The sequence below is a fragment of the Medicago sativa genome, chromosome 4, assembly GCF_051527215.1.
Source record: "Medicago sativa cultivar Bolivia chromosome 4, Bolivia_mono, whole genome shotgun sequence".
NCBI lineage: Eukaryota > Viridiplantae > Streptophyta > Magnoliopsida > Fabales > Fabaceae > Medicago > Medicago sativa.
In genome coordinates, this window is record NC_140752.1 from 77,260,204 (window position 1) to 77,311,334 (window position 51,131).

General features: G+C 33.1%; 3 protein-coding genes, 2 long non-coding RNA genes and 1 pseudogene across 6 annotated transcripts; all 6 read left to right on the plus strand.

The window, feature by feature from the left end:
• The first annotated feature begins 4,974 nt into the window (after window positions 1–4,974).
• LOC146932116 (abscisic acid 8'-hydroxylase 4-like) lies at window positions 4,975–8,745 on the plus strand. The gene is made up of 9 exons (XM_085703763.1): window positions 4,975–5,170; window positions 5,420–5,744; window positions 5,974–6,123; window positions 6,436–6,684; window positions 6,801–6,890; window positions 7,175–7,253; window positions 7,823–7,929; window positions 8,092–8,210; window positions 8,494–8,745. Exons 1-9 carry the CDS (start codon window positions 5,037–5,039, stop codon window positions 8,588–8,590), a joined length of 1,350 nt encoding a protein of 449 aa, XP_085559889.1. The 5' UTR covers window positions 4,975–5,036; the 3' UTR covers window positions 8,591–8,745.
• A 6,370-nt stretch (window positions 8,746–15,115) lies between these two features.
• Window positions 15,116–15,704, plus strand: LOC146932117 (uncharacterized). Its single transcript, XR_015006928.1, has 2 exons — window positions 15,116–15,242; window positions 15,416–15,704. It is a non-coding gene; the product is annotated as an uncharacterized LOC146932117 (long non-coding RNA).
• A 578-nt stretch (window positions 15,705–16,282) lies between these two features.
• On the plus strand, window positions 16,283–20,029 carry LOC146932118 (uncharacterized). Of its 2 annotated transcripts, none has more exons than XR_015006929.1 (3): window positions 16,283–16,350; window positions 17,005–17,210; window positions 19,799–20,029. It is a non-coding gene; the product is annotated as an uncharacterized LOC146932118 (long non-coding RNA). The 2 variants fall into 2 exon arrangements; XR_015006930.1 differs by lacking the exon at window positions 19,799–20,029 and adding an exon at window positions 17,631–17,739.
• Window positions 20,030–21,199: 1,170 nt separating this feature from the next.
• LOC146932119 (uncharacterized) lies at window positions 21,200–22,118 on the plus strand (annotated as a pseudogene).
• An 11-nt stretch (window positions 22,119–22,129) lies between these two features.
• On the plus strand, window positions 22,130–23,824 carry LOC146932120 (uncharacterized). The gene has a single exon (XM_085707727.1). It carries the CDS (start codon window positions 22,130–22,132, stop codon window positions 23,822–23,824), a length of 1,695 nt encoding a protein of 564 aa, XP_085563853.1.
• Window positions 23,825–47,801: 23,977 nt separating this feature from the next.
• LOC146932121 (abscisic acid 8'-hydroxylase 4-like) lies at window positions 47,802–50,831 on the plus strand. The gene is made up of 9 exons (XM_085703764.1): window positions 47,802–48,064; window positions 48,174–48,498; window positions 48,831–48,980; window positions 49,125–49,373; window positions 49,484–49,573; window positions 49,720–49,798; window positions 49,915–50,021; window positions 50,142–50,260; window positions 50,373–50,831. The coding sequence occupies exons 1-9, from the start codon at window positions 47,862–47,864 to the stop codon at window positions 50,464–50,466; spliced, it is 1,416 nt and encodes a 471-aa protein (XP_085559890.1). The 5' UTR covers window positions 47,802–47,861; the 3' UTR covers window positions 50,467–50,831.
• The last annotated feature ends 300 nt before the right edge of the window (window positions 50,832–51,131 follow it).

The following is a 51,131-nucleotide window of genomic DNA, read 5'->3' on the forward strand; positions in this document are numbered from 1 at the left end:
CAAAATTATATAAAATCTCGCAAAATAGACCTATAATCGTTGATTTTTTTATTTTTCCGGGTGGGCCGTGGCCCACCCCAGCCTATGAAGGGCTCCGCCTCTGCTAATTTTGGAGACAATTGAGAATCAAGGAGAGTATACTGTTGCAGAAATCCAGAATTAAGTCGGAAGATGATGGTAATGAACATACGAGGTTCTTCCAATCTTGCGTTAAGTCAAAATATTGAAAGAATCAATTGGTGGGAGGAATTGATTGACGGAGTGGGTGATATACTAAGGCAGCAGTGAAGAGGTTTCTTTTCTGAAAATTTTGATGAAAATAACTATAATAGAACAACTCTAGATGTATAAATTTCAAAAAATGTCACATGAGGATAATTGTGAGTTAATTATTATGTTAAAATTGATGAAGTCAAGGAATTAGTGTGAAGCTCCGACAAAAATAGGCACGACAATAGGGCGGGGTGGGGTGGGGATGGGTTTTACCTTTCCTGTCCACGTACCCTACTCACATATAATTACCCGTTATCCTACATATGCCCAACATGGATGAGAAATCGAATCTCATTCCTGTATTTGACGGGTTTGGGTATCCCATCCCCATCCCTGCAATGCATAATTTTTTTAATAAAAAAGAAATATTTTTCAGCCTTGGGTGCAATAATGTAATATATTATCCAACAAATAGATGATGACGATCGATGACTATGGTGATGAAGAAGAGAGAGAGAGTGAGATGTGGAAGGAGAAGAGAGTGAAATCAAATAAGCGAGTGTCATCTGACAGATTGAGACTCTGACTGTATGAGTGAAATTATTTAGAGTTTTAGTTTTTATTTATATAAAATGGGTAATAAATTGATATTCTACATTCGGGACGAGTTTCGGTATGAGTTTAGGGTGGGTACCTATATCCCCATCACTTGTAAACCCTTATTTTGAAATCGAGGTGGGTACGGGTATCGTTGTCATGTATAGGCGGAAAAAAGTGTCTGGGTGGATTCAATTTCTCTTTTATCAAATCTTGTTGGAGCTTGCTTGAACCAGATACTATCGAGTTTGCAAATCAATTTTATGTTAATACGAAGCTATCTAATGATTTAACTCCTCCATTGTTAGCGTTAATGCCAAAAATCAACATCCCATAATTCTTAAAGGACCATCGACCTATCTCACTTATTGGGTGCTTATACATGATGTAGTTAGCCAAGACTCACAAGATATAACCGAGCTATGCGATTTTGGGTTTGGTGCATGTAAGTGACAAGAGTTTAGTTGGACTACTTGGACAAGGTTTGCTAGGTGATGGAAGTGAACTGAAAAAAGTTGGAAACTAACGTTAACCTGAGACGGTGGTAAAAATACTCAGTATTGGTATATGGAGAAAACACTCAACAACAACGGTGGTAAGAATACTCAGTTAGCTCTTGATGAAAGTAGTTTGTTGATTTATAGGTTACAAGGTGGAAGACATATTGGATGTACAAGTTTAGAAGTTGTAGTGGAGAAAACTCAGTTTGAGATGGAGTCTTTGACTCTTGATTTCTGTTGGGATCCTCTTGTGGGTTGAGATTGGGAGAAAGGGCCGTAGAAATTAAGTTTGCTTTTGGAGGGCTTTTTAAAGCTCATTCATAACAGATTGGAGAATTGCTCCCCCCCGCAAACATAGATCAATTTGGACTGAACTAAGATAACAAATTCTTATTGTATTTATTTCTTTTTCTTGTTGTTCTCAAGTTATGATAGTGAATTTGTTATACAAATAGGTTGCTCGATATACTCTTATATGATTATTGTTATTTGTATTGTTTGGTTGTTGCTTACCTTTTTATTTGCTCCACTCTTTCTATTGTTGGTTTTAACAAGAGGTTCAAATTCACAACAACTAGACATTGCACCCGTGCTGCTGCACGGGTCATATTGATGGCAAACAAAATATTCAATTATACTGTTAATTCATAATCTATCTGTGCAAATACAATTTTAAAAATAATACAACTTAAAAAAAGGAACAAATCATGCTGGTACATTACGAAAAATTTCCTTGTAAACAACATTGTATTTAGGATGATTTGAATGATTCAAAAATTCGCCGCAATCTAAAATATGAGAACCATCTCCACCATATACTAACAGATACATGTGTTTCATTTGTTGAAACTGACATTAAATATATTGTCTGTTGGTTAGTGATGACAGATGGATACGTCGTGATAGCTTATTGTTTGGTTACTGCATTGATGGTGTGGATAATGAATGGTGATAGTGAACAGAGAAGTGAGAGAGAGGGAGATGGAAAAATGAAAAAAAAAAAAAATGGTGTATTGAAATTGAAAAAAAAGAGATGACATAGATAAAGTAACGTTTTTGGAAAATGAAAAAGAAATTAAAGTGGGGGACACAAAGGTAATTGTGAGATTTGAATTAGGTTTAGGGTTTTCATATTAGTGAGTACAAATAAATAAATAAATTGTGATTCACTACATATCAGTTATTATGCTTGGAGTGGTGACAATTTTCAAGGATTCATCAGATGAGTGAATTATAAAGGGGGAGTCAGTTATGTAAAACCACCCACTACACATTAGTTATGCTTGGAGCGTTACCTATTTTCAATGATTTATGAGATTATGGAAAACAGAACATGAAGGGCAACAACAAAGACACCTATTTATAAGAAGAGAGTGAGAATTTGAAAGTTATCATGAAAAACCACCCACGATGCTTGGAGGCGTGGCTATTTTCAAGGATTTATCTAAACCCACTACACATCAGTCATGGTTGGAGTGGCTATTTTCAAGGGTTTTCAAGCAACAACATTGTACGTGTTCAGGGTCAAGACTATATTTTCAAGGATTTATGAAAGGCCACTACACATCAGTCATGCTTGGCGTGGCCATTTTCTAGGAACAACATTTGCACGTGTGTTCAGGCTGAAAAAAACTACCTAAGCAGTGTTTAAGGATACAATAACAAAAATACGTTGAGGTGGCAATTTTCCCTATTTTTTAGGACTAAATCACTATTAGAAATTATAACCATTGCCAATCCTAACCTATAGCAGAAAACGTGAAGAATGTATATTTGAAAATTCAAGGATTGAGAAACAATCTTAATTGAATTGAAAAATCATAAAATCCCCAAATTTTGAAACCCTAATCACTATCCAGAAAATCAAAATGAATAAAATAATAAAATAGCATTGATATCAAAATTAGTTTAGTGATCATACCATTAATAAGTTATCATGGACGAAATATGCATCAGAATCATATTTTTGCGGAGAAATCGAAGGAAAAGGGGGGGAAGAAAGGGATGGAAATGGCAGATTTCTGGGCTGAGATCGCACGAATAAGGGGAGAACATGACTTCAGAACCGTATAACGTTAAAGTCGGGAAGGAGAGGAAAAGAGATTAACTGCCTTTTAAAATGTCTGTTTGGTATAGGATATGCATTAGTGGAAGCGATATTATAACACTAAAACAGCTAATGGTCAAGTGGTCAAAGTGCTTGGATGGAGGCAATGGGTTGCGAGTTCAAATCCCTACAGAGACATTTTTCAGAAAGATTTTTTAAACCTCTCAAAAAAGGCAGGATTAGGGTTAATTAAAGTGGGGGACACAAAGGTAATTGTAAGATTTGAATTAGGTTTAGGGTTTTCATATTAGGCATGCATTGTGAACCTTCGTATTATATATTAAGATTATTATAGGTTGGAGGAACCCCATCATAATTCTCATTAATTCCATTTGCTTGATAAATAATTAAATAAAAGACAAAAATCAATTTTTGTATATATGCAAGAAAAAAGACAACCGCATGTCATGCTTCTCCTGAATAAAAATAGTGGCTGGAAGAGAAGAAAGGAATGGCATAGAAAACTCTACCAGCAGTGCCGACCGCCGACCAAGATATAATTCGTCAAAATCAGCTTTCGTCATTCACCACCTGTCATTTTCTTCATGTAAATTGAAATACATGTGGAAATTAATTTCGCATATATGCCTCCTTAAAATGTAATTCAAAGCCAAACGGTACACACCAATATGATTGAAGAGAATTGTAAACTTCATTGGTGAAAGAACCGACCCACCACGTACCAAGGTCTAAGATGAAGTTTAGAATACGGTTATTTTGAAGCTCATAATAACTTTTTTACTAAAATTACTAATTGCTTTAAAGACTTTATCTTTAAGCTAACATTGATTAGATTGAATATCTATACCTATATATAAATGAGATTTTTGGTTGATTTTTTTTTTTATATTTTAAATATACCCTTTATTTAAACTATTTTAATTGCAATTTTACGTTTTATATAATACTATTTCAAAGTCAAATTTGTTACAACTCATTATAATATGAACAATTTCACTACAATCAAAACAATAAAAGTCAAATATTTATTTGATTATGATATGTTATTAAAAAAAAGTTATATCTAAATACAATAAAATAAGAGAGAATGAAGCAGAATAAAGTTATATCTCTTAGCTCGTCTTGATGTTAGTAATATATATACTCGTATATATAAAAGGAACTGCATGATTTTGGGTTGACTTTGACACTTACAATTATACCCTTGAATTAATTTGTCTACAAGACTGTTATATTATTGGTGTCATTGAGAAAGATAAACATAGTTTATTACAATATAAAAGTGCAAAATATAGTTTGTTACGTTGGTACAGTAAAAAGATTGGATAGACGGATACGAAGTGCTCCTCTAAAAGCCAGTAATAATAATAAATATAATTTTTTTATCAATAATAATATATTACTGGAATTTTCTTTATATTTGATTAGTTAAATAAGAACTGTTTACTGTTTCCCTTTATCCATGCTAGTCAAGCTCTTGCATATATATAAACCAAGCTCAACAAAACATATCATTCATTCATTCATTGACTTGAACCGTATAGCACATTCCATATCCATCCATCATATTTCATCATATCATTGCTATGGAAATTATTGCACTTGTATTTTACACCTTCCTCTTTCTCTCAATTACTCTCCTCTTGTATCCATTCATAATGAAACACAACAAACACAAAGCCACGTCCAAGCCTAAGGTTCCCCCAGGTTCAATGGGTTGGCCATATATTGGAGAAACTCTTCAACTTTACTCTCAACACCCTAACACCTTCTTTGCTTCTAAACAAAAAAGGTTCCTTCCTTTGTTCCTTAATTGTGTATGATTCAAGTCATATACTGTTTATCATTTAAAAAGTTTGACTTTGTTATGTTTAACTTAAAGTCATATAAATCATGGTTTATGATTGATTGACTTTATAAAAAAATTAAGCTGTCAGTGCATCAAAATTATTCTCTATTATATATATTATTTTGGGTAAGTTTAATTTATTGGATGTAGTACTACTAACGTAATTATAATTGTATGAACCATGATAATCAGGTATGGAGAGATTTTTAAAACATTCATACTAGGATGTCAATGTGTGATGTTAGCAAGTCCTGAGGCTGCAAGATTTGTGTTGGTGACTCATTCTCATTTGTTTAAGCCTACATACCCCAAAAGCAAAGAGAAACTTATTGGTTCTTCTGCATTGTTCTTTCATCAAGGAGAATACCACACTCGCATTAGGAAACTTGTTCAAACCTCACTTTCTCCTGAATCAATCAAGAAATTGATCCCTGATATAGAAACCCAAGTTATTTCCTCCTTGGATTCTTGGGTTTCTACTGGACAAGTTATTAATGCTTTCCATGAATTGAAAAAGGTTAGTTTTTTTTATCATTTTTATCAAGGTTGATATACTTATGCTATATATAGTTATTTTATTAAGGGTCGCTAACGAGTACCTTAAGAACACTCTTTAAGAATTCTAAAATAAGGTTATTATTTAAGGTCCGAGTGCTCTTAGGGTACTCATTAGCATTTCCCTTTTATTAATTGTGATCGGGTCCTTCTCCATCCACATATTGATTGGTATGGTTGATTACTTGCAGTTCTCTTTCAATATTGGTATCCTCTCTGTCTTTGGTAACTTGGGAGGCAATTATAGAGAGCAGCTTAAGGAGAATTACAGCATTGTAGAGAAAGGCTACAATTCTTTCCCAAATAAGATACCCGGAACTGCATACTCTAAAGCACTTTTGGTAAGCTACATTGCAACATGCATCTTACTACATATAGTTTTAGTGATTCTAAATTGCACTTTGCAACTGTAATTGTGGCCACAATATAAAATTTTTAGAAGTCCCCGTAACTGCATTGTAATGGCAATTGCGGCCACATCAATTACATTTTTTTACATTATAAAATATATCAGCGTAACTGCAACTGAAACCGCAATTCAGAACCTTAGTTATTTTGTCTCTGACTAATAATCTAAGAAAAATGTTAAATTTATGTCTTCTTGAGCTCTGATTTTCGGTTTAATGAACGTTTTATGATTAAATGCTCTAAAGGCGAGGCAAAGAATTCGGGAGATTATAAGTGAAATAATTTGCAAGAAAAAGGAGCAGAGGTTGATTGAGAAGAATCTATTAGGCAACTTGCTAAACTACAAGGATGAAAATGGACAAACTCTAACGGATGAAGAAGTTGCTGATAATGTGATTGGAGTACTATTTGCAGCTCAAGATACCACAGCTAGTGTTCTAACTTGGATTCTCAAGTATCTTCATGATGACCCGAAACTTCTTGAAGCCATAAAAGTAAGAGTTGTTATTGGTCCTCTTAAAAAATTTCAAAATCAAAATCTTTGTAGGCCATAAGTGTTGAAAATCAATACTTAATAATTAATGATTCAACTAATTAAACTGTTTTGCAGACAGAGCAAATGTCAATATACGAAGCCAATGAAGGAGGGAAGATGCCATTGAGTTGGGGTCAAACTAGAAATATGCCTATTACTCACAGGGTATGAGATATATATATATATATATATATATATATATATATATGGGTTATGATAGAAGACACCTTTTATGAAGGTGTTTTTTAGCAAAGTTATAACTAAAAAGTGAAAATCACACCTTAAGGTGTGACTTGTTAAAAGACACCATCAAACGGTGGCTTGTAACAAAACCCTATATATATATATATATATATATATATATATATATATATACACTACTGTTGTCCGTTGTCTTGTGATGAAGGCAACTTCATGAATATATTTCTCATCAAAATCTTGTATTGTAGGTAATATTGGAAAGTCTGAGAATGGCAAGTATAATCTCATTTACTTTTAGGGAAGCTGTGGGTGATGTAGTATACAAGGGTAATAATTTGATATAGAATAATTTCATTATTTTAAAGTGTTTAACAGTGAAACTCATACACATTTTTTATTGTGGGTTGAAATTCTCGCCCCAACATATGAAATATTTTTGCAATCTTTTATCATCTAAGTTATAATTAGGTGACATGTAAAATACTTCCTCTCGTTTTTATTATAAAAAATAAAATAAAAAATATTAAAACAATACGATCATTAATTGTTTTTTTTTTGAAGGAATACGATCATTAATTGTTGTAACTTTTTAAATATTTTTGCATTATATGTATTCATTAATATTAAAAAAACAATCATTAAATGAAGGGTAAAAAACTCTTTTAAACAATAATTACACGTTCAAAGTTTTTTTTTTGATCAACTACATCTTAAAAGTTGTGACATTTTCTTATACCGTAAAGACTAAAACTTTGTTTGAAATTTTCTTATAACAAGGATAAAAGGGAGAATATCTTTTACCTATGAATTTATTGGAAGTTTTCGTTTACAAAAGCTTTTATTATTTCCTACGTGCATGATTATTTTCTAAAATGTTCTTTCATTCACCTATTAAGGATATTTAATACCAAAAGGTTGGAAAGTATTGCCTCTGTTCAGAAACATCCACCACAATCCAGACTTCTACCCTGCTCCTCACAATTTTGACCCATCAAGGTTTGAGGTATGATATGCAAATATTTTTTGTGATTTCTCTACCACTTGGTGAAATAAATAAAAATAAAATAAATCTCTAGTTATTATGCTTTTGAATTTGAAGACATCTTGTAACCAAAAAAAAGAATTTGAAGACATCTCAACTAATTTTGATTCTTGATGGCCGTAGGTTACTCCAAAGCCCAATACTTTTATGCCATTTGGCAACGGAGTACACTCTTGTCCAGGAAATGAGCTAGCCAAATTGAACATGTTGATTTTAATTCACCATCTAGTTACCAAATTTAGGTGAAATTTCAACTACATTTTGTTGAATTTTGATACTATACTCTATATACACCCTCCGGTCACTAATATAAGCAAAAATCCACTTTTTAGATACATTCAATTAATGATGTATGTGACATATAATAAAGACTACATACATCATTAATTGAATGTATCTAAAAAGTGGATTTTTGCTTATATTAATGACCGGAGGGTGTACTTATTACTTACAATAGAACTATACTCCATATCTTGATATTCAAATTGGTAACATGTTTGTGTTCAATTTATATTTGGTTGGTAGGTGGGAGGTAGCAGGATATAATCAAAGCGAAGTTCAATATAGTCCATTCCCAGTTCCGATGCATGGTCTACCAACAAGATTTTGGAGAGATGAATGAACTCAAGGAAGATTAGCTAGATTGATGACAACATTTAATTATATTTTCCTTTATTTCATTCATGTAATTTTTAGATAATGCATGCATGCATGAGACCCTAACCTTGATGATAACCTATATTTTTGTAGTGAAAAATGTTTTTTTACTAGTAGCTAGTTTATTTAATATGTTAGTGCGAAGAGTTAAATCAATAATCCCTCGTCCCCCTTTTATGTTCCTCCTCTCAAAATACATTTTAGTAATTGGAATCAAGTTATCATACAGTCGGTAATAGTTACTTTCATCGTCTTAAATTATGTCTCTTTTGAGTTTTACACATAAAACAATTAGTAATGTTGATTTTAATAGTAAAATGTGTTTTACTTACTAAGACACTTTTATTATTTATAGTTAGTTGTGTAATTAAATGATTGAAATGCAATAAATAAGAGTATGGTATTGGAAACGCATAATAAATGTTGTATTATAAATTGGTTCATAATTTAAGAAATACTCAGTTTAAGTAGTACACCCTCCGGTCACTAATATAAGCAAAAATCCACTTTTTAGATACATTCAATTAATGATGTATATGGTCTTTATTATATGTCACATACATCATTAATTAAATGTATCTAAAAAGTGGATTTTTGCTTATATTAGTGACCGGAGGGTGTATTTAGTTTTAAGGTCCATGGCGAAAAAGATTTAAACCAAATAAACCTCACCCACCTTAATTATAAACACTTTATTCATCCACCTTTTAGTTATTTCTCATTGGCTTCCCTTTTAGTTATTTCTCATTTTCAGCTTTTTATTACCACGTCTGATTTCATTTTTATTCTTATATTTATATTTATTGGTCCGTTAATTAGGACAGTTCCTATCATTCCATTACAAGCCTTCTCAAAATCTGATGTCCATCTATAGACATAGACATATCTTCCTTTTAGGCTTGTGTGTGAATTCCATTTTCATTACATTTTATGGTGCTTGCACCCACCGTGCAATGCTATCTATAGTGTGTCTACACATTCCCTCAATTTAGTAGATTCCTCCATCTTGTAGATTGATAAATCATAACAGGAGACAACCAAACAAAATGTGTCATGTTACTATGTTAGTGTGATCTCACTCATAATTTGCAGCTCTCTTCCCAATTGTGGAGTGTGAAACCAATCCAATTTTTCCAATCCACCACTCTAAACTCTTCTTCCAACTACGAAGACAGTGTTAGTGGCAGGTGACCAATAGTCACTTCTCTTGTATGTTCTAAAAAAAGACATCACATCACCTAGATGTTTGCACAATCGACAGTGCAGAAATCTTATGTATATAGGAAAATCCTATACAAGATAAAAGTCTAAATTTTCCTATAATAAAAAAATGACACCTAATCAAAACCATGGTTAAATTGTCATTGTACATAAGATTTTTATGGAAAAGTGTTTCATGGAAAAGAAAGCTTATGGGAATTCAAAGTCGTAAGAGTATTTCATATTGTCATTGACAAGCCTAGGTGTATATGATTAGGGGTTGCCGCCAACCCCACAACAATTAGGGGTATAGACATGAATTTGCCACCCATATGATGATAAATATAATGATGCCAGGAACTGATTATGCTAGCATAAAAAAGAAGAACTGATTGATCTAATTGTCTTACTATAGATAAAAAAAAGTTTGTCATAGTGATCTCTCTTTTTCTATAATAATCTCTCATGATAAATTTAATTCTCGTTTTAATATATTTATTAATTTAACTTTGTAAGTATGTTTATTAAAAGAGAGATTATTCATTAGTAAGTTATGATTGATCTAATTGTTTATATTCATTAATTTAATTTATTTAATTAACTTTGTAGTATATATGATCTTTAATTTAACTTATTAAATTTAGGGTTAGTTATGTTTTTGGTCCCTACAAAATTGCGACCTTGTAAGTTTAGTCCTTACTTAATTTTAATAGCATTTTTAATCCCTACAAAAAAAAATTTACTTATAATTTTAGTCCCTACTAAAATAAATTTTGTTTAATTATCCTTAAATTCTTAAATTTTTTAACGATTCTTTTTATACAAGTTTAGAATACTATGAAAGGTTCATTTGCTAAAATCTATTATTTTTTAACATGAAATAAATTAAATATGAATTTTTTAAAACGACAAAAGTTTAAGATATAAGTAACAAAAATATGGACGTAGAAATCAAATTTTTGCGATATTTTTTTCAGAGGACCTTTTAATAACGTTCTTAACACGCCTGTAAAAAATTGTTGAAAAACTTAAGAGTTTAAGCATAAATTAAACAAATTTGGATTGAGTAAGGACTAATATTGAGTGCAGAAATTTTTTGTAGGGATTAAAAATGCTATTAAAATTAAGTAAGGACTAAACTTACAAGGTCGCAATTTTGTAGGGACCAAAACATAATTAACCCTTAAATTTATAAAAATATTGATAGCATAAGTAGTATTTGTTGATTCCATAATAAACAAGTTTTTTTAAGGGCTATAAAAAAATACATTGTAATTGTTGATTATACATATCATGTGTTATAATATCTTCATCCTAGACAAAACTTTCTGGTTTCGTCCCTGCATATTGCGTCATGTGAGATGAAAATTTCTTCTATTTTATTGATGCATTTTAGTTACTTTTTAAGTGGAAATTTGTTTGAATGCATATTTTCTTGAGTTTCAGTATCACTGATTTCCAACCAATTATGAAAATGAAACAATGGATGAATGTGCAGATCTATAATCAAGAAGGTTTATGTGAGGAAGAAGAGGGTATAATGGTCATTTCCACATTGATTGGTTTAAGTAAGAGTATTTTCTTCTATTTATGTCAAAATTTATGAGTCAACAATCACTTATCCTAGTTAACACTAGACACCTCAGCTAAACACAGCCACATCAACGAGATTATTGGTTCAAGGACCATAACTCAAGTGATTAATATTTACAGAACAAAATTGGAAGGATTAGCAAACTCAAAAACTAAAACTCAAGGATTAGACATATAAATAAGCCAATTAGATAAATACCAAGCTACTTATTAATCCTTCCTTAAAAAAAAACTACTCCCTCCGGTCCTTATTATAAGAAACAATTGACTTTTTTAGTTCATTGTGTAAGTGATGTATCTAGTCTATATTTTCAATAAGATACATTAATTATTCTATGAATCTATAAAGTCAACTTTTTCTTATAATAAGGACCGAAGGGAGTACTTATTAATCCATATTTGCTCCATTCGTTGATAATATCAATAAATGATTGTTTGTTATGCTTAAACCAATCCAACTTGGTCAGCCAAGCTCTAACAACCATACTATAATCTATTTTTGAAAAGAGAAATGATATTTGAACAACCATTTTTTACAACTTTTGTGACAACTTTCTCTCTCATACTCACATTATCTTTTTACTTTCTCTCTCTATTGCTTTGGTTTTTGTGTCACTACCTTATTTCCTTTGTAAAATTTTGGTTGTCACAAAAGTTGTCACATATATGGATGTTCAAATAACACAACTCTTTTCAAAAGAGTTGTGTTATTTGAACAACCATTTTTATGACAACTTTTGGTACAACCATAAATTTATAAAGAAAATGAGGTATTGACACAAAAACCAAAGTAATAAAGAGAGAAAGTAAAAACATAATGTGAGTATGAAATACAAAGTTATCACAAAAGTTGACAAAAAATGGTTGTACAAATATCATTTCTCTTTTGAAAAGCAATCAAATTAGATTAGATTAGGTTATTGTGTTCCCTAATAAACAAAAGAAAAAAAAAATAAGGATAATGAAAAGTTGGTGGCATTTCACATGGGAAAGGCTAAAACCATCCCACCATAGGAAACTTTTATTTAATCATGAGATCAACTAAAGACCATGATTTTATCATAGACTTTCAACATCAGATTTTTTTTCTTCTCTCCTTCGTGACTCACTCACCCACAACCAGTTTTGTATATCGTATGATCGGACCAACAGTGACTACCATTCCAACAACTTAAATCATACAAAGCTTCACAAAATGCTCTCAATATTTTTCTTCTCTCTTTCTACCTTGTTTACTTCAATTTTCAGTGTTAAATGGGTCACTGTTGTTAGTTTTCCTTTGTGTTCATGAATGAAATTCACTGTTAGAAGTTTACTGCAAAATTGGAGAACAAACCGAGAATCGCAACCCCAATTGTTAAGGCTTTCTTTGAACATCTAGGATTTCAATTAAATAAATGGACCATTAAGAATTAACAAGGATTTGCGTCAGGAAAAAAGCAACAACTAGGATTTGTAAAAAGAAATAAAAAATTGGTAAGAACATTCTAAAATTGATGTTTTGTCAACCGTGTTTGTACTGTTTCAATCCAGCAAACATTCTTTTACCATTTTCATTAATTAGGAATATGAATATATCTTTGAACAATTATGGTAGTAAATTACGGTTAGTCTCATTATGGTTCAAATGTGAATTTTAACTTACATGCAACAAATACAGTGAATATGAATGGATTTGAAAGTGTGGGGATTTAATTAATCGAAGGTTTTGTTTTTCTTTCGTTGATTTTCTTAGGATGGGGGTTATGAGTGCAAAGAAGATGAAGATAGCTGTGGAGAGAGGGAGTGAGAAGATGGATGCAAGTCAGATATGGATTGTAGGGTGTGGGTAGTTAGATTTGATGTTGAGAGTCTATTGTAAAATTATGGTCTTTGATTGATCTAAAGGCAAAATAAACTTTCCCATGGTGGGAAGGTTTTAGCCTTTCCCATGTGAAATGCCACCTTATTTTAGCCCGTTGTCTTTATCCTTTTGTAATAGGTGGCATTTACCATGGGAAAGGTGAATCCTTTCCCACCATGGGAAAGTTTTTTTGAACCATTAGATCAAATGAAGACTATATTCTTATCATATTCTCTCCACACTATATTATTTTTACACTATTACACCACCCTTGTCTCTCCTCCATGTCCCCACTCACCCACCAGCAACATCAACTTCACCATCAAGGCCGCCCTCCCAAACCTCACAACTGTGTCCTTCTTGTTGCATCCTTAACATTTTGTTGAATAAAACTCCTCAAGGTAGATTTAAGTTGACCGTAACATTTTGTTTCATTTTTTATGAGATCTAAAGTTGTTTATTTGATCTTGCTACAACCCAATTAAAAAAATTCCAAGGCCAAAAACAACAATTACAACTTACAATCTCAAACTAAACTGAAGAGGAACAATCAATAGGGAAAAAAAAACAAAAATCAAAGGCTGTCCCATAAGACATATTTAACAACAGAATCATGACTAAATTAAAATTTCTTATTATTAGTCCCCCAAACTTAGCAAAAAAAGAGAGATATCATTACTGGAAGTGGAGACAGGAAATTGGTTTTGTGGGTTTGAGATCGGTGTTATGTAATCTTGTTAATTGGTTTTTGTGGGTTTGAGATTTGAGAAGGAAAGGGAGAAATTAATTAAAAGTTATTATGAAATGATATAATGATGAATTAGAAACGAGGTATCCTTTGTCTCCGACGAGATTCCGGCAAAATTGAGTTAGTTGCACACCCTTAGTTGCACATGGTTGAAGAAAGATAGAAGAAGAGTAGGATGGTGGTGGAAGATGGTGTGAGAAAATATAGTGTTGAGAGACTATTATAATATCATGTTCCTTACTTAATCTAATGGTCCAAAAAAAACTTTCCCATTGTGGGAAAGGATTCACCTTTCCCATGGTAAATGCCACCTTTGTAATTTGGTATATTCCAAAAAAGTTTTTTTTTTTTTAAATCCTAACAAAGCATTTCATTCCCTCTAAATATTATGGTTTAATTTTTGGCGTTTTTTCTTTTTAGTTTAAAGAAAACTCACGTTTGATATAAGAGTTGAGTGCCATTTTAATAGATGATGTAACTTTAACATAAAATTTGGATGAAATTGGAAGGGACTGCCAAATTAAAAAACAAAAAACATAAAAGGCCAAAATAGTTCAAAAAAAAGTGGAGGTAAGAACGCACAATCAAAATATTGAGGCGATTAACCCATTTGGATTGGCCTAGTGGTATTGGCTTAGGATTTGGGAGTGTGCCCCTCATCGAGATCTCAGGTTCGATTTTCTCCAGTGCCAATTTAGGTGGATAATTTAGCTTCTTAAAAAAAAATATCGAGGTGATTAAAAAATTTCTAAGCTCATAATTCTATGCATATAAAGCTCAAAAGCGCTTTACCCTAAACACAACGAACCAAACGTGTACCCAACTACAAGAGAGGCTTAGTCGTTGAGATATCTGACCCAAGAGTTTCAAACCTTCTTCGCCTTAGAAAATCTATCTATATATAAAAGTTAACCCATGCCAATTTTGAAGCCCTAATTTTTCCTAAACCCTAACGACTAAAATTCCTGTTTTACCCTAACCAAAACCTTAATTATCAAACAACTATAGTAACAAAAGAAGAGGAAAAAAAGCCGCAAAAGATAAACATAAAAAAAAACACGCGTTTTCTCTTTCCCAAAACAAACTCGCGTTTCTCATCTACCCTTTCTCTTCCTTCACCGTTTTCTCTCTCTTCGAAGTTCAATCACCACCATTTCACCATGCCTAAAGTTGTTTCTCGATGCCAAACCTGTTGATAACTGGTGGAAGCACAAGGGCGCTAAAAATTTTCATGTAAGATTCGGTGCTAAAAATTGTTCGAATCGGTGCTAAATGTTCACGAAGTTTTTCGGTTGACGATTGATTTAATTCTGACGATTTCATTTTTTTTTTCTTTACGTTTTTTTAGCTTCGGTAAAGTTCGAGTCGGTGATAAATGCTATTGAGTTTTCTAACGTGATTGACAGTGTATTTGAATTAGGTTGGGAAAGCTGGTGGAAAGAAATGGAATGGATATAAAGGTTGAATTAGGTTAGGATGTTGTGATAATTTCACCTCTGTTTCACTGAAGAAAGTTAATATAAATCTTAATCCGTGTTTTGATTTTAAATTCATTTTTATGATTTATGTGTATTTTAAGATCCGGGTCATTTTGAAGATGTGATGCAACATGTATTTGTTTATGGTATATATTAAGAGGATGTAGTTGGTTCTGGAATACAAAAAGGAGGTAACAAAATCCTAAATTTTGTTGCACTTTTTCCATTCAAATTTGTATGTCTATTGTTTTGATTTAATTGTTGTGTCGTTCATGTTGTCTATTCATTCCGTTGTTCAAAGAACTAGCTACAATCACAAGCAAAAAAGGTACGAAAATTGTATTTTTTGGTTGTTTCATTGGTATCACTTCAATATCTTTTTATAAATATTATTTCATCTCACTAACTTCGCAATTTGATAGAATTGATTTAACGTGGTTTCAATTTTACTATTTCCTTCTCACACAATTTATACTAGTATATTTTTTTTCTTCTGTTTCTTTAGGAACTGTAACTTCTCTTATAGTTAGTGTGACTAGGTTTGAGTTCATATGTTGAAGATGATGATGGAGAGTGAGGCTTTGATGAGAAGGTGATGCTTTTACAGGTTTCTTTCCCCTTCAGGTGATGAGGTTCATATGTTGATTCTGTTGGGGATTTGAAGATTGATGCTTTGGTTATGGGTAGCAGAGGTTTGGGTGCCATACGAAGGTACTACTACTTTGGTTTGTTTTCCTTTGTGTTTGTGTGATTTTTTCTTTATTGAAATATGATTTTGTTACAAAATAAAATATCGGAATTTCTTGCAGAACTATCCCTGTACGGTTGCATTACTCTTTTCTAAGCCATAATTTCATATCTAGGTAATCAACAGGTTGTTTGATTTAATTGTAACTGCATTTTATTCTTTTTTTCCCTACATATTTGACGAGGCTAACTAACCTAATCTGAACTTTGTGCCAAATACTCATTTATATGATTACTCAAAAAAAATTGACTTTAAAACTTCATATATGTGTAATCAAGCCATTATTATACATTGGAATTATGTGTAATCAAGCCATTATTATACACACTGCTCAAACACGACTTTATTTTGAGACTTGAATTCCTGTATTTTTTTCTTTTTGATTCATGCGCAGTGTATCTTTGAAAGTTGTATACACAATGCTCAAACACGACTTTATTTTGAGACTTGAATTCCTGTATTTTTTTCTTTTTAGTTCATGCGCAGTGTATATTTGAAAGTTGTAAATTGATCAGTTTTTGACAGCTTAGATTTAGATTGAGACTTCCATCTCTGCGTCAACTTACTTCTCCACATTCGATTATGTATTTTCCGGCGACAATATGTTGTTGTTAAGCAACATTAATCCAATATATCTGGCGCACCAGCGGCAATGTGTCCATCCTCTATTCAAGATCATTCTTTCTATGACTAATTCACATTGTTTTCTAACTTATAGATGAAATTTTATATATTTATTCTGAATTTCATATAAAATTGTTATTAACAGCATAAAGTGGAATCAAATGAAGTTGAATGGTGGGATCAAATGAAGTTGAATGGTGGGGCTGAGCAGCAAAAAAGAGGTAATGGGGTTCAAAGCCAGGAAGCGGTTGTGCTGCCATCTCACCGCAGCCCCAAAAGAATCAAAAGACCACCGTGAACGATTCTGATGACATGGAATGGTGTTGCTCGGTCCATCAATCCCCCGATCATGTAAGCCACATTCCCCTTAAACTATTATATTCTTTTCAATTTTCAACATTTTATATCAGATATCACAACACTTATATTGCTCTATGGATAGAGTAATTATATTTAACATATGAAATTATACACCATGAATATTTTTGCTTCAATATTAATTGTGTCTTGGCCTTTGTTTCAATTTGCTCCATCCAATTTTTATTATTTTTGCAAGCTTTTCTTTATAAGTTTAATCTTTCATCTCTAGCCGGCAATGTCTATCATGAAGATTCAATACCAAAAAATGTTTGTTGCTGAGTTTTTGAGAGCTGTTTTTTGTGTGCCCCCTATCCTGTGTGTTTTTTGTGAATTTGCTTCTGGTTTGTAAGGTAGCAGGTTTGTTACTTACAAGGATGTCCAATTTTGAATTGTGCTGCATTATTCATCTAGGGGCTGAGAAGAGACTGCTATTGGAGTTAACATACATGTGCACAAACTTTAATTGGAATAACTACATCTTATGCAAGAGGAATTTTCACTTGGATTGAGCATTAAAGGTTGTTTACCTCAGGATTTTAAGTAGATATTTGACCGCCTTCTCTCTGAGCAAACAATGGCTACATGTCTCACATTTAAATGGTTTTTGGCTATTGTTTAATAGAGATTCTATAAATTAACTAAAACTTGAAATTAACTTGATAATTTTTGTGTTTATGCCTTTGTTTGAATTGATTGAAATTGAAAAGTAATTATTGTTATTGATTTTCTTTGAATGGATCAGGGATTTCGTGGACTGAGGAAGAGCACAAGATGTTTTTGGTTGGATTGAAGAAAGTGGGAAAAGGTGATTGGAGAGGAATCTCAAGGAACTATGTGAAAACAAGAACGCCTACACATGTTGCAAGTCATGCTCAGAAGTACTTTCTCCGCCGAAGTAATCTCAATCACCGTCGCCGTAGATCCAGTCTCTTTGATATCACCACCGACACGGTAATTTTTCGGTAATCTCTTAATAGAAACAATAAAACACTTTTTTTTACCTAAATTTGTATTCAATTAGTTACTAATCAATAGAGTAGTATTATGGTATTGCAAAAATGATATTTAATTTTCTGTTATTTTTTTTTTGGTTTTCTAATTTTGATTCAATCAAGTTCAATGCTATTAAGACTTTTGCCATTTAGGAATTTGAACTATTGTAAAGGAAACAAAAAAAAAATAGCAGAAGTGCAACTTTTGCTTCTTTTTTTTGTGTGTGGAAATCCTTTGGTAGTTGTAAAGAAATCTAACAAAACTAGAATCGTTTACTCTATCAAATTCATGGATACTTTATATTTTTTGGCAAATATCTTCTAATTATGCAAACTAGGACTACATATGAACCTTGAATGTATACCTTGGTGTTATATGTTAAGTGATTCATTTGTTTAAATGGTTCATTATGTTAGTCCTTTAGGTTTATAATACAAAATTGTGCCTAATGAAAGTCCCTAGCTACATTGAATTTGTAAGTTGAATTCATTTGTTAAGTCATTCATTTTTAAACGGTTCTCTCAATTGAGAACTCCCACTTTACCATAAGTTGAATTTGTAGCTTTTCTCGCTTTACAGTAAGTTGAATTTGTACCTTTTACTACTGTTGGTTCGTATATATTATTAGTGCCGTTATTTTTCATGGTATCAATAATCTTAACATAGATCACAAAAAAATGTGAAACTAAGTAAAGCCTTTAAATCATTTGGTGTACTGCTTTAATTCCATTAATGATGTGTAGCATGGATTATGTATACTTTGAACGGAGAGATTAATCACTATTTAAAGAATGAAGATCCTGCAAACTTGGTTGGATTTTACATCCTTATGCACCAAATAGTACCTTTGATAGCTCATTAGTACATATTATTGGCTTTCTTATTTGAATTTTATTCATGGCATCCTTCGCACACTTTTGATAACAGTCCAAACATTATTTCTTTCTTATTTTGTTTTCAAAGCATTCATATTCTTAAAGTATTTATTTGCTGTTATTCATTTTATAGTTTATTTGACTTCGAATCTAGCTGCATGGTTGGGACTTATGATCTCAAAGCATGTATGAGTTTTCTTTCTATTCTACTGCTAGATTTTTTTTGAAGAACATTGGTGATTATAGCATTGCAGTTTGTCTGAGAACTAAGAATTTATGTTTAGAAAGCTATTTGTGGTTGTGCTCTTTTGATCTATTCTTTAGACACCTTATGCTTAATTTAGAGTATTTCTTATAATATGTATGGTTTTTTTAATTGCAGGATTGCATGAAAAAAATGTGTAACAGTCCGCAAGTTGTGTTAGTATGGACAGAAATAACCAACAGTGATTTAAAAACACTAGAATATATCTTATAAGATTATAAGGTTTATGTTTGTTCTCTGCATGCATTTCAAGAGTTTACCGGCAAGCGTTGATATATATCTTATAATATTTGATGTATCTGGACATCTCTCTGAGTAATAAATGTTGATGTATTTGGTACACATTTTGAAGCGAATACATTAACTTTCTTTGACTTATTTTTGTTAATATTTTGTTAAGTAAGTGTATGATTTACATGATCTGATCAACTTTGTGTTTATGTTAGGTATCTGCAATTCCAGTGGAGGCAGAACAGGTCAAGAATCAAGATAGGCCTTGAGTTGCCAAAGAGATATTTCTGTGAATATTAAATTAGGACTGTACGATATAATCTTGCTTCTGTCTACTACTTTTACACTGTATATGACCCATGCGGCAGCACGGGTGACATCTACTTAACGACTCATGCTATTTCAATATTATGTTATATTAGCAGAGTAGATGTTTCATTATAAAATGAACTATGTCATTGCACTTTTATATTAATTTTTTATTTCAGTCAATTATTACTATTGGTATGACCCGTGCGTCAGCACGGGTCGATGGTCTAGTTGATGGTAAAACTATGTTTGACTACTTTTTAAAATTGAAAAATTAAAATCTTTATTAAAAAAAAGAGAGAAAACAAAATTGTGCATATGTGAAACTATATAGATATCAAATTCAACTTATAGCATCCAATGAGCGTAGTTGAGTTGGTTGAACAACATTGAACTTATGGTAGATGATCAAAGTCCAATCCCCACAAAACATAGTTTCAAGTTGCATCCTAATTACGGTGAAAACATATCTTTTTCGCAATGCAAGTAAACTATGAAGGTCACTCTCTTATTGAATATTTATCGCACTTAGATAAATACCTTACGTCATCCAATAACACCATAGTTTGTAGTATTTTCTATTTATGTTTTGTTATTATTGAATAAAATATGCAAAATAGGAGGTATGTGAAGCAATGATGCAAAATGGACCAAAGTATATCCCAAAGAACCAAGACTTGTTAACCAACCCATGACCTAGAGCACTCACGTGACATTCAAGACTATTTTGAAGAATTTTGCTCTCCACCCAGCACGTTTTGCTCGCACCCTGCAGCCATGCCAATTTTACCCTTGCGCAAGTTAACATGCGCTACGCAAGTTAACTCACGCTGCGTAAGTTAACTCACGCAGTGTTCCTGTTTTTGAACAAAACCCATCAGTCCGAACTCCAACCACCATTTTCTTTCCCTCCACCTTCAAAAGCCCAAAAAGTGCGATTTTTTGGGTCAAAATCATCATCCCAAATCATTGCAAATCGTCAGGAAGCAAGTTTCTACGCTCATCAAGCATCAATTATCAGGTATTGTACCATCTAAACTCATCTCATTTTGCTGGTTTACCTGCTTGGTTCGTCTGTTTTTCGTAGGGAGTAGGGCATGGTACGCAAGTTAACTTGCGCAGGTTAACCTGGTTGCGCGACTTAACTGTCGCAAGTGCATTAGTGCTGCGTGACTTAAGTCACGCCACTGTGCAGCCATGTTTTTTTGAATTTTTTGCGCCACTTTTGTTCTTGGTTAGCTTGTTCCGCAAGTAATTTATTTTTTTCTTCCTTTGTAATTTTTTTTATTCAATAGATATTTAGGGAGATGGTTGACAAAGTCGCGGATGATGGCGTTGAACCGAAACCGGCCAAAAAAGAAGGTTCCGGTGAAGGTTCCGGCGATGTCAAACCAAGCTTTAATTTCAAACCATTTAAAGTCCAAATTCCAATTCAAGCTCGAATTGGTAAAATTCAAGAACCTAATCCGGTACCTACCGGTGTTATTTGTGAAGCTCGTGACACCGCCTCATTTTTTACAACAAATGCAAGATGGAGAGAGCGAGAAGAGTTACTTACTTGGGTTCGCGGACAAGGGGTGAAGGCCGGATTTGGTGTTTGTATAGATAAATCCGTTATAAAAAGGCCGTATTTGACGATGCAATGTGAAAGGAGTGGGGTATACAAGCCACCTAAGACAAGGAAGAAACCGAACCTTGAAGGCATTGGCTCAAGGAAATGTAATTGTCCGTTTAGGTTGAAAGGTTTCTTTGATAAAGATACAAATGATTGGTGGCTTGCAATGCTTTGTGGAATGCACAACCATGACTTGGAGGTGGGAAAGTTACAAGGACACCTAATTGCGGGTAGACTTCGTGCGGAGGAGAAGAAAAAAGTTATTGAAATGACAAAGAGCTTGACGGTGCCTCGGAATATTCTCACCAATTTGAAGGAAAACAACAACGAAAGTGTGACAACAATCAAGCAAGTGTACAATGTGAGAACAAGATGGCGCAAGGGGGAAAGAGGTGACATGACGGAGTTGCAATTCTTGATTTCGAAGTTGGTGGAGCATAAGTACGTCTATTACACAAGATGCAATAGTGAGGAAACCACTCTTGAAGACATCTTTTTTGCTCATCCGGAGTCAATTAAATTGCTCAACACCTTTCCGACCGTTTTGGTCATGGACTCTACATACAAAACCAACAACTACTGAATGCCTTTGTTTGAGATAGTTGGTTGCACCTCTACAAGAATGACGTATTCCGTTGGTTTCGCCTTTCTTCACTTTGAACTAGAGGATAACTTTGCTTGGGCACTTACGATGTTGAAAGGTCTCTTGTACTCAAATGACAACATGCCTAAGGTGATTGTCACCGATAGGGATGGTGCTTTGATGAAGGCCGTTGGCATAGTTTTCCCTGAAACATACACCATGCTTTGTTATTTTCATATTGGGAAGAATGTAAGGTCCAAGTGCATCACGGATTGTAAAGTGGTGCCAATGCCTCCTAAGGGTACAAAACTAGACAAGAAAGAATTGAAGAAGAACAAGATGAAGAATAACGATGTTGTTGAGAAAGTGGTGAATGCTTGGAGAGAGTTGGTTGAATCTCCCACGGAGGAATCATATGCAATTAATTTGTTGAAATTCAAAGAGGTATGCATGCCATTTCCGGAATTCATTAAATATGTCGAAGAAACGGTTTTGAACCTTAAGGAGAAATTTGTGAGGGCATGGACGGATAAAGTCTTGCATCTAGGGTGTAGAACCACCAACATAGTTGAATCCGCTCATGGTGTTTTGAAAAAATATTTGAGGAGTAACGTGGGTGATTTGGCATCATGTTGGGATGAAATCCACAAGATGTTGGCGGTGCAATTTGGTGAAATACAAGGTAGTTTCGGGAGGAACAAAACGGTGTTTGAGCACAAATACAAAAAGATCAAGATGATGAAAGAATTGGAGGGTTATGTTTCTAGAAAAGCATTGAGATTTATCTATGATGAATTGAAACGCTCCAAGACATTCGCATTTGGTGAGGAAGATTGTGGTTGTGTTCAAATGACATCCTACGGGTTACCTTGTGCGTGTATTATTGCCATGAAGAGCAAGCAAAAATTGCCTCTTGTCTTGGATGATATATACCCTCATTGGAAAAGGTTGTGTGTACAAGGAGAGAAGATTGATGATGACTTTTCCGTGATGGAGGAGTGGAATGGCATTCAAGAACTTCTCAAGAAAAGCCCTTACAATATGAAGCTCCACATCAAAGAGATGATGCGTCAAATTGCATTTCCAGAAACCACATTTTTGTCTCCGCCTTTGAAAAAGGTGGTAACCAAGGGAGCACCTAAAAGGAAGAGGACTACACTCAAAGTGTCATCAACGGGTCGAATCCCCTCTAGGTGGGAGACCATTGATTCTCAAAATCCGGATAGTCAACCTTCACAACCAAAGAGGTCACTTCCAAAGAGGAAAGATGCACGCCTTGACACTTATTCCCGCTCACAAGCTTCATCCTCCACTTCAAAACCGTTTTGGAATATCCCATACATTTCAAAAATTCCAAATATCATGAGGCCTTTTGTTGAAGAAATTGTGAATGTTAAAGGGGATGGTCATTGTGGATTCCGGGTGATAGCTAGACACTTGGGGATGGATGAGGAAGATCATGTATTGATTCGTCATGCACTTATTCAAGAGTTGAGAAATCATAAGAGTGACTACATGCCGATATATGACACGGAGGAGCGTTATAACATAATCTTGAATGGTTTATACCCTCCTAAACGTACAATTGGTGTTGCGCCTCCAGATAAGTGGATGACCACTCCGGATATGGGTCACATTATTGCTTCTTGCTACAAAAGACCCGTTGTTCTATTGACTTTGTCCGAAACGACAAGGAAGGTTGTCCGTTACCACCGAGTTGTAAGGAGTGGATGAACAACAAGATTGGTGAGGCGGAGAATTGGCATTTTGCATTTTTGGATAGACAAAACGCTTTCAATGAACTCATGTCTAAGGAGCCTCAGCCGCCAAAGAAACCAACAAATGAGCACAATCCAATTGTTTGTGGTGATACTCCCACCCCGCAAAAAAAGGAACAAGAATTTGAATGGACGGAGGACATGGAAGAGGACGACAATTTAGGAATATCACTAGACCTCTTAGATAGGTTATTATAGGTTAGGAAAGTTATAGGTCGGTCGGTGTTCGTCCTATTTTTTGGTGGTATTACACCCCGACATATTTTTTGGTGGCCGGTTATGTAATTTGTATATTTATGGCCAATATGTAACTAATATTATATATATTAAATGAAATGAATTATTTTTTTGGTGGCCGGTTATGTCACACCAATTATTGCTTGCATTACTTACTTTGTCTCTAATTATTTGTAAGAGAAATGATATTTGAACATCCATTTTCCAACAACTTTTGTGACAACTCTCTCTCTTATATTCTCATTGTACTTTTATTCTCTCTCTTCCTTTTTCTCTCTCTATTGTTATTGTCCAATAGAAAGAGAGGAAAAAGGTTGTCACCAAAAGTTATTGGAAATTAGTTGTCAAAATATCATTCCTCTATTTGTAATTTGGATCGTTTACGTGTCATTAAGTGTGTTTAAATGATTACGGGTCATTATCGGCGAATTTGTGTAATTTGGATCGTTTGGATCGTTATGTGTGATTATGTGATTGTGAAAAAAACGATGTTTTGGTGTAATTTTGATGCACTAAGTCGTATTATCCAATAATATTGTTAAACTGACGTAATTAGGTTCAATTACGAGCATTTTAGGGTTTGGACCCAAACTGCATTCAATGCACATCAGTACAGCATTTAATGCTGTACTGATATATCAGTAGTGCGTGAGTTAACTCGCGCAAGTGTAATACTATGCGTGAGTTAACTCACGCTGTTTTTTTTTTATACATGCCTATGCGTGAGTTAACTCACGCAGAGTTTTACCCTTGCGCATCTTAACTTACGCAACGTTGCTTAACTAACGCATAGTATTACACTTGCGTTTGTTAACATGCGCAGGGGCAAAATTGGCATGGCTGCAGAATGCGAGCAAAACGTGCTGGGTGGAGAGCAAAATTCTATTTTGAATGATCTAAGAGTGGACAATGACTCAACAAACTCTCACGTTTCATGGCTTAAAGTCCCAAAACCGTTACCATTGAAATAAGGAAGCCAAATATCAAGACATTAAAGACATGGGGCTATTACGACTGTTCGTAACCAGGGGCTACGATCGTAACAACTTCTAGATATAAATTTTATGGGTTTCCTTGTGGGAAATTGGATGGACTAGTGTTCAATCCATCGTTAAACTCTTGTAACTCAGATGCTCATGAATTTTTCGAGGCTTTGACCATAAATAGGCTAGCCTAGGCATTGGTTCATGACCATTTTTACATTATCATAGACAAAACAATTGTATTGTTCTTGTTCTTGCAATAAAATTTCTTAGCTTACTTTCTTCTTTTATTTACTTTATTTTGTTTATGCTCTTCACTATGAATAGTGAGTAGTTTTTTTAGGTCTTGGAATCATGAAAAAGTAGTCTTATGGCAAACTTTTCAGGTGGGGTGGCATTTCACATGGGAAAGGTGAATCATTTCCCACCATGGGAAAGTTCACTTTAGCCATTAGATCATTTTGAAGAGCACAATCTTATTATAGACTTACAACACTATATTATTTCTTTTACATCTTCCACCACTCTTCTCTCTTCCCCCACCACCAGCAACATCAAAACGCAAGAGCATTCATCCCAATAATGAAATTAGATTAATTAGTTAAAATAAAATCATGGAACACACAACAACAACATCAAACACGCAAGGTGTTGTTCTTTCTTTTAAATGAATGAATTAATGAATATTGGAATCTGGTCTAGAAACATGGCCAACTAGCAAACCCATTTCTAATTTCTTTATGTCATCAATCCTCTTCATTTCTTTTCTTCTATGAAGCCCCGATACCTGACACGATACCGATACGATACGATACCGATACAGCGATACGGGAAAATTTTCAAAATTCCCGATACGATACGGCATCGATACGTTATTAAAAAATTAAATTTAAAATTAATAGTATAAGTGCACAATGTATAAACATAACTAAAAATGATAATAAACAAACATTCACATTAATGAAAATGATCAAAACAAGTGACAATTACATATTTTTTTGGCACAAATTAGATAGAATATAGTTAAACATCATTAGTACCATCCAAAGAGAACATCATAAGTACTATAAAAAAAGAACATCTTGGTCTAATGTTGACTACTTAACAGTTAACACTAATTTATATCGAAAACAAACGGTAGAAGAAACGTAACATTAGAGAGAAGAGAAACAGAGTAGAATTCAATCAGTGGTAATGGTTAGAAGAAAGAATAGCTATTGCTATGTGGTGACGAGAAACCCTATTTTTTTAGGTTAAGATACAATATGATTTTGATAGCGCTGTCAGACTTGTAGTTTTATTTCTTATTATTTTATTTTTCTTTTTTTTTAAAGGAAATATGTAAGACAGAAGTATAGGTGTCGGAGTATAAGTAAGCTGTGTGAGTACAAATTAGTCGTATCCGACACGTATCGGTCATTTTTTTTCCTTCAAAAAATAAATATTAACTGTCCGATACTTCTCCAATACGCGTATCGGGACGTATCCGACACGTATCGGTCATTGTTTTTCAAAAAAATAAATATTAATTGCCCGATACTTTTCCGATACGCGTATCGGGACGTATCGGGGCGTATCGGTGTCGGATACGTGTCGGATACGATACTTCACCATTTTTGGAGTATCGGGGCTTCAGAGCTTTTCTTGTTGTTGTTTTGCCTATCAAACTGCAGGCTCTCAACCCACAAAACAACCTAGATTAATTTTTCTATATTGATGTAAGTTAAGAATTATGACTACCTTGGTATCAAGCTGCAATTCCTTGCTGAAAAGCTCTTGATCCTCCGAAATAATATAATAATTGAAGAGAAAATTGAAATTACGGAATCAGAAAATTGAAATTGAAAAATACGAAACAGATCTGAGTCAGAAAGTTATCCCAATCTGCAATTCACCTACCACCACCTATTACTTTAACCTCATTGTCTTCAACTTACTATCTTCAACCTCCATGAAACTACAACACATTTCCATCTTCATCATGTTGTTCTTAAAGAATATTGAAGAAAAAATGAAATTAAAGAAGAATTCAAAAAAAATCTCCATGTGTTGCAATTGAAAAACCATGGTGTTTATGTAATCCACAATTAATTAAAAACAATACTCTGTTTATGGAATCTGAGTTTTAGATGAATGAGAGAGAAAGGATGAAAGGTAGGATATGAAGTTGTTTCATTGTTTGATAAACAGTTTTGTCCAAAATGAAGACCAATGGAGAGATGAAGGAATACGGTGGTGGTGGTGAGTGTAGGAGAGAGAATGGTGGTGAGTGTAGGCTTTCCCATGTGAAATGCCACCCTAAAATAATTCAATGAAAAAGTGAGAAACAAAACCATACAATCCTAAGTCTTAAACTTGGGACCAAATTTAACTTTTAATCACTTAACTTAATTTTTGATAATGATTTAGTTTTTTGTATTTGTTTTTTTTTTTGTTGCTTAAATAGTTAAATCGTCCATGTAAGTTCGCGTGTTTTTTTTCCGTCCCTATATCTTTTTCTGTTCTAAAACAAACCCTGTAAGATGAAAACATTTTGATTTTAGTCCCTACCGTCATCATATGTTACAAAGAAAGTATATGTGGCAAACAAAAGCTGACGTGGCAGACGACTCTGGTTTGGCACACAGTGAGATGGACCTAAACCAAAAAACAAAATTCGTAGAGGACCAAAATCAAAAAACGAGAAATCAAAAAATTCAAATTTAAAAACCTCGGTTCTTCCATCTCTTCCTGTCTTTCTTCCCCATTTTTATCTTAGCCGCACACTTTCACCTTTTCTTCTACCCATATCCTCAATTTCTGGTAAAAATTCATAGATACAGTAGAAACTCTTTAATTTAATACTCGGTAAATTAATAAACTCTCTAAAATAATAAATTTGTCCGGTCCCGACTTGGGCCAATGTAAAAAATTGAAAAACTCGATAAAATAATAAGATAATAATTTTTCGCGAGATCCCTTTATAATTTTCGGTCCCAAGAAAATCATAAATTAGAAACTGAAAAAAAATATATTAGGAATACATTGAACACATTTGTTCCTCCTGATTACATTTAATGTACTTCAAAAGTCATTATTGATTTCTAATGCATATGAACACAGTAGTTACTAATTTACGTTGAGTCCCAAGGTTCGCTGCAACGTAATTCTAAGAGGCATAGACTAATTTGCCTTTTTGTTTGGTATGTACAGTATAATTACTTAAAAACTCTTTAAATTAATAATTATTAATTTATCGATAAATTAATAACTCTCTAAATTAATAAATTTCTCCGGTCCTGACATTATTAATTTATAGAGTTTTAACTGTAGATCATAAAACAGTAAAATTTCCATGATTTCCACAAAAACATTGTTCTTTTGCACAATGATTTTGTTCTTTGGTAACTACACTTCAAGATTATATCCCCCTTCAAACTTTAGTTTTCCAATAGTTTTCAAAAGTATAAATTTGAAGTTAATCATTAAAATTTCAAGAGCCTGCCGAGGATAACCATGGCCGCCCTTTGAAAAACATTAAACAAGAAACTTCCAATTTGTTATAACAGAACAAACGTATCTGAGTTCGTGACCTTGCCAGTGAATTTAACAAGAATTTGTCTACCGCTGCTAAGCTGTCTAACTAGGTTTCATAATATATATTCTATTGAGGTTTGTTATTGATTCTTTTTCTTTCATTGATGGAAAAATTCATTCAAATATGTAATGGTCAAGAAAAAAGGGGGAAAAATGAAGAAAATTCATGGTTAGATTAGATCATTTTTCTTGTCAAGACAATTTTAATTGAATTAGAGTTTGTCACATTTCATGAGTTTCTTTCTATTTTATCTTGCACTTCAACGGAGTCATGTTTTTTCCTCAACTTCTGATGATATGTTTATTTTTCATGGAATTCAAGCAAAGCTAAGAGAGGTTCCATCTTTTGAGGGACATATTCTTTTGGAAAAGCTAAGAGATGTATTAGAATATTTGAAAGGTCATTTTATGGCTGTTTGACAGGAAGAAATAAAGAGGATGTGGTGAATGTTATATCCATAGTTTGTTATTTTATACTACTCCGTGCAAAAGAACCATGATTTTGGGGAAATCATGTAAATTTTACTGTTTTATGATCTATTTGTGAGTTTTTAGCATAAATGCAGGATATCGGTATATGAAATGGTGAACGTGTGTGGCTAATATAAAAACAGAGGAATAAAAACATGAAAAAGATGGAAGAGCCAAGATTTTAAAATTTGTATTTTTTGTCTTCTCGTTTTTTTAGTTTTGGTCCCTCTACGAATTTCATTTTTTGGTTTTGGTCTCTCTCACTCTGTGATTCATCACCAATTTTACCAAATCAGCATCGTCAGTCACGCCAGCCACTGCCACATCACCCTCTGTTTGCCACATATACATTTTTAAGACATGATGACGGTAGGGACTAAAATCAAAATGTTTGCATCTTACAGGGTTTGTTTTAGAACAAAAAAAGATGCAGAGACGAAAATCATAAACATCCAAACTTACATGGACGATTTAACTATTTAAGCCTATTTTTTTTGTCAATTTGCATATGTATTATTAAATTTTAAATTTAAGATTCATACGTAAACATAAATTAAAGACCATATATTTAAAGATTGAGAGGTCATAAGAAAATAAAAGCATAATTTTAGAGTTTGAAATTCATACACAAATGAACTAAAATGGCAAAATAATACAAAAATAAAGGATCAAATAATTATCTGAAATTAAGTTAAGAAAAAGAAATATAATTTTACCTAAACTTTATTAACTAACTCCCTATTTTCCTACCAAATAAATATATCTCCTTACTGTATATTCCTCTTAAATATATTTCCTACCAAATAAATATATCTCCTTACTGTAGGAGCAGAACTATGATGTGGAAGAATTGATTGAAGTGGCTAGAAAATGGAAGAGAGTCCCACACACCCACGGCCACAGTGGAAGTGTTGATGTTGGCTAGCGATTGAAGGAGAGTCCTACGCACCTACGACCACACCGTACCAGGTCCTTCTCGTTTTGTCTCCGAACTCTCTGGGACCAGAACCAGGACCACCTTAACCCGAGACGTACGTACCGACACAACCATTTCTTGATTGCGACGTGTTGCTCAATCACTGCCTCATGTTTTTCATTCGCGAATTTTCCACGTTGGCATTTTTCCATTTTCATAACGACTCTCTAATGTATGAGCTGTCTTGCACCGTTGGATTTGTTTTCTGTGGGTCCCTCTTATGGTGGTATAGCACATGAATTCTTGCCGGCAAAATTTTTTGTGATATTCGCCTTATATTTGTTTGTAATGAAAAAACTTATGGGAATGTTAAGCTGTGCTCTCGTTAAGGAAGTCAAATGTAGTAATTTTGCATTGGAATTTATGCATTCAAGGTCTAAAAAGTATAAAAAGCGGCATTTTTAATTTAAAACTTTCTCTTTTAACTTCTTTAACCAGTGTTCCGGGAGCACTGGTTAACATGACCCAAAAACTTAGCTCAAATGCATTTTTTTTATCCGACCCTGTTGCCAAAAAAAAATTCCAAATCTGACCCCCTTTCACATTTAAATACAGATCTGACCCCCTTTCAGGTATTTTTTGAATTTTTTTTTTCTGACCCAGTTACCAAAAAAATTTCCAAATCTGACCCCCTTTGACATTTAAATACAGAAATGACCCCCTTTCTGGATTTTTTGTTTTTTGTTTTGTCGTTTTTCTCATTACCGCAGTTTCAAATTGCGGTAATGAGCAACCTTTCTGACGCGCGCCAGGCTTGCACAGATGAGGCAGGTTGACTGATTTTTTTTAAATTTTTTTTATTCATTACCGCAGTTTGGAATTGCGGTACTGAATTTTTTATTTTTTTTCGTTTTTTCTATTTTTGGCACAATATATGTTTTTTAAAATTAGATGCAAATAATAATAAATAAATATAAATGATAATTGTAAAAAAATATAAATTTAAAAACATTAATTATATTATTCATTGTGTTAAAAATAAAAACTACTTTCTCCGCGGTAACCATTTACGCCAACCTAAATTTAAATTATGACTTCCTGTAGCACATAATTTATCTTTTTTTCTTCGTACGGGTCGTTGGTCTTGCTCTTGCTCTTCCTCTTCCTCGGGCTCTTCCTCTTCCTCTTCCTCTTCCTCATCCACCTCCTCATTTTGAATTTCAGCATCATTAGTTTGCATAGTCACCTCATTTTGCCGCGTGTTCTTCTTTTCACCATGACTACACAACCCTTATTCCAGACGTGTTAAAAAACGAGAATGTTTACGCCATCTACAACAAAGCATTCAAAGTAGTCCAGGACAAGAGTTATTGGCCCCCATACGGGTCCAGAGCTTTGTCATAATCCAGACATGCGAAGACTAAAGAAAGGTAGACCCAATAGTACTCGCATTAGGACTGAAATGGACGAGGAGGTGGAAGAAAGAACACCGACACCGATAGTTTATATAGTTATGTATTATGTGTTCAACCAATCTTTTATAAGTATTTATGACCTTTTTTTTAACCTTCAATAAAATTCCGTCATTTAAAAAAATTAAGCAGTTTTGTGATTTTAATGTCTATTTTTACTATGCAAAACAAGTAGAAATGTATGAAAAAATGATTGTGAATTTGGATGAATGGTATATTGTTTTAATAATGCCAAAAATAGAAAAAACGAAAAAAAATAAATAATTCATTACCGCAATTCCAAAGGATAAGAAATATTAATGATATTAATGATAATTGTAATAAATATTAATTTAAAAACACTAATCATGTCGAACAGTTTGATCGAGAGATGTATACCTTCTCTGTTCGTGAGACCGTCAACTACAGGGAGGGAAGGCCAATGTGAACTTTCAAGGTTGACCTACAAGCGGGGTGGTGTGATTGTGGGAAATATCAAGCCTTACATTTGCCTTGTTCCCATGTCATAGTTGCGTGTTCTTCTTTTCACCATGACTACACAACCCTTATTTCAGATGTTTTCAAAAACAAGAACGTTTATGCCATCTACAACAAAGCATTCAAAGTAGTCCACGACAAGAGTTATTGGCCCCTATACGAAGGTCCCGAGCTTTGCCATAATCCAGACATGCGAAGACTAAAGAAAGGTCGTGAAATGTTTTTAAATTAATCGTTGTGTAAAAAAATTAAGTAGTTTTGTCGTTTTAATGTCTATTTTTACTGTGCAAAAGAAGTAGAAATGCATGCAAAAATGAATGTGAATTGGATGAATAGTATGGTGTTTTTATAGTGTCAAAAAGAGGAAATACGGAAAAAATAATTAAAATTCATTACTGCAATTCCAAATTGCGGTAAAGAATAAAAAAAGTTAAAAAAAAATATTCATACCTGCTGCACCATGTACCAACCTGCCACGTGTCAGAGAAGAGGCTCATTACCGCAATTTGAAACTGCGGTAATGAGGAAAACGACAAACCAAACTAAAAAAATACCAGAAAGGGGGTCAGATCTGTATTTAAATGTGAAAGGGGGTCAGATTTGGAATTTTTTTTGGCAATAGGGTCGGATAAAAAAAAATTCTGCATCTAAAGGTTCTTTAAGTTTTTTATTTTTCCCAAAGTGGTCCTTTAAGTTTCAAAAGTCCCAAACAAGTCCTTTTAGATTTTGAATCGTTTCAAACAAGTCCTATTGTAGATAGCATAGTTGGTAATTGCTTCCTTGAACTCATCTTTGGTACCAAATCTGGCTCCTAACACCCACTTAAAATTAGTCATCTTTTTAGGTATGGAAAATGGTGGATAATGCTCTTTGTTGCTATCATCTGAATCATCACCATCATCCTCTAAAATGACTTGTTTGAAACGATTCAAAAACTAAAAGGACTTGTTTGGGACTTTTGAAACTTAAAGGACTTGTTTGGGACTTTTGAAACTTAAAGGATCACCTTGGGAAAAACGAAAAACTTAAAGGACCTTTAGATGCATTTGACCCAAAAACTTATGACTTGGGATATAGGGTTCATCTTACCGAGACAGACATCAAAGTTTTTAAAAAAATCGTTTTTAGCTAAAGATTCTCACATTGACAATTGAGGTTAAAGGGATGTCAATGGTATCCATGGGTACAAGTAATATGATATCCGTCCCCGCTCTGTTGAATAAATATGGTACCCGTGTCTGTCCCTGTACCTGCGCGGATATATCTTTACGGGTAATCCATGTGTATTTAGATGTCCACGGATATTCGCGGGTACCCATGAATTTTTGAATTAATTTTTTTTTACAAAGAAAAATACTTTTTTAATTACTTACAAACTTGAACTTTTAAAGATCCATACATAACATATTTGATTCAAATTTCATAATTCATACCATAATCCAGCAAAAATCATGATTCTTACATAATCCCAAGCAAATTCATCATACCATGATGCATATGATTCTTACATAATCAATACAAATTCATAAAGTAAAATAAAAAGATAAAAACATCCAACATCCAAAAAGCATAAAAAATTCCAAAGAAAAGATAGAAAAGACTAAAATCCTAATAAACATCCAAAAATTCATATGCATTCCAAGCTATTTTATATATACACGTGGATATTTTAGTAATTTACTTAATTTATTAACAGGTACGGATACCCGCGGGCACGGGTATTGTAACACCCTATTTCCCAACGATAATTATTAAATAAATAGAATATATTTAATAGTGAGGATGTTACAAAACTCGACATTATATCACAAAATAACAATAAATTGTTTTCTTTTAAAATAAATCCACTAGAGAAGAAGAAAATTATTCAGTGATCACATTAATAAATTCATACTTGTCGTTCAATAATCATAAATAGGAACATAACAAGGTTTCCAAGATTCAACTCGAAATGTAATTAAAAATTAAATCGTCATCCCCAACCCTAGTGTTACAATATCAGAGCTCATAGGGACCACATGCTTATTCACCTATTAAATAACAGAACTAAACGGAGGGCATCCCCTCATCTCCACCTTCTAAAACGTCCCATAGCTACTCCTTGTCAACCTGAGTATCTGTACTCAAGGTACAGCCACCATACACAAAACAACACAACAAAATAAGGGGTGAGAAATCCTGCCATAACAAAATAATAGGGAAAAACACACATATCAAAGAAATATCAGAATAATATAATCTCCACCATATGTTCACTCTCAACAGTTATTATGTATAATCTCTTCTTTTCACAATTCACTACACACATCATTTACACACTTACAACCACCAAGCACAAAACATCATCATATATATGCATTTGGACTCTCCTATCGACCTATATGAATGTGGTACCACACCTACTCGTCATTTTGCCAGTGTTATGTTTCTGGACTTTCACTGCATATTTTGCCAGAGGTATGTTACTGGACTTTCACTGCATAATTTGCCAGAAGTATGTTACTGGACTTCACTACATAACAATGCAAGACATCATGCTCTAGACTCTAAATGGACGCGTAGAATTAAAATCAACAAGTATTACAAGTATACACTCAATCACGTAGCCCACATATTAATGCAAGACTCCCACTAAAATGCACGACTCTAATGCAAGCACACAAAACATCATCACCACTCTCATCATCGTCATAGATAAACATCAACAATATCATCATCACAACAACATAGACACCGTCATTCTCATCATTATTCTATTATAACATCATCATTTTCCATCATAGTAATTTTTTTTAACTATATATAATATTAATCGTCATCAATCTCTGTCACAGTTGTAGGACTCCTCATCATTACTCTCTATCATCCGTTTATATCCCCACCCTATCTTTTCATTAATCTACACCTTACGTGTGACTCATTCTACGTCAACATCCCTTTATTTTATTGTATTATTCATCTCACAGACGTGCTCTATTCTCTCATCTATTCTAGGCCATCTATATACTTTATCCTGATATCATACTCTATTCCTCATTCATAGTCTTAAGATATTACTTGTTAATTACCATTACATATAACGTCTCCTCTCTTTACAACTAGGTCGTACCTCACCATCGTCATTAACTCCTTCATACTTATTCTTCTCAATAAAACAACTTTATATCTTATTACTTTGTTCTCGTGTTCGTAGTCATCTATGCATCACCCATTCCCCTAATTCTTAACTCCGTTCTAATTCAAAGTTATTATCTCACCTTAACATTAATTTCGACTTCAGCAACTTCCCTCACTAAGACTATATTATAATCCAAGGTTTCATTCTCTCGATACTAGTTGTTATTATTATCGTCAACCATTATAACTATTAACTCTGATCATCTTTCATATTCATCTTGCTCCTTTCTAATCGATCACCGTCTTATTCATCATTATCATCATTCCTATTATATTTCATTACTTAATATACAACTCCTTATCTTCCCTTACATTTCGGCTTAACGACCCGCTCATCGTTTACAGTCATCTAAATTAGACTTCTATATTCTCTATTAATTTTTACACCTTATACGTTACTATCCAACATTCATCTTAAGTTGTTTAAATACCTTCGCTCTTTTACTCTTTCACTTAACGGTATTCCTAAACTCATTATTGGTTTAAGGAGATTATGTATAACCCCATCAGTTACTCGAACGAGCACCTACTTCATATCCCATTTTATCATCGTCTTAAACCCCTTTTTACTAAATAGTGTGTTTTTAGACTCACCACGTATCCACACTATTTGCTCCATTAAATTATCGTCCTATAAACCTTAGTTAACTGGATATCTTTTCTCACTGTTATTATTACCACCGACCTTACCCAATGTTTTTAGTCCTACTAGAAACATAACCCACTTCATCATTTACTTATCACCCTAAACAAGATGCGTCATCAGCATTACTCGTCATTCACAAACATCATTTATTACATTATTCATCATCACCATTCAACAATTATCATATCAACATAGATCTTCATCCTACGACAGTAACCTCTCATCTTTAAACAACATCTTACACAAGCATATGTACACATCACATTGCTTTGTTATTCATTACTACATTTGAAATCTACCCTCGTCATTCGTTCTCTCCTTCACTACAACTTTCATCCTAATAATATACCCCATTCTCTATCCTAATTTAAGTGTTTACCCATCTACCAATATTCCTCGTAGAGTCATCCATATTATCTTTCACTTCCTGTTTCCAAGTCATCTTGACATTCTTAATTTCTCATAGACTATTATCTTCGGTTCATAAGTAAGCTTGTTATTATCTTGAGGCAATCACTTTTACTTATGCTCGAACTCACTCCCTCATCTATATATGTAATTTAGGGGTACTTACATTTACTTTACACCCTAATGGATTTCTTAAAATCACTACTACTACTTTTATAAATGTTGAAGAGTCCACTAAAAGGATCGTACTAAAATTTCACTAACAACGCATCATGACCCAGGTGCGGTGCTTAAATCATAACTCAAGTTCTAGAGGGACTAATGCATTCCATCCAAATGAAATCTAACACCTTTATCTACATCTTTCATGAAGAGACCTAAATCCAATTCGGTACAGAGAATGGTGGAAAGATTGGTTTTCCTAAACCTAGACAGATCACATGGCCGTGCTGACCCCTGTGTAGTATTTTGATCATAATTCACGTTTTGGATGTCCTCTTGAGGTGAGACCTAAACCATTGGAAAGCTAACATCCATACCTACAACTTTCATGTTTACACCGAAACCCAGTTCAAAACGGAAAATGATTAAGAAATACAGTTTTTATTTGTTAAGTTGGGCTGACAAAATCGAGGGCCGATATTTAAAATCGGGGCCCGATTTTTACAGAGTCAAAACACTCAAAATTTTGAGCCAGAGTCGGTGGCCGATTTCCCAAATCGGGGCCTGATTTTGGCTGACAGAAACTCGACCAAAATCGATCCAAAAATGCATTTTCTTCCTATTAATCACTTCTAACCCTCTTAACTCAATCCCAACACACCCCAATTGTCCCTGACTAACACTCTAGGTTTACTCTACTGTTTGTGCATTAATTCACTATTAACTTATCCAATTTTACACTCGTTCAGAGTCATGTTCTTAACCCTAATTTCAAAACTAAGTTTCCTTAATATCACCCTTTCAACAACAATTTTTTAGATTCATTCATCATAGTTCTCGGTGGGACTCATCCTCATAACAATAATCATAACTCAAGAACTAATTAACCCCAACAACATCTTCATCACCATCATAACAACACTCCTACTATAACCCCTTTTCAGCCCCACAACAAAATATTAAACCCTAAAGATGAAGAGATTTTCCCCCTTACCTCGAATTCGTTGGTTGAAACCTCCGGTTTGGCTTGTTTGCAACTAGGGTTCTGATTTCTTCTCTGCTTCTCTCTTTTCTCCTTTCACGTTCAGTTAAAAAGAAACCGACCAATCTATTTACCTAATGTACTATATATATTCGGGCCAACCTTCTTCTTAAACTTTTCTAGTGCTAGTTACTATTCTTTTGCTCTTCCCCTCCCCCACTTATTTAAATCTTACTTTTTGCACACCTGTCACCTTTTATCTATATTTTTTCTTTGTTTTGAGTTTTCTCCATTCGCCTCATTTAATTCGTTAAGCCACCTCTCACTCAACATTATTACTCTAATCATTTCTCACCACGACTCACAACATAACAACAAGGCAACAACAATAATATCAATCCATTCACTTACTCACTACACTCAATATAATAATAATAAATTTTAAAATAAAGTGGGGCCTTACAGGTATCATCAAATCTGTGTCCGTGTCTATAAAGTAACGGGTAGTTAAATACCCGTTTATTATACCCGCGGATACCCGTTTAGCTACCCACCCCGTGCCCGTGATGAATTTTATCCGCGGATACCCACGGGCACGGATTTTTTTGCCACCTCTAGGTTAAATCCACAATACTACCTCCGGTCACTGTTATAAGCAAAAATTCACTTTTTAGATTCATTCAATGAATGATGTATGTAGTCTATATATAGTCCACATACATTATTTATTGAATGAACCTAAAAAATAAATTTTTGCTTGTAATAATGACCGGAGGGAGTATATAATAACTTCTTATCAACTGAGTCAACATTTATTAACATTGCATAATTTTCGTCTTACATTAAAATAACTTTAAATTTGTGAAATCACATAATTTTTATTTTATTTGATGTACGACTAGAAATTGTAAACACACACTCTTATTTGGTCTACGACTAGAAATTGTAAACACACTCATGAAAATTATCTTTGTAAACCTACTTAAGTCGGTCTAGTGGTATTAGTTTAAGTCTCAGATTCATTTCTCCTCAATATCAATTTGAGTGAGTTAGTTTAACTTCTTCAAAAAATATACATTAGTAATTTAATTCGTTTATTTCCTTTTTTAAAATAACCTAGTTTATTTTCTTAACTTGTATCATATTGACACAAGTTAATATTACTCGAAAAGTTTTTTTTTATAGAATTACTCAAAAAGTAATTGTAATCATACTTATTTTTTGTACAAAGAAACATTCGTTTCTATAAATCTCATACACGTATGTTTTATGTTTCTTTTTATGTTTATCACAAAGCAATCTTATTAAATATTACAATAAATTTTGCAAAAATAACAATATATTAGAGTGAAATATACTTTCCTAGCCTAAAAAAAAGCATCAATATAACTCTCACATCTCTTTTTTTTTTGACGATAAATAACTCTCACATCTCTCTTATGCAGTGAACTAAACAAATTGAGAAGGGTGATCAAATTGGAGCAAAGTTTCATTCATGTTTTCTTTTTTAAAAGTCAAACTAATCTATCAAAATTCATGTTAAACAAGAATGTTGGTATCTGCAAACGCTTTTAACACTCAAATTTGTAAAAGAGCAAATACTAAAAGAAAGATTGTGTAAAATGTATTGTTGTGGAAGCAAGTATTTATACAGCGTTGGGGATGGGCCGTTGGAGAGCAAATATATTTCCCTCCTATGTCTTTAACTTGAAAATTGTTGTTCACACATTTGAGAAGGCTGGGACACACATGTAAAATACGCTTTTGCCCCCTCGGCAGTTAACTGCCGAGGAATTCAAAATCCGGCTGCAGTTAACTGCCGAGGAAAACAATTCTGCATATGAAGGAACAAGCAAAGCAAACAAAGCCATCGTGAATTTGCTTTTTTTTTTTTTTCAATCACTGTTGTCCTTATCTCAATCCTTCTTCCATTTCGTTTTTTGGGTTTTGTTTCAAATTCACATAGAGACATCCACACCTTCTTCCTAACAGATCCATGACACCCAATTGATAACTCCATGAATAGGTGTCCTTTTTACTTCAATTGCAGTATAAAAGAAATTAAACAAAAGTAAGAAAGAAGATGAAGAAATTGAGAATTTTTATGGGTTTGAATTGCAATATAAAAGAAATTAAACAAAAGTAAAAAAGAAGATAAAGAAATTGGGAATTTTTATGGGTTTGAATTGCAATATAAAAGAAATTAAACAAAAGTAAGAAAGAAGATGAAGAAATTGGGAATTTTTATGGGTATGAACAAATCAAGAACAATGGTTTCAAAATTTTGTGAGGTTTGCTGATGGGTTTTTTCTTGAACAGCAGCTTTAGTTTTTGAGTAATCATACAAAAACGTCCCATGCTTTGTTTTTGAGTAATCATACAAAAACACATGCTTTGTTTGCTTTGCTTGTTCCTTCATATGCAGAATTGTTTTCCTCGGTAGTTAACTGCAGAGGTTTTTCTCGGTAGTTAACTGCAGCCGGATTTTGAATTCCTCGGCAGTTAACTGCCGAGGGGGCAAAATCGTATTTTACATGTGTGACACAGCCTTATGCAATGTGTCAACAACAATTTTCCTTTTAACTTATAGCTACAATCCAAGGAGTAAGTTAGTGACAACGAACATAACAGAAAGATAACCAACAAACGAGTTGGCTTGAGGTGCACGCTACAGTGAGGGGAATGAGAGACATTACTGAATATCAAACTATAACATAAATTAACATTATGAAGTATAAAAAGAATAGCAATAGTGTAAGGGTCTTGTTAACCAGTGTCCCCGGGGCATTGGTTAAGGAATGCAAAAGTAGAAAAATTGTCTTGGAAATATAAACTGTTACTTTTGACTAACTAATTATTACATCACTTTTTAATAAAATCTTACCTCTTTTAGCTGCTTAACCAATGCCCCGGGGGCACTGGTTAACATTCTCCATAGTGTAAACATGATAAAAACAAAGATTAAAATTTTTTCTTCGAGTTTATCTACTGGCATGAGTATTTGTGAAACTGTTTAAGTGAGTGTTTATAAATAAACAAATAAAATAACTTGTTATCTGAAATTAGTAGACAGATGAATTAGGGTCAAGCGAATTTCTCATAGTTGATTGAAATTTAGATGAATGCAAATGCACTCGAATGCGAGTTAGTCAAACATTTCACAGGTCTATTGAGATTTACGAAGACCGTGGACATATTAGAATCAGTTAAAACTCAGTATAACTTAACAATTTGACCATTTACACGTGTTTCATGTTAATAGCACCAATAACTGAGAATACTAAGAGCAAAGAACCAATTCCGAGGGAGCGCATGCGTGGATAAGAAGAAATGGACAATGTATGAAAATAGAGAATCAAGTCAAACGCGAGGTGTCACGTATTTCCAACAAAGGGAGGATTCGCGTTTTACTCACGTAAATAGTCGAGCAAGACTAATTTTTGTAAATATAGGACTAGTGTTCGGCTATAAATAATAGATTTGTAAATATATCAACACACAATCAATCAAACAAACTATTTTATGTATTTTCTATCCTTTATCTTTTATTTTATTCATTTCTTAGTTCATTAGCTCAAACACTCAAAAACAGCATATTTAAACACCCTTTAGAGTAGTTAAAAGCATAACGAGGAACATCGTTCAACGTAATTGCATGAAGAAAAAAAATCAATTTTGGAAGTTATATTAGTTGATGCAGATGCATGGCTAGCTTACGTTCAAAAAAAGTTCAACAATAGAGACATTAATGAAACATTATATAATATCTCCATAATTTCTTTTCAACTTATTTTGATAGTTTTTTTTCTTATGATAGTTTATGGTAACAAATAACAGATTATATTAAAATAGTTTAACATTGTTTATTTATTTATTTTTTATAAAAATAACTTATATATAAACACAAACTATGTGATAAACGTTTATGCAGTAATCATTCAATCAAATTGTTTATCCTCTAAGTCTCTTGTAAAAAAAAATCCCCTAAACCTCTTTTCCAACCTCTTATTTTCTTGTTTGATTTGAATTAAACCGAAGTAGAGTCAATTTTTATGATTGGCTATTGCGGAGAAAAACTAGTAAGACTTTTCAAGAATAGTGACATGATTGTTGATGTTGGCAACGATATCATTTTCTATGGAGCAATGGATTAATGGAACATTTCATCTAAATTACATAGAATTTATTTTTGAAAGGGGTGGGGAAGTGGGGGCAAATCAACTAACAACCCTACTAGGCTACTAGCATCAACTGTAACAATCAGTTTATATATAAGCTAGCTTCCATCATTTAGCTGTCCTTTTCTATAAATAGTTTATAGTAACACCATTGTGGGGATAATTTCTCATATAATCCATCTTAACACGTGATTCGAAACAGGGTACAGAAAAATTAGTGGTGGAGAAAATTGTGAACCACACTGAATCCTAAAACATAAGGAGTAGAAGCTAAAGCCGGTGAGAAATGATAGATTTTTTCACTTTTTTTTTTTTTTAAATTTCATTTTTCACTTGATTAAGATATCCAATCCATGAATACAAATCTATATGCTCAAAAGAAAAAAAAGATAAGCTCAATGGATACAATACAAGCGCAATATTAATCGAAGACAAATGCATTTGCCTTCTTGATACACGTGCTTAGCAACATTTTTATTTATAGAACTGTATCCATTAGAGTAAATCAACAAAACACAACTTCGCCCCCAGGTTAATCAACAAAATGCAACATTGCAATTCCGAATAACATGACTCATTATATTGCACTAGAGTCTAGAGCAACGTGCATCACTGTATGCAATAGAAATGTATCATTTGGTCACTATTATAAATAAAAATCCATTTTTTTTTGTAGATAGACGAAATGGCAAAACTATTATAAATTCCCACACACAAGTGGAGGTACCGGAGTTCGAACCTCGGTCATGACATCCAGCCTAACAATTTCGGTATTTTGCCACTTGAGCTAGGACTTGTGGATATAAAAATCCATAGTTTAAATTGGTTCAATTAGTTATGTATGTGTTCTATAATGTAGAGCTAGGACTTGTGTTCTATAATGTATATCACTTATAAGGCCACATTTTCCACATCATCAGAGATGTGTAAACTCTATCCAAGGCCACGTTTTATCATATATGGAAAGACTATGATTTATAGAACTAGGTTTCCGCAGAGTCTCCACATAGGGAGCCAAAGAAAGTCCAATGGCTAAATCAGAAGGAAGACTTCACCGAGGACGCCAAAAGAAATAATATAGAACATTCTTTACTACAAGAGTTAAATATGTTTTTGGTCCCTATAAATATATCAATTTTTCGTTTTACTCCCTCTAAAATTTTCCTTCAACTTTTAGTCCCGATAAAATTTTCAATCACTACTTTTGGTCCCTATTTATAATTTAATTTTTGTATTTTTTTTTAATGAAATCGTGCAGAAATATGTAAAATATTCTAAAAAAAATTCCCAAAAAAAATTAGAATTTTTTAACAAAACAAAAATTAAATATGAATTTTTAACCTTAACAAATATAAAAATTCATATTAAATTCTTGTTATGTTAAAAAAATCTATTTTTTTTTTGTAGAGATTCTTATAATATTATAAATTTTCCGCAAAATTTTATTCAAAAATATGAATTTTAATTATGAGTTTACTTTAAAGGAATGACCAAAAGTGAAGATGGAAAATTTTTCAGGGACATAAAGTTGAAGAAATTTTTTAAAGGGACTAAACCAAAAAGTTGACATATTTTTAGGGACCAAAATCATATTTAACTCTTACTTTAATGATGGACTTCGAAGTGGGCGAGTCTAGTGGTGAAGTAATCGAGGATAAGGGACACTCATTATTATTTTTTTACCGTTAATATTTATTGGTTAAAAGAAAAACAAGAGATAGTACACTAAATTTGTTTCTTTCAAAAATAAGAGAGAACTAATATCTTATGTGTGTATGATCCAAGAGAACTTGGATAAGATGATAAGGAATATTTGCCAGTTTAACTAGAGGGTTTTTTTTTATTTATTTATTTAAAAAGCTCTCTCTCTCTCTCTCTCTCTCTCTCTCTCTCTCTCTCTCTCTCTCTCTCTCTCTCTCTACCGTTTTGAGAGTCAGCGGCGCTCCTTCCTCTCGCGGCTTAGGGTTTCCTAGATCCCCTAGAGCCGCCACCTCCACTGCTTTGGTAGTGTTCCGTTAACATATCTGATGTTGTTTGGTTAGTGTAATAGACATTATTCCTTGTGTTTTCTTATCCTTTTGTTCTTGTAGTCTCCCTTTCATCTTTAGACCATTTATGTCACTGATGTTGTAGTTAATGTTTGTGCTTTTCGTTGCTCTTATAGTCTTGCCTCCACCCATACCTCCCTCCACCGGAATCTCTCATCTTCAATTCGTTTTGGTCATCTAAAAGCTGGATCTAGTCGGATCTTCCTCTAGTCTCCTGTTTTAATTATTGTGATTTTTAGGTTTCTGTTGTTTTTACGAGCTTTTCTAGTTTTTCTGCTAGATCTAGTAGTTCAAATCAATCTGTTGGTGGCTTCATCTGTTAATCCCTTTGTTTGGATCTGGTTTGGTTTAAAAGAGCCACTTGGTTGCTGTTTGGATGTGAGCTGGATTTTCTTGCTTAATGTCAATTTTGCAGGTTTCTCTTTTATGGGAAATTTGTGGAGTCCAAGCTTTTTGGTGTAGGCTGCTTGTTTTTGGAAGGAGATGTGTGGAATCCAAGCTTGATTGTGCGGATTCAGATTTAGATGCTAGCCCATGGCTTGATGCTAAGAATTTCATTTGTGATTGGTGTTGTCTCTCCTTAGCTTCTTTGTTGTTCTGTATTTAGATTTTCTGTTAAAGTTGTGGTACTGTAATGGGTTATTGCTGCCCCCTTGTGGATATTCATTCTTAGCTAAGGCTTTGTTACCATGATATGTTAGATGTATAAGTCAGGAGCAAATCATGTGCTTAAGAGATGTATTTGTTAGATTTTGCATTAATTATGTACTTTACCCCAGTAGTTGGTACTTTTCTACACATGGTGTAATCACTTGCTTTTAAGCTATCATTGAATGAAATATCCTCTTTTCGACCAAAAAAAAAACTAGAGGTTTTAGATTCTAATTCAACATTGAGAATGCATTGAAGTTAAAACTCTTGAGGATGAGCTTTGTCACTTATTGCAAACATACTCGACTTAAGGGATTAGTCTCTGCAGTTGAGCGTAAATGATACCCGATTCACAAAAAAAAAAAAAAACTTATGTGTGTATATCAGGAAAAAAATTATTTTGATGTGTGATCAAGTATGTGTAGCTCCAACTGCTCTAATTTCTTTTGCGTTATATTAGTCCATTATTTAAGATTTTTAGATGTTTGTATTTTTGTATAAGATGTCTGAATTTTGCTTAAACTGTTAGAGTCTCACATCGGATAGGAGATGACATGACAATGTGTTTATAAGTGGGGGCAATCCTTACCTCACGAGCCGGTGTTGTAGGTTTGTGTTAGGCTCAACCACGATTTCTAAGATGGTATCAGAGCCTCTTCAAGATCCATTGGGCTACTTGCTATCAGGTTTCCGCTATCGGACCACCCACCGTTTATGTCCACGAATCCAAGCCCAATAGTGCTAGTCTGGGGGGGGGGGGGGAGTCCCACATCGGATATGAGATGGTCTGGTAGTGTGTTTATAAATGGGGGCAATCCTCAGCTCACAATGCGGTTTTGTGGAGTTGTGTTAGGCTCAACTCAACCACGATTTCTAAGATAAACCATTTCATTTTTTTTTAAAATATAGCCAAAGATTTGGTCCAGTAGTAAAAAGACAGGTCTTGAATCAAAATTTATTTAAGGAAAGAACTATGTAACAAGTTTAAAGGTGCTACAGCTCACTACATCATAATGTAACTAAAAACTAAGTAAGGGAGAGAAGAAATTACAATAGTTCAATCAAAAGATCCACAATGACTCAAGTCTGATAGAAGATTCGTATAACTACCGACTTCTCTATAAACATGAGATATTTGCCAATTCCAATCTTGAAGGTTGAGAGAATGCAGGATGTCATCCAAAATAGGTTGGAGAAAACAATGAACGTGGTACCCTTTTTTACTAGGCTAACAAGAGTTCAAGATCCAAATTCAACGAGAAGAGAATGAATAGTTAAACTTTTAATGAGCTTCAAGCCATGGTTGCATGCCTAGAAATCTTATGCAAAACTCCTCCGATGTTTTGACTTTAGAGACTCATGTCCCAGATCTTTAGAGTATTTTATTTCTTCACATTTATGGGGCTTGCATGCCTAAAAATGTTTGTGTAGTTTCGTAATTTTTTCTCTTGAGTTTTGCCCTCTTTTGTACCAAAAACTAAGAAGGTAAAAGGTTAATTAGGCTAAAAAAATGAACTTTGATTGCTTAATTATCCAAGATTTTTATGGATATAAGATAAAATGCCAATGATGCTAACAAAATAAATTTTGATTACTTAAACACTCATTATCTTTTTAGATTGAAGCTAAATTGACACTTAGACTTAAAAGATGAATTAACATCCCAAATTTTTTTCCCAAATTAAATTCCTGAGAAACTTTAACAAATGATCGGGATTAAAGAACCTATGACCAATAGAGTATTTGAATGAGATGATAAAGATATTTTTTTTTATATATATAGTTTAATTAGAGGTCATGAATTCACATTCTGCTTTGAGAATGCAATAGTGTTTAATCTTTTGAGGGAAAAATTTATCATCTATTGCCGTTATACCCAATTCAAGAGATTAGTTTGTTTGTGCGTAGAGATACCGATTCATGCACAAAAAGAACATATCCTTGGTGATATGCTGCTTCAAATATACCAGAAACACACCTAACGAAATGGTGATCATCATTACCACCGAAAACAATTGTGACTTGCAAAAAACCAAAATCACCTCGCCCTCTTTGTAGATGTTGCTATGACCAATTAAAAGGAAAGAATAAATTTAGATGAGAAACGGCATTTGGTGTACTTGTTTCTTAACTTGAGTAGTTGTTGTTCTTTGAGTGAAGAAGTCGAATTGGGTTGATGATGAAGTTTAAGTTGTTTTTATCCCTTGTACAATCTTCTGATTCAATACATTCTCTTCTACCTTTTCCATTATTTCACACCATGATGAAAACTAGTGGCACGAGATATATGATTCAGCAAAATTGCTATTCAGCAAAATTGAATCTTGCAATGTCCTGGACCCAATGAATAAAAAAGTTGAGAAAATCGGAAAAAGAAAAGTTGGATCCAACTTCTTGATAGAAAACTTTAAGAATCCAATAGAAAAACGAATAATATATAAAAGACCAATAAACCAACCCTTAATGAAAACTTTCTCAAGAAAAATTGAGACGGAAAATAACGGAAAAATTATCTCTAATATGATATTGCAATTATTGATAGAACTCATAAATAAATAAAATAGAAAATATATATATTGTTTATTACATGAAATGATACAAAAATAACTAACTAGTCTAACATAACTAACTAGTGTAACTAACTAACTACTAAATTTTGGGTTCAAATTCAACGTTGAGAATGCAGCAGTGTTAAATAAATTATAATAATAGTGAAAACCTTGTCACTCGTGATCTTTTCTAACTCGAAAGATTAATGTTTACAGTTACGCACAACGAATACCCGATTTGTAACACTCATTATAACATTATCTTTTCAAACGAGCAATGTTTGTATTGTCACAATCACAAATTTAAATGGTTAAATTAAGCGGACTCACAAATAGAAAAAAGATAGAAATAGAAAAAAAAAATTGGTATTATTATTGAAAACATTAATTTATGTGTTTGTACCTAAATGAGTTGGATTTTCATTTGTGACTATAAGAATTATCAATTTCAAACATTCATTCTCTTACTAGATAAAATGCATGTGAATGCCCCGTAAACTTAACTTAATTGGTAGGAACATCACATAATATATGTAGGGACTAGGTTTTGAACCTCGAGCACCTCTCTTATTTACCTTAAAAAAAGTTAATTTTTAAGTACTATGCTACATAACAAAAAATAAAAAATACATGCGAATTTTGTCATTCTAAAAATGAAGTCCACCTTTTTGGAATTTAGTCGCAAATAAACTGATGAGACTCGTGTGTATTTTACTCAATAAATTAAATGAAAAAGAGTGTTAGAAATAGACCGATAGATAGAGTTTTTTTTTTACTAATGTTTATCTTTTTAATATAAATTATATTTTTTTAATTCCTTTTTTGACATACTTAACTTGTGTCTAGGGTTTGTCAAAAAAAATTGTGTCTAGGGCATAAGTTAACATGATTTTTTTTTTTTCATTATAAATGATAGCCCTACTCTCTTCCCTCTATATAAACCAAACTAAACACGAACAGATCATCTATATATACATTCCTGCCTTGAACCATATCATCCACACAAAGATTTCGCAGTTTCCTTCTACGCCTGCAACTACCCCAAAGTTGCTACACTTGCATGTATATGGACATTATTATTATCCTCTTCCTCATCTTTCTCTCATCTCTCCTCTCATATCCATTCATAAAGAAATTCAATAAACACGAAACCATAGCCAAACCTAAACTTCCTCCAGGTTCATTGGGTTGGCCTTATATAGGAGAAACTTTTCAACTTTACTCTCAACACCCTAACATTTTCTTTGCTTCTAAACAAAAAAGGTTCTTTATCTTTTCCTTAATCATATGTAAATTATTTTGGGTTAGCTTAATTAATTATTGGATGTACGTACTAACTTAATATAATTGTACAAATATTGATCATAATCAGATATGGAGAAATATTTAAGACACACATATTAGGATGTCCATGTGTGATGTTAACAAGTCCTGAGGCTGCAAGATTTGTGTTGGTGACTCATTCTCATTTGTTTAAGCCTACATATCCCAAAAGCAAAGAGAAGCTTATTGGTTCTTCTGCATTATTCTTTCACCAAGGCGATTACCACACTCGTATCCGGAAACTCGTACAAAACTCTCTTGCTCCTGAATCAATCAAGAAATTGATCCCTGATATTGAAAATGAAGTCATTTCCTCACTAGAATCCTGGGTTTTTATTGGACAAGTCATCAACGCTTTCCATGAAATGAAAAAGGTTTGTTTTGAAATTAAATTAATATAAGAAAAGAATCATCTTGACAAATTTAAATCAACAAAAGTTGATGTATTATGACAAAATTTTAGACGAAATACATAAATTTTTGTTGATTTAATTTTTTTTTTTTTTTATATATAGGATCGGAGGTAGTACGATATATAAACATATAAAGGTTATATTTTCTAGAAGCAACGATGAAATATATTGTCTTATTGGATACTGTTTGAATAGCGTTGAATTTTGTTTTCATTTGTCGGTCCGAATCATGAATTTATTGTCACTGGGTCCTTCTCCTTCATTATTGTTTGGTTTGGTTTGATTATTGGCAGTTCTCTTTCAATGTCGGGATCCTCTCTGTCTTTGGTAACTTGGAAGCCAATTATAGAGAACAGCTTAAGGAGAATTACTGCATAGTAGAGAAAGGTTACAATTCTTTCCCAAATAAGATACCTGGAACATCATACTCCAAAGCTCTTTTGGTAAGCTTCAATGCAGTGCAACTTTTGGTTTATACATGATTTTAGTAGTTCTAAATTTCGATCACTAACTGCAATTGCGGTTGCAATATAAAAGTTTTATAATAATATAACTTGACTAAAAATTGGTTAAATTGTCTAAATTAGGCGAGGCGGCGAATTCAAGAGATTATAAGTGAGATAATTTGCAAGAGAAAGGAGCAGAGATTGAATGAGAGGGATCTATTAGGCCATTTGCTAAACTACAAGGATGAAAAAGGGAAAATGTTAACTGATAAGGAAGTTGCTGATAATGTCATTGGAGTACTATTTGCAGCTCAAGATACTACAGCTAGTGTTCTTACTTGGATTCTCAAGTATCTTCATGATGACCCGAAACTTCTTGAAGCCATAAAAGTAAGAGTTTTTGTCTCTATCATGGATTTCCTATTCCTTATTGGCCCTCAGTTTTGAAAATCAATATTAATGTATGAGTCAAATCATATAATAAACTGTACATATTACAGGCTGAGCAAATGGCAGTATGTGATACCAATGATGGAGGGAAGATTCCATTGACATGGGGTCAGATAAAAAATATGCCACTTACTCATAAGGTATGGTATATTAAATATTAAATATATACTATGTACTATGCATGCATGGTAAATGCTATGCAAAAAAAAAAAATACTTCTTTTAATTTGAATGCAGCATTGCAGCTTCATGAATACATTAAGTAGTAAATAACTTGTATTGTGTAGGTAATATTGGAAAGCCTAAGGATGTCAAGCATCATATCATTCACGTTTAGGGAAGCTGTGGTTGATGTGGTATACAAGGGTAAGAATTTTAGACGGATTAATCTTTTGTACATTTATAGGAAATTTCATTTTCAAAAGCTATTACTATTTATTTCATGATTAATTTCTCAAATGTTCTTTGATGCAACTATCAAGGATATTTAATACCAAAGGGTTGGAAAGTAATGCCACTGTTCAGAAACATCCATCATAATCCAGAATTCTACCCTGCTCCTCATAATTTTGACCCATCAAGATTTGAGGTATACTATTGCTATGCTTGACATTAACGACTTTGTCCACCACCTAGTCATATATGTATATATATATATAAAATAAAAAAAATTATTTATGCTTATGAATATATGGATTGATGGTTGCAGTTTGCTCCAAAGCCCAATACTTTTATGCCATTTGGCAATGGAGTGCACTCATGTCCAGGAAATGAGCTAGCCAAATTGAACATGTTGATTTTAATCCATCATCTAGTAACCAAATTTAGGTAAATTTAAATTTTGACTTCATTTTGTCAATTTTTTTCTTCCATATTTTATTCATAATGCAATATCAAGATCAGAGTGCTCATTTGGTTGTGTTCAATATTTGTTTGGCAGGTGGGAGGTAGTGGGATATCAAAGTGGAATCCAATATAGCCCATTCCCAATCCCTCAGCAAGGTCTACCCACAAGATTTTGGAGAATCAAATAGAGCCAAAGAAAATTATTATATGATGATAAAATCTATATAACTTTTTTTAGTTATTCCTTGCCACCCCAACATTGATCTCATTTGATTCTCTCTTTTAAAGAGAGTATAGTCTCTAATTAGTCTCCTAGTACCTTCATACCTATATGCTTAGAACAAAAGAAACAAACATCACACATACCTATTCTATTGTAAAGGGTGGCATAGCAAAATTAGAAACCATGTCAATTAATCCGAGTATGTAAGTGGTAGTAAAACTAAATGTGTCATCAACTGATATTTTGGTTTTGGAGCTCTATTGAATGCTTCAAAAATCTTTTGTAATTTTCTTTTTTTATAATAAAAAATCTTTTGTAATTTAATTTGAAGACTAATCTGGAATTCTTATTTATTGATTTTAGTCCAACATAGGTCTATATGTGTGTGTATTAGTTTAAATTACACATAAATGAGTTTTTTTTCCCTCTTTCTTTAGAAGATGAATATTTTCGGGATATGAAGTTAACTTTAGTGGGTCATGACTCATGAGGGAAGTCTAAGAAATAATCACATTGAAATAAGAGCAACAACAAATAGTTTTGACATCTCATCTTCATCCAAGATAATAAGACAATGAGTATATCTATTTATGTATGTTTTCTCACAAACGGCAAGATTTTTACAGCATT

Bases quoted from the DNA above. Each gene is read 5' to 3' on its own strand.
- LOC146932116 (XM_085703763.1), top strand. From the start codon at position 5,037: ATGAAACACAACAAACACAAAGCCACGTCCAAGCCTAAGGTTCCCCCA. The intron at 5,745-5,973 runs GTTAGTTTTTTT...GATTACTTGCAG, and splicing joins CTTTCCATGAATTGAAAAAG to TTCTCTTTCAATATTGGTAT. The intron at 6,124-6,435 runs GTAAGCTACATT...AATGCTCTAAAG, and splicing joins CATACTCTAAAGCACTTTTG to GCGAGGCAAAGAATTCGGGA.
- LOC146932120 (XM_085707727.1), top strand. From the start codon at position 22,130: ATGACGTATTCCGTTGGTTTCGCCTTTCTTCACTTTGAACTAGAGGAT.
- LOC146932121 (XM_085703764.1), top strand. From the start codon at position 47,862: ATGTATATGGACATTATTATTATCCTCTTCCTCATCTTTCTCTCATCT. The intron at 48,499-48,830 runs GTTTGTTTTGAA...GATTATTGGCAG, and splicing joins CTTTCCATGAAATGAAAAAG to TTCTCTTTCAATGTCGGGAT. The intron at 49,374-49,483 runs GTAAGAGTTTTT...TACATATTACAG, and splicing joins AACTTCTTGAAGCCATAAAA to GCTGAGCAAATGGCAGTATG.